We start from the raw sequence: 63,003 nt of genomic DNA, 5'->3' as shown, positions 1-63,003 counted from the left end.
GTCAGTTCAGAGATGCTTGTTATCCGGCAGAAAGAAAAAACAATATTCTAGGCTCTGTAACTGTGTGCCAGTGCTTCAAAAGATGTCCAGCATTTGATGGTAGGTCAAAAGAACACACTGCCCTCTAAAGAAGAGGGCAGGGTTGGGGGGAAAGCCTAGAAATGGCCCAACAGGTTACGGGAAGATTTAAAAAGAGAGACTGGCACTCTTGCACTCTAGTAACATTTGTGTGGTCCAGGTAATGGTTGTCATTCACAAGACTACTTTTACTTTTATACTTTAAGTAAATTTCCAAGCCTGTACTTTGTTACTTTTACTTGAGTAAAGAAGTCAAATCAGTACTTCTACTTTTACCAGAGTATTTTTTAACACAAGTATTTGTACTTCTACTTGAGTATGGGATGTGAGTACTTTTGCCATCTCTGGTGTCAACCCTGCTGGATAAATAAATAGTTGTGATTGGTTCCTAGGTTTATGGTGATTTAGAAATCAGCTTGAATGGGAGGGTGGCCAGATCGATCTACAGAGTTTTTAGTTATGATATGTAACGTATATGTATGTACTATGACAAAACAAACTTTAATTGGAATTCCCATTTTGCCTGCCTTCCAGACATCTGCCTTGTAATGACTACACAACAGTGTTCCAAAAATGGTGTGCATGTCAAGAAAAACAACACATAAAATAGATAATTTAACATCCTGAGATGGGAAAATTGTATTTTCTGATGAGCAGGTGTATGATCATTGTCAGTGCTGAAATCAATGTGTGTGTGTGTGTGTGTGAGTGTGTGTATAATAGAGGAGGTTAAAATGGGGTGGTCTAAAAAGAGAAGCCAAAAAAGAGTATGCACACACAAGACCAGTGTGTTACCTATGGTGGAGAGTATGCACACACAAAACCAGTGTGCTACCTATGGTGGAGAGTATGCACAAGACCAGTGTGGTACCTGGGGGAGAGTCAAGAGTGTACACACACAAGACCAGTGTGGTACCTATGGGGGAGAGTCAAGAGTGTATGCACACAAGACCAGTGTGGTACCTATGGGGGAGAGTCAAGAGTGTACACACACAAGACCAGTGTGGTACCTGGGGGAGAGTCAAGAGTGTACACACACAAGACCAGTGTGGTACCTATGGGGGAGAGTCAAGAGTGTATGCACACAAGACCAGTGTGGTACCTATGGGGGAGAGTCAAGAGTGTACGCACACAAGACCAGTGTGGTACCTATGGGGGAGAGTCAAGAATGTACGCACACAAGACCAGTGTGGTACCTATGGTGGAGAGTATGCACACACAAAACCAGTGTGTTACCTATGGTGGAGAGTATGCACACACAAGACCAGTGTGGTACCTGGGGGAGAGTCAAGAGTGTACGCACACAAGACCAGTGTGGTACAGTGTGGTACCTATGGGGGAGAGTCAAGAGTGTACGCACACAAGACCAGTGTGGTACCTATGGGGGAGAGTCAAGTGAAGCACTGACCTGGCGTTGGCGCTGGATATGTGTGTGAGCATACCTATGTTCCCCGGGTCCTATGTTCCCCACTTTGGAACCTTTTTTTAAAAACTAATCCTAACCCTAACCCCGAGCGGGGAACATAGGACCCGGGGAACATAGGGATGACCCCATTGTTGTATGGATAATTAGTATATTTGGATGCCATTTCCAAGGGTAGAGAGGCAGAGGGGCTAGTGTTTGTTTTTAATTGTGTTTAGAGTGATAGCATAACCAATGCATGAGAAATCTGCACACCAAAGCAAGGTGTGCTTTGACAGCCGCAGGCTGTTGTAGTTGAGACAGCAGTGGGTCGTCGGATGGGTACCAGCACAGGATGCCGTTATGTTATGCAGCAAACAATTTTGGTGCGGGGAACGTTCCGCGGACATCCGCTGAAGAGTGTGGGAACGTTCGCTGCCGACATTCCCTCATGGTCACTGCTACTCTTTTAGCAGTTTAGCCTACTATTGCTGATGTTTTGAACAATACAAGGCACTTGTTATATCCTCTGCATACAATATGGAAAAGGTTTCATCTGAGTAAAAACTGTAGGCTGCTAGACTAGGTGGGCACGTTAGAATGCTTTGATTTGGGAAATAGGCTATATCAGCTTAAGGCGGGAGAGAGGCTATCCTCCCTGCATATGATCTAATTATTATTCATTCATTATCATTATTTATACTATTGTTTGTATGTGACCGCATGTGCTTACCTCGTGCTATCATCTGCCAAACTTTCATTCACGATAGCCGCATCCTCCACCAAGATAATTAATTAAATAATCGGCTGGATATTTATACCAAGTTAGACCTAGTAGTTTCACATTTACTGTGTCTTTCTTCACAACAAACTAGCTTAACTAAACCATTTTAATGGGCATATCCCATCATTTTATTGTTCAAAACATCAGCAAGAGTAGGCAACCATATTATTTTAAAACTAACAATAATAGGCCTATAAATGACATAGACAGTAAAATAAATGGACAGAGCCACCCCATAGACTTCGATAGAGGCAAGTGAAGTCAACTTGAGCCCCTTTTCCTGTTGGTCGACTTTGGTTCTGCGCATCCTCAGTCCAGGCGAGTAAGAAACTTGTGACGTTACGCAACGGACTGAAAGTTGTCTGGTAGCTGTGCTAAGAAAATTGACAATGTGCAGAGTGGTCCGAGTTCGAGTGCAGCTTCTGGTGATGATTTGTTCTAACGTAGTGCCAACCCAACAAAACATCACTTAATTGTTTTGTTTTTTCATCGATGCTTTCCTAAATATCTTACTCGCAAACTTTCCCTCAGACTGCCTTCGAGTTTCTTATCCAGAGAATACGTTTACTTATCTCCTGTGCGACGCAAAGTCGCATGCCCATTGCATCATTTTAGCATTGTTTTCAGAAAGAAATGTTTATTACTTAGCCATAAAGTGAATTATGAGGTTATGACACCAGCCAATTTTGTATTTCTCTGAAAATAGAAAAGGTTCATATAAAGGCTTAAAACGCTTCAGATGTAATATTATTTGATGTCAAAGTCACACCAAAATTAATGGGGATCAATGGAATGCTAACTTCAAGTGGTTGACTTCTAGCCTCATAGCCGTCCATAGGGGCTCGCTCTCCGAATGTTTGCCCCCTCGATAAATGAGGCAACTGACTTGCAATGCATGCTGGGAACTAATCAAAAAAAGCTAAATTACGATGTGTTGTAACCTTAACATGAAAGATGCTTCTAAATCCGAACACAGCTCCGGTGCTTTATTGAACCCGTGGTTGAACCAGAGACGCAAAGCTAAAAGTAGCTTATATTTGGTCAAACCTTTACTGTCTATGGGTCGAACTAAAAGAAGTTTATCGTTCAGTTAATCAACTCCTTTATGATATGATGACAGACCTAGCCTACACCTCAGACTCCACTGATGATTATATATGATACAAAAATGCGACCTTAATAAATCCTTCAGGGAACGTTCACTAAAGGTGGTTTTATGGTTGGACAAAAATAAGCATTAAGACCTCAAGGGCACGTTCCATAAAGGATAAAAAATGTATCGTTAATAAAGCTGTGAAGGGATGTTCCCTAAAGGTTTGCTGACGATTGAACAAAACAGCTGTAAGATGACATTCCAGGAATGTTCGCTGAAGGCTACACAAAACAATACCTTTAGAGGATGTCCTCAGAACGTCATCTAAAGGTTTTTTTTGTGTGACCTTCAGCGAACCTTTAGGGAACGTTCCCCAAACATCGTGTGTTTGCTGGGTGATGCATGCCCTTACTATGCTACATACTGTACCTCTGGGGAGAACAAAAGCCACCCCCTGCTCCCATACATGCAGCACAATCTCCCCTTTACTCAACGTTACCCATCACAGTGACCCATCTAGAGTCAGCAGCCAGGTGTGCAGCGGATATCCATTGTCACATGTGTGTTAAAAGTTTGAATGAAGAATCAGAACCTCTTTACACACTTCCTAGATCTGTAGTCTTGAAAGGCTTACCAGGCTTGAGGCGGCTTTAAACACTGACTTCACAAGTTCCTACCCCCCACCCAGAGCTACCTTCAAACTCAAAAAGACAAATATATAAGAGAGCAAAAGAAAAAAAACTGACTAACTAATTTTACTCACCACTGCATGAATCCAATAAAAAAAACTGAAATCTAAAATTTGATGATCCCATGACGAGCCCCAATTTACGTTACAACCCTAAGTAAATTTATGGTGAGATCTTTGATGAGAGGAATGTCTAAGGTCTAGCACTCATGCAACTCGTTTTGGCATCACCTTCAAATTTATGTTATTGTTGTATGGTCATGTTAAGGATGGATAAACTTTTCATTCCCACGATAGTCATCCAGCCTACATTTGCTATGTAGTTGTGTAAGCAGATCAGGCCAGGCTTTCAGCTCAAATGTCACTGTCTTTAAATGCTTTTTCATAGATGAAACAATTGGTCATGCTGAGGGGCCCACCAATCAACAAGCAGTGAGGATGGCTAAATGTGATGATGTTTTGAAATGTAGTTCTGGCAGTGACAGGTCACTTAAACAAAACTTTACTAACCGATGCAGAGTGGTTAGCAAACATGACGAGGCGAAGCCTGAGGCCCCAAACAAGAAGAATGTGTAGAATTATTCATCTTGTACCACTGGTGGTGAAGAAATTAGGGAAGATACGTGGTCATATTGTGGTCAGAACAAATTTGTTAAAGGCTGGTCCAGTGGTTTGAAAATTAACCTGAAGTCTATGCCCATCTGGATGCAATAATCGTAAAAAAATGCCCAATGGAGCATGGCACAAAGTCAATTTAGGTCTGGTTACTACAACCACCCTGACAAATTTCAAGAAAAGCTTTCACAGCACAAATTTGCAAACAACTATTGCCAAAATTTACATGTTAGCTAACTTAATCAGTGCCAATGGGCTTCTGGTGGTATGTGCAAGGATGTTGCATGCTTCCTAGATGCCACCCCACCACCACTACCACCGCAACCACTGCAGTTTTAAGGATGCTGCAAGCAATTTAGGATCATTTGGGCCTATAAAGCGTTATTTCACCCATGTCAGATTGACAACTTGAAAACTGGTTTTAATGCATTCATAGGTCTGAGAACAGTCTTCTGGATATAATATCCAAGTTTGATACCAGGGCAAACCTGCCTCTCCACACACACATACAATTAAATTATATAATAATGGGCCCGTATAGATATGATGCATAAAGTCATCTTTCTGCTAATGTGGCTGCATCTGGCTGCTGTGGGGAAAAAATCAACGTTTTAATGGCGGTCTTATTAAATGCCTTTTCACTGATTGAACTTTTTTTTTTTAAACTAAATGTTTTATTTCTTGATAGTTGCCTTTTCCCTACTCCACTATACTATGTGTATAGTATAGTGGAGTAGGGAAACTGTATGGGCTGTGTTTCACTGTTTTGGCAGTAATAACTCACTCAATGGACTTACATCACAGTCATAATAGTTAGGCTAATACTCAGTGCTAGAGCTGGTACATTTAAAATGCCAATCATTGCTGAGAGAGAAACTGACACTGTGCTGTGCAGAATTGATTCTAGACGGATCCATGGACATTTGGACTTCCAGCACATCCACATACTTTTCTACAGGCTATATGTAAACAATTTTACATAAATTCAACAACTGACAAAATGTGAATGAACACTCGGCTATAATCAATCAATTCCCAAACTGTGCTAAAAAAAAGACTCCTTCACACAAAACTTCATGGACAAATTTCAAAATTCAGTGCATGAATCTATTTGTGTGCCACGCGTTGACATGATAAATACAAGGCAAGCTAGTGTGATCTCGCCTCCAGTGTGCTGACGTCCGTGGCTATCGGGGAGGATTTATAATAATGATGAATCCCCGCGGTCGTGCACGCAGGTCCCTGTAATTATGGCTGTCGTTCTGCCGCGAGAAAAAATCCCCTGTTGGAGCATTTTATCTTAATCACTCAACGCCTCTACTCTAATTAATTTGACAAGTTTCCCCCCCTCACGAACCGCGAAATCCCTATTAGTAGACGCATCCTTAAATATGACGAGTCTTTCGAAACGGTCCGTCATGTGCACGAACAAAAATAATAACAAGTGTAAAGCACGGCGAAAAAGGTTAAGACGCAGCTTCCCATAGCTATTTCCCAGCAGAAAGCCCTGAGCCATCCCCCTCCCGAGTGCTCCTCATGTTTCTATAGTAATTTCCAGCCAATGATCAGTAGGTGTCCACATCCCAGCTTCCTCACCTCAGCACCAATCAGCCACACACAGCGACAGGAGACACGGACCGAGCAAACACTAGGCAGCCACACAATACACCCCGGACCAAGAGGAAACACCTAACCCTTCGATATTTTTCCCCACGGCGCTGTGGCGCTCAAGAAAGCTGTTTTTAAACTACCGCTGTTTTTTGTACTTTTGTTTTCCGACACAGAAGTCGTTAAAATGGTTCTTTTGTTTTGAGCGTTGTGTATGTGTGTCTGTGTGAGACAGAGTGCTCCTATATCTTGTATCTTATTTTTCTTCATTACGCTAAGCAGTAATGTGCTGCTTTATATCGGCAGACTGCTAGCGTCTGGAATCTGTTCTCACCAGGAATCTGGTAGGTGATGCTCTTCCATTTTCCCCTGTCAAGCGTCAGATTTGCATGCTTTCTGACTACCCGCTTTACCTTTTTCCTTTTTTCTTTTACGTGGGTTATGCTGGCGTCAAAGTGATCTGGGCGCAGGCGGATTAATTTTATCGGTTTATTCGCACCGTTCAGACCCCTCCTCGGATTTTCTGTACATGACCTTTGATCTGAATGTCTCCGACAGACCAGACGCGGCGTAATTAATGGCACGGTGGTGCAGCAGCATAAGGGCTCGTCATCGGGACGCGCAGTACTTTCGCCCTCCCTCTGTCTCCCCTAAGTATCGAACATTTCGGTTCCTCTAAACTTTGTTTACAGCCTGAAAATCGATAGCCGTGACTTGATTGCCCGCGGCTGCGTATTTTGCTCATGGGGTGAATTGATTAAGTAATAATGACCCGGAGGAGGGCCGATCATTAAGCCCACGTAGGTTTTGTTTACTAGTATTGTATATTCTCGGTGGATGCAGAGCACATGCTTGTATAGACATATAGAAATAGCATGGGTTTGTTTAGAAAAATAAGCTCTATTTTGTTTACTTTATTTGTAAATGTATAGTTTTTATGGCTTAGCTAGACTAAATGGGCATTTTACTTCCAGTTCCGGACTATTAGTGTTTATTGATGGATGATGTGAAAGAATAGCATCAATACTTCAGTCATATGGTGTGTGAGTATTTTGTGGAGACCAATTTATGTGGGATATATTTTCACTAAAAGTAATATTAATATTTTGCATGTGTTGAATTATTCACAGAGCTTCCTAAGGCCACCCAGTAGCCTGGTCTCACTAGTTCCTGTCCGCATATTTATAATTCATCTCTGAGCCAGCTGTTGGGCTCTTGCATGGAAGTGATTTGAAATGCTGTAGTGTTCTGAAAATGGATCGGTTTTGGCAATTAAAAAGAATAAGAGCCCCAGAAAAAGGTAATGCTAGCAGTCTAATGGGCTTTTATCTGTGGAAACAAGATCCAGACAGACTGGAGGAGGGGAAATGGAGTCCCCCTAAGGCAGCTGACACTACAGTTGTCGGGTCTGGGGCTTGAAGAGGTTGAAATTCACCAGTGGCTATCTCCATGCCATTGAGGAAATGTAATAGAGATGGCAATGAATGAATACCAGGTGGTCTCTAAAAAGCCTGAATGAGGTGCATGTACATCGAAGGCAAATCGCCTGTAGGTTTTGGAATAGCAGTGCTGTTTGTGAATACTAAGGGTTCCATTTACTGTACCACAGTCATATTGCATGTCTTTGTTTTGGTGTGTCTGCTGCAAGTTTCCAGAGCTGGATGCTATTGGTCTTATTTACTTGGATTTATTCAAGGCCTATTAAGTTTATTTTTAATGTTCTTTCTGTTTACATTAACTACTAGGTGATTATGCTACTCATGCACACCAAGTGTGCAGGTATACTTAACTCTGTCGTACAATCCTTGATTGCAGCAAGTAATGCTGATTCAGTCTCAAACTCTTGTCATTCTACAGTACATTCTTGAATGCCTGACTTGGCACTTCAAGTGTCTGTTCAAGCGTACTAATTTTTGTTTCCTATTACAGTGTCACGTTCATGTGTCACAGGTATCATATTATTGTCACCAGATAAGCATCAGCCTCTAGAATGTGAGATACATTTCATTAAAAAAGCAGTCAGGAAAAATAAATGAAATGCCAGCTGATTCTTCATATACAGAGCTCTTATCTCTTCCATAACTTGGAGAAATGCTGGGTTGGGGGTGATGGGGGATGTTTGTCGGTTGCACCTGTAATTGTTGTTTTCTTGTTTTAGTACCGGAGAGGATAAACCAGGATGGTAACGTATTGTTCATAACCAGCTTCAGCTAGACGAAGGCCAACTCAACCTTAGACTTTACTTCCAAGCCCCTTGAAAACTACCATCAGCCATGTCAAATATAAACAATCCACTTTGCATTGAGAATGGACAGAATGCTGACGTGTCTCTCTTGCAAAAGGATAATCTTCAGGATGGTGGATTAAGCCAGCTGTTGGATTACAATGCAGAAATGGAAAGGTACAGGTCTTTTGCAAACTTTTATAAAAACAATGGGGCATTTCCACAGACTGCAAAAATCGCCCGCATCACAACGCCAATTTTTCCCAGTGCCAGAATCGGCGTGTCCCCTTGGAACTGTGATAACGCCATGCTCTGGGGAAGGAAATCAGCGGCAATAAACCCTAATAGGACCAGCATGCACAGAAATGACTCCCAGAGGCCGGGGAAGCCTGGCGTGTCGCCAGAGACGCTGCAAATGGCAAATAATAATTTCCTCTCTACCTTATCCCCCGAACACTGCAGACCTTTAGCAGGAGAATGCATGAACAAGCTGAAATGCGGCGCTGCTGAAGCAGAGATAATGAATCTCCCGGAACGCGTTGGAACTTTTTCCGCTATTCCGGCTTTAGGGGGCATCTCATTACCTCCCGGGGTCATCGTCATGACAGCCCTTCACTCCCCCGCAGCCTCAGCAGCCGTTACAGACAGTGCGTTTCAAATTGCCAATCTGGCAGACTGCCCACAGAATAATTCCTCGGCATCCAGTGGAAACCCAGCCAAGAAGAAAAGGAAAAGGTGTGGGGTCTGCGCGCCCTGCAGGAGGCTAATCAACTGCGGGGTGTGCAGCAGTTGTCGGAACCGCAAAACGGGCCACCAGATCTGCAAATTTAGGAAATGTGAGGAGCTGAAGAAGAAGCCGGGCTCGTCGCTGGAGGTGAGACTGGGGCTGCACTTCCCCCTTTTTTTCCTTTTGTTATTATCCCCCTGCACTCTAAAGCATTAACCTTTTCTTCCAGTCACGTTCTAAGCCCTTGAAAATTGTTTCCATGCCCACCCATGCCTGAACATCCCCCCGGCTTCTCAAATCTGCCTACCCGCCTAGCCTAATTGGCAGTAATTAGGGGTGTTTGTGCGGAGCGCAAGCTGAGCTTGGCTCAGACACCCCTAATTGCTGCCAGTCAGGCTGGGGCTGGAACGCATCCGAACAACCCCAGGCTTGGCTCCATTCCAAGCTGAGCTGGGAAATGGTTTTCAGCAGAGAGCCATCCCTCTCTGCACTTGGTCATTTTAACCAATTATGGAAACCGTCTCTGGACGGGGGTGAATCAATATCCCACAAGCCCCGACCACCATGAGACGCTCAGAGCGATGGCTAAGATTGCTGCTGCCAGTTCCCCTAACCCCCCTCAGTGGAAAGTCTAGATTTCAGCCATACTGTATGGAAACAGGCCTAGAAATTGTCCATTCCTTCAGAGAAATTACAGGAATCCATGTCCTGAGTCATGAAGACATAGATAGTTTGCTCAATTAAATATTTGAGTTCTTTGCTGAGTCCAGCATTTTGTATGCCTATGTTGGTGTTAATGCACAAAGGATAGTATCTATTTTCAGAATACCGTTTAGATATTGTTCTCCCATATGCAATACACACAACAACTTCTAGGGACAAGTGTCTATGTGCAATGCCAGCAATCGAGGGTCTTACTTGCTGAAATGTTGTTACTGTTGCTGTAGAGTTGAACATGTTGGCGCTTCTGTGTTGATTATGAAGGTCACTTACTAGGGTTTAACTTTTTGGTCAAGTCTGGTTATGTTAAGTAGTTTGTACACACATTCACTTAACTACTCAACTACTGATGTGTGGAATAAAATTAGTGTATTAGGGTTGCACATATCAATAGCAATTCCAATTTTCAAGCCCATTAATTTATTAATAGCAAAGTTGTACACCAATTGCACATGTGATTTGTTGTGAACGTGATGGCCTGGAGCTTGGTGTGATTTTTCCATCCATTTCTTTTAATTGAATACCACTCTGCCTCTTCCTTCCTCCTGCTATGGAGAAAATACTGGTATTGAAGTGCAAAATGATTACTGGTCTCCTTCCCATTAGAATGCACGGCTTGTTTTGGAGCTCAGTTCATAGAGTAAACACAGTGCCGAGACGTCACCCCACAGCACTGCTCATTAGCATCACTGCTTGCCTTAGCTTTAAGGAACTTGTGGTTTTTACCTTGTGTTTGGTGGGTTGCTGGTATATATCCTGGATAGTCTATATAAATTGTGAAAAAGACAGCTGGACGGGAGCGTGGTGTAAAAAGAGAATAAATGGCACAAGCCCTGTGTTCCCGCTAAAAAACATCTGCATGTTTTTACATGTAAAGGTTACAGGTGGTGCCTAGTGGAGTGCTCGCCAGGCGGGCTAATGGGAAGCTCATTTGATGTTTACTTCATATATCATGCACTAACAGGTGTTTCAAACAGGTGTCCAGGAAGAGCCTGGTGCATGCCTAATACAGGGTTGGCTTTGTCTTGAAAAAACATCCATTTTCTAAGACATCTGAATTTACTATGAGGGAAGTAAGGAAACAAGGGGCACACCAAAACACATCCAAACTTGCTTTTTAAGAAATGACTAGTTGACTGGGTGCTATAATTTATATCATAGGTTGCCCTGCCTGATAATTATTATTTGTCTGTTCTGTAATTATAGAACAAAGTGCAGAGGAAATGTGCTGAGGCTCTAAGAAGTATGAAGGTGTGAAGTTATCTGCCTGCTCACACTTTGGCAAACATCTTACTATTTTCATATCCGGCGCAAGATTCCCCGCCCTGTGAGACACCATATGTGCTCACAACAAACAGGGCTGGCCATGATGCCATCATATAAGGGTGTTCTGCTTGGGGTGAAGGAAGCAGGCAGAGCTTAGTTTGCCAAGGGGCTTATTACAATTCCCAGCCCACACAGCCAGTCTCACATACATGCTGTTTTCATTTCTCACACACATACAGAAGCACACACACACCCAGACACATGTGGCCAAGGCATAGGCACACTGTGAAAGACGCAGAGACCTCGCTCTCCTATGAGCAGACACCCACACACATGCACACACCAACATGTAAACATTAGCAGATTGTACCTTTTGCCTTGCAGGAGCTGTTAAGCTACCAGCAGCCAGTAAGATTTGGCTGTCAGTGTTTTCCACTAGGGAATTACCCTGAACTAATTATATCTTAAGCAGCAGTGGAAAATGCAAATCAGAATTTTACTCACACCCCTGAAATCGGAGAGCCAATTTAATCTAATACCCCCTTTAATTTAGAGCGCTAATGCAAGACCTTGGGGGATTGCCCCGTGTCACTGCTGTGCAGTTGTGCGGCAGGCTCACAGGCCCCAGAATGGATTAGTCTAGCGGAGGCATCTCATCTAACCTAACATTTCCAGAGCAGTTACCTCTGCCTGCCTTGGGCCGAGTGGTAAGCACACAGGTCTCTGTTTTGCTTCTCCTTGGGTTTGGGCTAACTGTGTGAGTGTGTGTGTGTGTGTGTGTGTGTGTGTGTGTGTGTGTGTGTGTGTGTGTGTGTGTAAGGGGGGGATGTAGGTGTTTATGTGTGCCTGTCATTCTTTCAATCCATATAGTGAAAGAGCAATGTACTTATTATGTCCAACAGAAAAGCTTGCATCCAAGATGAGGTTCCATGAAGCCCAGTTATACATTTCCCCCCAGATTTATTTAAATGCATTAAGTGTACACATGACCCGGGGCTATGTGATTTCCTTTCCCTTTTCATATCAGTTGATCCTCTTGACATACATACACTGTGCAAGTACTGAATTAGTGAAGACCAAAACATGGTATACAGCTATAATGTTAAAATCTTGCTCTTGAGGTGTATATACTGTAGAGGTGTATATAAAAAAACAAGATGCTACTGCATAAATTGCATGCTTAATTTATTCATACCAGTTAAATTATATAAGTGATTGGGTCATTGGCAGTTCAAACATTAGAAGCTATTTCACACTGTTATAACATTTTCCAAAGACCGAAATTTATCAATCAATCATATGCATACTGATATTCAGCATAACATAATTTTCATAGTAAATTACTTTTAAACCTGTTGGTTGTTCAAGTGAATGTAGCTGAAGTGTCTCTTAGTGGAGTGGGTTGAGTTGCTAGTGAGCCTTCCAATGTCACTCATGGCGATGGGAAACAGCTGGTGGTGAATGGGAGGGTGAAGGCAGCATTCAACAATGTGCATAAAGTAGAAGAGAGAGGTAGCAGTGGATATGAAATATGCATGCCGTTCCACTTGGGATGTCCTGATTTGGTCCTGATGACCTTTTCCTTAAAAGTGAAATAGCTTTTTTTTCACCCTCTCTATCTCAACTGTCCATATCTGTCTACATCTTCATATCGACACAAAATCTACTCTCTAGCCTAAGCACAGACTCCTCTGAAGGTCTGCAATCAAGTATGTCTGCTTTCAATGCCACTATCAGTAGTTCCATCTAATTTCTTGACAGACATTTTTTTCCCCTCATACCAACCATGGAATCCTTTAAGAATTTTGAAATATCTGAATTCTGCAGTCCTCTAGACACTGCTACTCAACCCAGGCTTCGTGTTGTCAAATGCTGACAGATGAATATCTGCACAACCATCCCCTGTCACATGTTTGAAAGACAATAAGACACATATTACAGATTTCTGTTCCAAGTTTCCACAGAGGTGAGCACATTGTAAAAAACTTCTGCATTACCGGCAGCACAATGGTCTCAAAGGACATGATAGTATAGCCTTGACAAGCAACAACCAGGGGGGTGCTGATATGATTGACAGTGTTATGGTGTGGCTAGAGAGAAAACCATTTAGGTTGTATGCAATTGAATATAGGCCCTTGAAATTTAAGACAATTAACAAGTACTGCAAAATGCATCAAGTTTTTAAATATGTTAAAGAAAAAGGGGGATGGAGCTAAAAAAACCTGAGTAGCTGTCTTCTTTGTGCTATGCTGAAATTGTATTCATAATAAGGAGAATGGCTAGGCTGGCTGCCCATTTTTAATTTCATTTGGAACTGAAAAAAAAACTCACACTCTCCCCCTCCTCAAAAATGGGGTGGGGTGGCAGGACCTTGAGTAGATGGCAGGAGACGTCTCTTAATGAGAGCTCAGGAGCCAAATAAACGACGCTGGCCAGGTCTAATTTGTTTTAGGTGTGCTCAGAATAGATAAGGATGAATCTGTGGCCTTCCCTCCTCCCTCCCCCAACCTTTGCTTCCCTGGAGATAACGGCGAGTGCTCCCAGCCAATCTCCGCAGGCTGAGGAGTGGGGCTGAAAGGGGGGGGGGGGGGGAGAGACTGGTAGAGAGACGCGAGAGGCCTAAGGGACAGGCAGCCTTTAGATCTGCAGATCTCTAACTTACTGGATTTATTCAAGCTTTAAAACTGCAGATTAATTTGACGGAGGTCTGGGGGGTGGGGGGTGGGAAAGGGTAGACAAAAAAAATCAGGGCCTTGAAACGTGCAATGCGTCTCCAACCGAAAGGGCAACCTTAAGCTCCTGTCAAGACAATGGGATTTTGCCACCCGAGCAGCAACACAGACCACTTAATTGTAGACATCTACTGGCGTGGTGCGCTGGGCTGCTTAGAGAGCACGGGAGGGTTCTGTTTCTTACCCTTGCTTTCTTTTTTTTAATTCTCTCATTCTCACTGCATCATGCACTGTGGATTTCCTGTCAGCTTCCATTTGCAGTGGCAGTTCGGCTCCCAGGGCCTTAGGGCGTCTCGTGAAGGCTGCCATGGCGCTGTTAAAGAATTTATAGTTTTTGCCACTGCCACCAATTAAGGCCAAGGCGTAATGGGAGGCGGCCGGCCTGTGCCCTTACAGCGCGTGGCCTGTCGCCTCCCCTGCCCCTGTGTGATTTAACATCCTCGGTTCAGCGGTGAAAGGGGACTCATTGTCATTGGCCGCATCATAGGGCAGTGGTGGGGGGAGGGGACTGGCAACGAACAGAGAGGTGGACAGCGTGAAAGTGCAGGTGCGGAGGACGTTAATGTGTGGCACTTTAAATTTTAAACAGATGACTGTAAATAATTGATGCCGGCTCTGGCTGAGAAGTTAAAAGGTATCTCGTCATTACAGGGAACCTGTTTGAAAAAAAAAAAGAGTTGGAAAAAAATGTCTGCTGTGTGGTGAAATGTAGCACTCTGGACGGAGAGATTTATTGTCTGGTTTTAGAACGAAAAAAAACATATTAACAGTGTCAGAGTTCTCTTGATATACATAATGAATAGGCTTTCTTAAAGGAGTTGAAATTAAATATGTTCCAATAAATACCATGGATAATTTTGCACAGGTCTGTTAAGCAAAGTTAGAAATATTACGGCAAACATGAGTTACAGAGGAAGTCCAAAAACACTCTTAAGTGTCTTGGTGTCCAGCTGCCCGTTCCACACGTGCCACCTCTCCTTCCGTGGGTCTGCTTTCAAATATGAATATTTTATGCTCAACATCTGATACTCGCCAGCGCACGCAGAGGCATTTCAGTGTTTTTCTCGACGAGACCCAGGGGTTACAAAATGTCAGAGTGACGCAAGTTCTCGTGCAGACTCAGGAGAGTTTTCATGATGACCCCAGCTGAGTCCAGGCACTCGGCATCCTCAATTTCATGTAGCGCTCTTTGTCCCAACAAACAACCTTTTAGTGCACAGGATTGAAAAGAGTAAGTGATGTGCATCAATCGGTGGGTGTTGAGTCGTTGTGTTTTGACAAATGATAACCCTCTCCTCCACCCTATCAGTGGGGAGCTGGAATGACTAAGCAAAATGAGTGAGAGGAAGTTCTCTTTTCTAAGTGCCTCTTAGAAAAAGGTGTTTTTATGCACAGTGTATACCTTTCCATACAACTCAGGCTCTAGAGCCTTGGCCTTTTGTTTGTTATGAAGCAAAAATAAAGAAAATAGACTCCATGAATCATGAATGTGTATATGCCAAAGAATATTTCTCAAATTTTACAACTCAGAATCTGTTCCAATCTATTAGAGATGGTCAAATAGCCTACAAGATAATCCATAGTCTTGCATAAATGTAAATAAATATACATCATTACAGAGACACACATGTCGTACCATAAGGTTTCGTAAGGTGTCAAAATGCCTCAATATATCAGTGTTCCTCATTTAGGGCCCCAGTGCCATTCTGAGCTCCCACACATATGCTGGCGTGTCTGCTGAGAGAGCAGAGGGCCCCTCTCCTACTTTGCATTTTGATTTAACATTTCAGAGAGCTGGCAATATGCTGGTGCTCGCTTCGCTACACCCACATGGCTCCCCGCCACGCTCGCACGGACGCGCTGACGCTGTGTCGCTCAAAAGGGCCGTGTGCTGCCGGGGAGGTGCACTTTTTTTTTTTTTTTTTTTCGCAGCAAACCCCCAGAGGAGCCATCTACCTGCTCCACTCGGTCAAAAAAGGGCTGGACCCTGCTCCCCTCTCCCCGAACCTGGCCTCCGTCTCTCACCTCCCTCTTCCCTTCCTGGAATACATTAAAACAGTATAAGCCCCCCCCCCCCCCCCATTCCCTCATTTTCCCCCTTAGTATCCTTCTTCCAGAGCTGACCTTCCCAAGCTGATCTCTTTCCTTGTTTGTTTTCGTATGTCCACATTGCTGCGAGCCTGGGCTCTGTCCACATTAGTCTGCCTGCAGCATGTGGAGAGGGACACGGCGCAGGCCACAGAGGAGCACGAGGGGAAGGCTAATTGAAATGGATGGGAGGGGGGGGAGGTGGCGCAGGTGAGCGCGCCTGTGGTAAGGGCACTGCTCATGGGCTTGACCCTGCAGCCAGGCGTGGCAGTGAGGCCAATGCTCTTCGGAGGAGCCCTGGCCTCTCGCCCTCCTCCTCACTGTGTGGGCCTGAGATCCCCCTCACCGCTAGACCCAGGCACGGGAACAACGCGAGGGCCTAAGGAACAGCTGTTTTTAACCGAAATGCCTCTTACTGTATATGTATTGCCATTATTACACCTGTAGACTTTGTCAGTGTTACACTGAATGTATGCTGGCTGATGTTGCAGTCACTTGACTTCAGGTCTGTAAATTCTCTTTTTCATATAGAAAGCAGTATTGTGCTTTTCTTATAAGGTAAATAAGGAAAATGTCCAAATACACACCTCTCAAGGTCACACACTCAGCACTACTGTGTGTTCATGACAAAAGTGTAGAAGTTTAAAATTATCATATATCTTTTTAATTTCCAGGTTGGATGCAGGTGAAAGTACAAATTCATCATAACAACCATTTTGTAAGACATGTTAGATGCAAAAGGGTCACAGCTAAAGCTGGTCTCCAATGGAAAGGTCAACTTAGAATTCATGCTTGAAAGAGGCCATACGTGTCATATCTACTTGGACAGACAGTGATGAACCTTTTGTGCAGTGCAGACCAATTTAGGTATAGGTTTGGATATAAAAAGATTTGTTTTCCTTTTAAACAGGATTTTGTTTTACATGTTACACATGGGCAAAAAAGTGAACCCATTACAGGCTTTAATTTGCTGACAGAATAGTTAATCTATAATGCCATCCAGCTATCCTAAAGTTGGTATACAATGCGGGAGATGAGTTTTTGATAGTGCCAGACCTATTTGCTAGTCCAGTCTCTATGCAAATCCACCCCTATAGGAGGCATGTAAAGTAGAGATCCTATAGGAATACTCTACTGTAATTACATTCTCCCCATTTGCATACGGGGGCCCAAGAGGGACACACAGTGCTTGGCCTCTGGTGGCACCGTGCCATATGGCGCTCTGGATCTCTAGAGTGGTTTTTGGCAACTCTCTCGCAGAAGGTCAAATATCAAGTCAGAGGACTGCGACGGTATTGCATCTATGCTAATTGCTCTACGGTCTGTCGTCAACCCCCCCCCCACTCATATCTCTCTTTCTTTCTTTCTTTCTCTCTCTCTCTCCATCTCTCTTTCTCTCTCTCATGCACACTCAGAGTCTCCAAAACTGTAATCAGCTTTAGGATGTTTCTGAGAGGGAGATGGATTCCGTTTTCCTTCGCTGCCCCATGTCTAATCTCTCTCCTGTGGCCACACCCCCATCAACAGACGCTGGCTCTCTACAGCACACCACCATTTCTGGACTTTTGCAGTGTCAGCAAAAAGAAGGGAAAAAAAAAATACAAATTCCCTGTTACTCACGAACATCCGCAACACACTTAGCTTGATTTGCTTGGACCAGGATTCAGTTCACCAGATGCCAGAATGTGCGTGGGCATACCAGTGCGCTGGTCGGAGGGCTGGCCTCATGGGACTTTGTTGTGTCCAAAAGTGAGCGCCGCAGAGCATGGAGATGACATTTGCATGCCGTGTGCTAGCCCCCACACCGGAGTGGCAGTGAGAGGGAGAGAGGGTATAGAGAGAGGAAGTACCCACAGGGATGGGACGCTGCTTTCCTGTTCCCATCACCTGACGGCTCTGTGATATTAATGTGCCTGCAGGCCAGTTTTTTTTTGTTTTTCTTGTTATCGTCTTTATCAGCTGGTAATGAGTGGCTCAAATTAAGTAGACGCCTCTCCCCTAACACTTGTTAATCATGCTTCAGGGGCTTCTGTACGGCACAGCAAGATGATCTCAGATCTGCAAACTCATTGAACAAAAGACACACTCTGACTACCTGCAATCACTGCACGTCATTTATAAAAACGTGACAAAATTTGATTTGTGACACTCACTCATATGCCCAGTCCCAATTTGCATTGTATTTTTTTTGTTTTGGCTGACCCAGTTTGACTTCATTACATAGTATTCTCAGACCTCTAAAAAAGGCTATAGGTTCTTTTTTCACATTTTTATGGCGATAATAAAAGCCTAACCTCAGTTTAATAGTGTTAAGAGGCTGCTGGAACACTGCAGTGGTATCATAGCAAGGAACACATTATGTGGTATTATTGCCATGGTGAAATGCACCCAGGATGCTGAGGAAATGAGAGACACCTCCTGATAGCCACCAGCACCCAGAAAGATTTGAGATGCAAATCTGAGGTTACAAGTCTTTTATAATATGATGCTTGAACTGACAAAATGCACCAGAATAGAGCCATAGTTACCCCACCCCAGGTTGGTCACCAAAATAGCTAGAATTCTAGAACTGGTAAATGTACCTATCAACCATATCAACATTAAAGGTGCTCTAAGCGATGCCACGCATTTTTTAGGCTAAAACATTTTATGTCACTTACTGCAAACATAACCTAACCATCCACTAGCTGTCTGTGTCCTGAACACACTGTAAAAAAACGCGATCTCTGTGGACAGCCCAGGCTCCAAAAACAACCTGGGCAAATCTAGCCCATAAAAACATAACAAACTGTTCCAGCAAATCACAGACGAAATGCGCGTTTAGGAGAGTTTCAATTGCTGGGGAGCAGCACGGGAGGAAGGGGGAGGAAGTAGCGAGCTAGCTCTCTTGTTTTGTTTGAAAGACAACAGAAGTGACGTTACCCAGCATCGCTTAGAGCACCTTTAAAATCACTCTATGTTCAAATGAACCATTTTGGATCCCTGTGGTAAACGACACTATTGTATTTATACTGTATGAACTATTGTAAAACACTATTGTTAAATACTTAATTGTGGCTTGGGCCACAGCCAGATACAGTGACCCAGAACACTGTATCAAATACAGCCTACCAAACAGACCTTAACACACACAGCTGATCCACAAGCCAAACATCTGATACCAGAGGAAACAATTTCACCCCAACAAATAGCTTATGCAGCCTCAGAAGCCATCTCCTCCAAGCAGCACCATTGCCTTCATAAGCACTTTCAATCACTTGCAGCAAGCTTCTTCCCTGTTGTTGTTTTTTTTCCTCCCACTGCCTCTGAGATGAGGCCGTTTGCATGATGGTGGCTGGCGTGATGCAAGGCTGAGGCAATCGCGTGCAGAGAGGGGAAGAGATGAGTGGTCTGTCCATGGTGACGGCCTTGAGCCGGCCCTTTTTATACATCGCTGGGGTGGCTAGAATATTGGCTAGCAGCTCCGAGATGAGATCTCCCCCTGCAAGAGCCTGTGATGGATTGCTATACCTTCCAGGTTTGAGCTCGGCAACGCCCCAATATTCCCGCAGAATAAAGTGACAGGCAATATATAACACATCAGTTAGGACTGACTGCACCCGTGGAACTTTTTTTTCCCCCTTTTACAGGCTGGAGAGAGGCACTGGATGTTTGGCTGGCTCCCACAATCCCAACCTGCCTATTTCTGATGTGTTCTTCCTTTTCTCGCTGTCTAACTTGCTTGCTCAGTTTTCTAGCTGTTTTTTTGTCTGTCTTCACTCAAATAGGAGAACTCATCAAGGTCATTGTCAGGTTTGCTTTGAAACGCTCTAATTTGAGACACGAGCTTGATTCTGTCAAGGCGCAGACACCTGATAAGGCATTTATTGTGGGAAACAATAGATTAAAAAAGACTTAAATTGGCTGACCTTACCATGTTCTTGAATTTCGGTGTGGTTGCAGTCAAGACGTTGTGCGAAATGTGTTTGTAATTATGGCAGCCAGACGACCGGGCCTGTGTCAAAAAGAGAGGGAGGAATGGAACGAGGGGGGAGAGTTGAGGGAGGATTTATTTATTTATTTATTTCAGAAAGGCCTGTCAGAATTGCCTCCAAAGGATTGCAGTTTTTTGGAAGGTGGCCTGGTTCCCAGCCCATACGTTAATAAATAATGGGTATGTCAGTGTAACGTATGGGCCGTGTGTTATAATGAGCATTCTGGAGCACATCAGCGCACTCTCCAGACTGCTATTCATCGTCCTCCTGCGAGGAGAAGAAGGTCTGCCCGGTGACAATGAGCCCCTGTCTCTCAATGCCACATCCGCCTCTCCCTCTCTCCCTCTCTCTCTCTCTCTCTCTCCAGGTTTTTAGATGCACCACATGCTATATCTTGGTTCCACCAGCATACTGTAATGGAGAAAAAGAGAAAAAAAAATCAGCCATATCTGAAACTGTCTGCCTTGATTGCGCTGAATTAAAACTTTCATGAAAGTGTATGTGTGTAAGGATGTGTGTGTGTGTGTGAAAGAGAGAGAGAGAGGGAGTGAGTGGGTGGGCAGAGGGAGAAAGAGAATGTGCGAGAGAGAGAGAGAGAGAGAGAGAATGTGTAAAGAGATGGGCAGGGTGGAGAGCAGCAAGGGTTAGTGCCAGACATGTCTCAAGTGAACAGGAGCAAGCACATTTGCAATCACCCCGAGTTCAAAAGGGTAATTTATTCACAGTCTGTAGTTAAAATACCCCCTTCCCTGGCAAAGGGATTTTGTTGGAAATAGTCCTGTGGCTGCTCTGGGAGGTTTTCCTTTATATCTTTATTTAATTGCTCCTTTTCTTCTCCCTTCATCCTGTGGTGGCTGTTAGTGCTGGCTGCCGCTGCAGCAGTTGCCGTTGTGGTTGAGGTTGTTTCTCCAGCCCTCCTGCCTGCCGTCTTTAACACATGCCGGCGAGCATATTTCACTTTTACGCTCATCCGCACTGACGTGCTGCCGTTGATTGAATTTGAGGCGCTGCGGCGCTGCCCATTATCATCCTCATCGTCTTGAGTGGTTTATCTCCGGCCCAGGCTCCATATGATGCCGGCTCTGGGAGGAGGAGGAGGAGGAGGAGGGGTGAGGGCTATGGAGGGGAACTGGCGGGTAGAGGAGGCTCTAGGAGGACCGTGGTGGTTTGCAGGGCGCTGTGTTGGAGAGGTGTTGCTACAGAACCCCCCCTCAGAACAGACACTTGAATTAGGGCCAGATTATGAGTCAGCATCTCAGTTCAGACACCCGGCCGCCCCTCCCATCGTACCCTCCCCTCGCCTCAATCAGTGCAGGACACGCGAGGCCCGCCATTAACTGCACCTGCCATCACCAATCAGCATCAGCGGCCGCCAGGACCCCGACGCACCCAGTGATAACTCACACTGCAGGCTCTCTCAGGACCCATTCTGCCCTCATTCCCCCAGATTACTAACATCTCTCACATACGCCGAGCCTATTCCTTATATTTGCTTCACTCGTAAGGTTGTCAACAGAAAAAAGAAAACTGCTAGATATTGATTGATGTCCTGGTTACACATATGATTATTTAGTTTTTTTCTTCAGTTGTAAACAAGTTCCAGCACTGAAAAGATGGCTGTTGCATTTTGTTCATTCCTTCACCTGGGTGGTGGGGGTCCTGTTAGTCTCTTTGGTGAGCTGTGTGTTGTTGGGGCTGGCTGGTGCTAACGGCAGGCTGAGCAGCAGCCTGCGCCGCTCTTGATTGGAGGTGAAACCTCAGCGTTGCTCTGTGGATCCCTCGCGTAACACAATCCCTCGCCCTGCCCCCCCCCCTCTCTCCCTCGCTCTCTCTCTCTCTCTCCCTCCCTGGTGGTTGATGGAGTGATTTTGATGGCGCGCGCAGGAGAGGCCGGGCTGACGTGGAGCTGTGCTAATTGAGCCTTCTTTGTGCCTGGTCACTGCAGTGTGCCGAGCCTGAGCCCTGAGTGAATCCGAGCAGCACTCAAGAGCCGAACCAAATCGATATTGCAGGACTTAACAAAACAGAGACATGCCGCACGCACACATCAGGGTCATTATTGTCTCTGGCGAGCCACACTTCCTCTGGGGACTGATCAATGTGAGAATATATGGATCGGGATAAACATTTTCTCCCCTTTTTTTCTTTTTTTGCATCCCTGGCGTCTCCTTTGTTGTATATAGCTATACTGTGCATGTTTTTAGGCTGCAAGATCATCATTCAAGAATACTTCATTGACTTATTGCTTCATTGTGTTATATACATTTAACATGCACAATCAATTTAAAAGAAAAATTGCTACAAATAATACTTTTTGGTGTAACATTATGTGAGGATTTTCCCTATAAATCAAATGAATAGTATGAAATTTGTATTTTGTAACACATTTGTAACCAATGAATAACATACAATATGAGCTTATGTCAGTATTTACAAGGTTATAGTTTTCAGAAAGTACTGACACCACAATGCTTATGTTAAACTAGGCATGTGATGATGCACCCATTATGTGAGAAGCTGTTGTGTTCCTTTTTACTGTGCTTTTATGAGATATTTATATCTTATCAATGCCTTGTGAAATCTCTACATTAGCACCTTTGTAAAAGTTTTACCAACATTCAAATAATTGTTAGGTAAAGATATAAGTGAGCTATTTAAGTGTGTGGGTGCCATGTTTGTCATAACATTGCTACTCCTAATTTCTGTTTCAGTTTCAGTTTCCAGTTTCTCCCCCAAGACCCTTAATAATGGTAAATGTATATTTAATGGTATATAACCATAGCATTATTACCTGTGGGTGCAACACGTGTTTTTATTTAAGAATAGACAGAAGTGTTTTGCTGGCACTGTGAAATGTAGTCATGCAAAGCCAGGTGTGTATGCATCTATGAATACTACACATGTTGGTATAACATGAAGCACAGCGTCTTAAACGACTGTGGCATAGTGTGAGCAGTTAATATGATTTGCTTACAATTTTGACCAAAACCACTTCATTTCATGCCTGTGGTTGTGGAAACTAGGCAAGTGTTGGTTCCATTGACATTTTACCATCAAGTTGTTAAGTCTATACCTTTTTGATTTTACATTGAACAGAAGAAATGAAGGATACAATGGTAAAAAGAGTTCCCATCACCAGTATTATAGTGCCGTATCATTTTCTAAACATCTCAGCATTATGATATCAACCGTACATGTTATGTATGAATACGTTTTTTTTTTCCTTAGAGAAAGGGGAAAATTGTACTCTTCCTGAAAACATCCTCTTCCTCAAAATAAGCATTTGTACACATTGTTATGCCAGCCAAAAAATACAAGCCACTTTTATTGAGTTGACCCTACTGTAGCTTCCTCTATTTCAACAAGTTTGAACAATTTGATCGGTTTTCTTACTTTGGGCTGGGTAATGTTACCAGCAGTTGTGTCATGAAAAAATGAGCTCAGCCAATCTGTCAACCTACTTTGTGTCACATTTCACAAGGTCACCAGCTCATTTTCTGTGGACTCCATTAGGCTTCCTTCCTTCTCAGCCACACACGTGTCAGTTATGTCTTAAATCAATGTTTGGCCTCCACTGTCATCACATCTGCCCGATATGGTTTTCTTTACCATATAACAATGAATAGCATTAAAGGTGCTATGTGGAGTTTTTACATTTAAAACGTTTAATGTGATCTATAAATATCAACAGAATGTAAAGAAACAACAGTTTTGACATAATATCATAACCGACCATGCTCTGTGTTGCTCAGATAAAGTTAGCTTGCAAGCCAGCACCAGCCCAGTTCCATTGTAATATCACTTTGTACCACATGCGGCGCTGTATTGAAAACAGTGCAATCAATGGAAGAGTGCTGTGTGGATGCATTGAAAACCACCGGAGGCCTACAGAACTCACATAGCACCATTCAATATCGAACAATATGAATGCAACCACATCTGTAGCACATCAAAAATCTAAATTCTTGTTTGTTTGGTCACAAAATCGAACTTTGCTTTTTAGATAACATTAGGTGGGTCTGCATGTTGTCCCGAAGAGGTTGCGAAGAGGTTGCCTAACTACAATATCATCCTAAACAAACAAAAATAGCAGAACAAGACATTTTTGGAACTCAATTTTAGATAGACATCAATATGTGTAAAATAAGTTAAGCTTATGCAAACTCATGTTGCTTTAAAAGAAGCTATAGTCCAGTTTAAAATGTTACATTTAAAAATGGACACAAATTCAAAAAGATCCTTGCACAACCTCTTTAGCTATTTTGGATATGCCTTAAAAACGTACTCATTGTGACCTTATATTGATGATAAGTAAGATAACAGTCGCCGAGGTGTCCCAATATACAGAATTAATGGACAGGGGAGAGGCAAAGAACCCATGAGTGGAACATTCGGTGAACTATCTTCCTCTCAACATCCAGTTAACTATCAGGTCACAGCAAACATAACTTGTCAGTATCTCATATTTAGTAAACCTAAAAGGCAGGCCTTAAAAGTGACAAACATGAACTTCACTAGAGATCCTAACAGGGTTGAATGCAGGATAGGGAGAGAAAGAGAGAAATAGATATATGTGATGCGATCTACAAAAACCCTTCACATGGTGCACTCAAAAATCCTTTATTTTGCTCTGTTTCAACCCTCTGGTGAAACTTAAGATTCTGATACCATCCTAGCAACATTCTGGACACTGTCCCCTAAAAAAATCCTGGATACCATCCTCCCAAAATCTTGGATTTTGCTAGGATAGTATATCAGAATCATAAGTTGGTAAAATTGCACCATGTGAAGGGTTTTCTCAGATCACATCACATATAGAGAGAAAACAACAATAGCAGTTTCATACAAATTTATTTTCTACATAGATTTTGTGTTTTTAAAAGCATGTATAACAAAACACTTAGTCACAAGTTGCTAATCACATTCATTAAAGTGGAAAAACCATTGATTGAGATAATGAACCCTTGCTAATTAAATGATGCCCTATGAAGTCCAAAGGTCTGAGTCTGCACTACAGCTATGAGATGTACTGCTGCCAGTGGGGAGGGGAGAATCTTACATTACTTAGTCATGGAATAGCTACTGTCATTTTGTTTTGTTTATTTGTTTTGTATGCTTTGGCTGATGATGTTATCTCCTGTGCTTGCCTGCAACTGATTCAATTCCTTTTACATTGTTTATTTAACATATATTAATTTACATCCTCTCCATTTATTTCAATATACATTATGTGTACCAGTCTGTAGGGAAGAAAATGTTTGTAAGACTGCATAAATAAATACATAAATAAATAAATAAATAAATTACAAATTCTAAGTTGCCATGCACTTTTGGTAAGAAGAACCAATAGAATTGCAGGAGCTTATTTGTGTGCTAATAGCAAACAGAGAGCTTGATCCTTTTTTCATTTACATTACTTTGCCCTGTTTTCCCACATTGATTTCCACCTGTAAAACTTAGATAGTCATTCAGACCGATAAAAAACTTAGATACTGTAGTCATTCAGACTGTTAAGATGCCATCTGCAGTGTCTAAATATCAAGCTCCGTAGTGGACACTATACAGTTTTTTTATTATTATTATTTACAGGAAAAAGTCAGTTGTGTGACTGATGCATGCACATGCAAGGAAAACAGAAACATCAGCATCAGTTTATAATGTTTGCTTCTTTTGCATGTGCATACTGCAAATACTTCCAACACTTAATTTGCACTGGAACTGAAACTTACTCTTGCCCACATGTTATCTTGTGATTCAGTCAGTATAATGTATCTTACCATTCATACTGACTGTCAAAAGGGTATCACTCGGCTATAGTGTGAAGTGACTTTTTGTCCTCATCACTATGCAGTATTTTGTGTCAATGGCACAAATAATCCAAAAATGTGCTAATTGGTCATGGAGATTGCTGGAGACTTGAGTACTTTATGTTCTGACTGCCAAATTAGTTTTGCAAAAGGAGAGGCTGTCACTCTGTTCTCCAGCTTTGGCGCATTCTCAAATTGAGATGACGCGCCGTTCCTCCTCACTGCAGTCGGAGCTGCCGCAATTAAATGCCTCATTGTTGCTTCTTGGGAATTCACAGTAATTTTTTCTCATCCCCGTAATTATTATTTTTGTCTGTTTGGGAGTCAATGTCTCTCACCTTGGGTCGCTCTACGATTAAATTAAATCCAGCTCTGGAATGGAGTAGGGTGGGGCTTTGGTTTCCCACATTTCCTATCTAATCACTCAGCTAAGTGCTTTTCTTGATTCATTGGTATGCCCCCAACCACACCTGCAAAATGAAAGGAATCCTTAACAACACCATGTCTTAATGTAACGGTGAGGTGATTCTCTCACCGGATTGTGTATTGAACTTTTTCTTCAGTTTACCTTGGGTCTTTGTGACAGCTGTCAGTCTGCCCTTCACTAATATTGGATTTTTTCCCTTCCTCCTTCCCCTCCTCTCCTCTGTCTGTCCCTCCCACAGAGGACACCGGTCAATAATGGCGAAGCGTTCCGATGGTTCTTTTAAGGCCCAACCCTGGTGACATCACTCTGACACACGTCAGGCTCTGACTCACTCCAAGAAGCACTTGTGGGCTCCTGAAATGGAACACTTCGACTGGAGGAGAAAAGGAAGACATAAACAGAAAAAAAAGATAAAAAGAAAACATTATGGTGTTGGTTTAACTCTGTAATTTTCTTTCCTGTGTAATTATTGTACCTTTTGACAGTATCATAATGTATATTTTGGGTGTCTATGAATGTGTTTCAGTGTTGTGGCTGTGCAAGTTGCAGCCATTCTTATATAAAGGAATCAATAGACAATCATAACAAATGAAATAAGGATAACATGAGGCCACCTGGATTAATTATCAACACACTCTGTAGATCTGGAGCAATAATCTTTAAGGTGATTATTCCTCGCCATCACATTCAGGTTTGCTTTTTAATCACATTAAATGATACCTCTTTTTCGGCCTGGTCGGCCCACCTCAAGGATGTGTGCCACCATCTACCGCAGAGCCTCAGAACCCTCTCATGAAAATGTTGTTTCTTAATTGATTGGACATGAGAAGACAGCAGTGGCAGGCTAGTTGTTTTTTACTCTTTCTTTTCATTTTAGTTGTGTTTGCTGTGTGCAGCATGTGACAGAACAGGGCACATTGTCTTGTTGACAGGTTGCACTTTTGTTGTGTAAACTAAAATGATCCCATGTTAGAGCACAAGAAAGCTTTTGGTTGGACTAGTAACTTGGAACGATGGTGTTATGAGCTTTTTGTAATAGCTGCTTGACCTTTTTGAAAATTTTCTTTTTTTGTTTCTTTGCAATTCAAATGGTTGAAAGTAAGCTGTCTAAAAGGTAGTTAGAAGTACCAGTAAAGGAATTCTAGTTAACATTTAAAATCTAAATTTCCAGCATTCTCTAAAAGTGCATCAAAGCTATGGGTTGATTATCCTGCAAAATTGGAGTGTGCATATGTTTCCACCACAATTCTGTACCTGATCTGCTATAGTCTGTTGAACTGAAGCAAAGTTACACATTCCAAACTAAATTATTCAATAAGTTACTCATCGTCTTAATCCCTAATGTTGCATGTGTAAATGTGTTTTGGTTTTAAAAATTACAAAGAATTTGTAAATTGTTGTTGTGATGCTTTTATGTGTTAAAATAATAAAACAGATACAAAAATGTGGAAAAAATTGATGTCAATGAATAATGGAAATTTTTATTCTCACATGTACAATTAAACATCGATTATGATCACCTATACATTTTTAAAATTCTTTTCCTCATTCCTATTCAAATTATCCAGAAACATCAAAAGAAAAAAAAAGCCCTAAACAAAAAAAGAAGAGAAAAAATCAGGCATTCGTTGCATCCTCAGTCACATCTTCCCCAGAATACTAAAATGTCGCATAGTGAAGAGAGTGGTTCCCAGAGGCGTCAGGCTTTAAAGAGCGACTGAAATCCCATGTGGTTTGTCACGCTGGAATGCACGGAGAGAGGCAGCGAGGGTGGGAGAGAGGGAGGGAGGGAGGAAGGGAGAGAGAAAGAGAGAGGGAGAGGAGATTGAGTGAGTGGGTTGGTGGTGACGGCGTGGGGGGTGGGAGGGGGGTGATAAGGGATTTGGGGTGAAGTGAGTGAAGCCTTACCAACGGCTCGTGCACGCAAGCGATTTCTGGGTTTCTGGAGAGGGAAGAGACAGAAGGGTAATAGGCTAGGTTGAGGCTGGAATCTCTTTGTGTGTATATGTATGTCTGGGCTGTGCTGTGTGTGTGTGTGTGTGTGTATGTATAGTGTATGTGTATATGTATGTCTGGGCTGTGCTGTGTGTGTGTGTGTATGTATAGTGTATGTGTATATGTATGTCTGGGCTGTTCTTTGTGTGTGGGTGTGGATGTAGTGTGTGCGTTTATGTATACATATTTATATTTGATATATATTTTAACATATCCTTCCTACAGATGGTCTCTTTGTGTGTTTCTGCCTGCTGGTATGCATTTCTGTGTGTGTGTGTGTGTGTCTGTCTGTCTGCATGTATTAGTGTTTGTCTCTGTGTGTGAGAGAGAGACAGGCAGAGAAGGAGAGAGAGAGAGAGAGAGAAGTGAGAGTGTGTGTGTGTGTGAGAGAGAGAGAGAGAGAGAGAGAGAGAGAGTGTGTGTGTGAGGAATGTGGAAACGGTCTAGGGCTGACATGCTCTTTTCCCCAGACGGGTGCGGAGCCGTAACCCCGTTTGAGCAGCTGGCAGGATAAGGCCGAGGGAGCAGGGGCGGCGGCAGCAGTGGCGGCTGTGCCAAATCCCCTCGGCTGGTGATCACAAGGTGATAACGGGCATCAGCGACGCGCTGGACGGTGAGATTAAACAACATCAGAGCGCGGCCTAATCCCCCCGCAGCCCTCCGCCTCTGCGCATTCTGAGGCGGGGATTTAAAGTAATAAGGCTCCTGGAAGCGTTTGCTCCTCCACCGCAGAGAAAGGTAAATAAACGGGATAAAGATGTATGGGGCTGAGAGTATTTTCCCACGAAAATACGGTGGCGTCCATCACGGTATAAACACTTGGCGTAGCTACAGCGCAGCTCTCCAGAAAACCCATCTCCAAACAGTACAGCATCCTCCCTCTCCTCCTCTCCCTGCATGGCATGGCAGAGATGACAAAAGAACACTTTAAAATGATACAAGTGACTGCAGACTAGGATACATAAAAAAAAGCCACAATTACTTCGACGCATTCTGTCTGAGTTGGTTCCTTGCATAACTGCCAACAACTGCCAGCGTAGTGAGGCAGTTCTATAGTCTAAAATCTAAAAATGTCTCCATTTTAAGAGCGAGACACACTCAGAAGTAGAGCCATCTAGTGCCCCTTCTCCGGCATGCCCGCCGGGGTGCCAGCTCCGTGGGTGAACCTGGCTGATGAGACGCTGTGTTCCGTGGGCATGCCCACCCCAGGGAAGCGGAGTCTTCTGGGTAATCTCCTTAGGGATTTCTGCAGGGGAAGCTCACTCAGCATGCAGAGTTGGCACCAGCATGGCACAGCCCTGACACATGAGAAGAGAGATGCACCACTAAACAGGGCCAGCCGGCACCACTGGGGGAAGGAGAGCTGCTAGTTTTGGTGTGGGAGGTCAGGGATTGTTTTGACAGGTGGTAAATGTAGTGATTGAGCCACTCTCTAGTCATATCAAATATTATGTCTTTTTTCCAGAGTGACTGAGCAGCATTATGTTATGCGTGATTGAAAATAATTAATTCATTGATTTATTAAGTTCTACAGAAGCTTCATTAGAGTGTGACATCAGGGAGTTGCTATATTGACCGTCCATCCATGTATTGATCGGAGGTTGTGACAAAATCAATAAAGTCTAACACCCATTTGACCTCAACTTCCTGGTGGGCAACCATTTCTTAATGTATCACATTTTTCTTTTTTTCCACACATACACACAGACAAACACATACACTCCCACATGCACACACATAAACACATACACAAAGTCATACATGAGCACATACACATATGCACACAGACAAACATACACATGCACACAAAAACACAGCATTGGGCAAGTCTGACTCATACAGGAAAGTGAGAGAGTAAAAGATGGAGGGAAATAGAGAGATAGAGGAGGAGAAGTACGGCTTGCCCTTCTTTTTCATTATTTATTTACTGTCTGCAGTTTTTCCATCGCACGCATATTGATGTGGAGAAAGCAGGGTGTGAGTGCGTGTCAGAATCATTTCCTGACGAAGGAGACAAGGTGGAAGTAATCACTGGAGGGCTGATGCGGTGTGACAGCTGGAGAGGCACTGGTATGCATTTAAGGGCAGGTAAGACGAGCGAGACACAATCTCCCCTCTGAGGGGCACGGCTGGATCTACACTGGCAGCACACTGTCTGGGTGAGAACAACAACAACACAGTTTTCACAGCTTTCACATTTTACGTTGTAGGCATGTTTTGGGTTTGTAAAAATGTTAGAATGCCAGTGTTACTTTGATACATAGACAATGTCTTACCAAGGTGGTTTTTTTATGATTCATTTTTTAACCTCTTTTAATGGGACTCCCTCCACGAGCAGGGCCGGAGAGTTAAGATCGATTGGTTTTAGCGGATGTGCCACCGTGGTGCCCTAAGTGAGAGCAGCGCAGATCCGCAGCCCTGCCCCCTCCTCAGCTCAGCTCGTCTGGTGACAGGCCGGGCCTCTCTGGGTAATTGATGAATGAGGAGGTTTATGCATTTAGGATCTGGCTTCCCCTACTAGGCTCACCACATACATACAAACACACACACACACACACACACACACACACACACACAGACAGTCACACACACACACACACACACACACACACACACACACAGACAGTGGACCGTATCAGAACAGAACTGATGGATTGGGGCAGTACATTGCAGGACCTGCCCTGATGCCTTCCCCCATCATTTAGAACTCTCTGTGGCAGGCAACCAGACAGATAACCAAGGAATTAGCCCAAGTACAGCCAGAGCCCCAGTTCAGAGGCACTGCCACTCTCTAGTGCCAAAACATTGGCATTTCATTTTTTTCTGTGTATGTCCTCATATTCATAAATTAGGCTATAGAAAATAGCAAATATATGGTAAACCAGTGGATAAGTCGCATAGAAGTATTTTAGGTGGTTGGTTACCAGCTGCCATTGATGATGTCAAATGTACACCATTTCTGAAGAAGTCAGAGCGAAACAAGATTTAGAATCATGCATAACATCAGCAGGAACAATGGGATCAACACAAAGTAGGTGGCTCGTGGGTAGGTAGATAGGTCGTAAATGAGCTCGCTAACTTTTATAAAATGTAAGGGCACAAACCCTGAACTTATTTGTTAATACAGAACTATTGCTGTTTTAGAGTTAGCTCCGCCATGTTGGTTATTTTTGTTTAGTTCACTTTCAAGCAATATACGTCTCTCGAGTGGTGTCATGTTGCTTGGCAATGGTAAATGACAAGGCTAAAGATTAGAAGTATTTTTGTGGGTGAAGGATGAAAGAACAAAAATCTAAATAAACAATAGAAAACACAATTTTGTATCTTAATAGGAACTGTTGTATAAAAGCAAAATGACACTCGTGGTCGTGGGGTTGGTAAAGAATATCCACACGGCTGTAATTGCTTTCAGCAGCACTCGGATTTTGGCCTCGTACCTATGGCCAAATTACAGCCGTGGGGGTATCTTTTACCAACCCCACTCCCACTCGTGTCATATTGTTTATTCAAGTTCAAGTTCAAGTCTGATACTAACTAACTTATGATGTAATGAAATGGCTCTGTGGTGTAGTGCTTGATCCTATTTGTTCCTGCTGATGTTATGCATGATTCTAAATGTTGTTTCGCTCTGACTTTTTCAGAAATGGTGTACATGCCCAAATGACCCAGTGCCTTAGAACAGGAGGGTTTGGTCATCTTTGCCAACTGGACAGTTAGAGGCACCGCATCAAGGGTCTGCCCTCTTTTATGGATAGTGTGATAAGGTATGTCACCTTCCATTGGGGTCATTGTGTGCCACTTCTGTTTAATGCAACACATAAGACAATGGATGCAGCCAGCTCTCCACCTGTCGCAATGCATTCGGGTGCTGCCATATTCATTTCCTCTCTCCCGCTCCCAATAGCCTGCTGTATTTCAAAATTCATGAGACTGACAAGAGGGGCGAGGCATTAAAAGTTAAAGTACCTCGGATTCTTGGAGTTTTTTCCATTCAAGAACAAACAAAAAAACCTCCGGATATCTTTGCCATGCTGATTGTAGCTGAGATGTGTAGGAGTAGGAAGTGATCCTTCCCCCTGTGCCAGGTTTCAGCTCATCTGTCCTGCCAGGGCTGGGGGGAGGACAGTATGAATGGCCCTGCATGTCTGGAAAAGACATCCAGAGAGGATGAAAAGGGAGAGGAGGAGGGCGGCCATGATGTTTTTCCTCCAGTGCCACTGGTGACGGACGACCCCTGGGCCCTGTAATCACTCCATCATCAATGGAGATGACCCAGACCGTCCGGCGCAGCTTTGACTGATGTGTGTATGGCTGCAGTCAGTGTCTGTGTGCATTGGAGTGGGTTTCTCTCTCTCTCTCTCTTTTTCTGTGTGTGTGTGTGTGTGTGTGTGTGTGTGTGTGTGTGTGTGTGTGTGTGTGTGTGTGTGTGTGTGTGTGTGTGTGTGAGAGTGAGAGAGAGAGAGAGAGAGAGAGAGAGAGAGAGAGAGAGTATGTATGAGAGCATGTTTTCTGCAATTGTGTGTATATTAACATGCACTTTTAACATTGTACTTTGTGACATTGTGTGTGTGTGTGTGTGTGTGTGTGTGTGTGTGTGTGTGTGTGTGTGTGTGTGTGTGTGTGTGTGTGTGTGTGTGCAGGTGAACAAGTTTGTGGTGTGACCCAGATAGCCCTTGCCGGCGAGGCCGCAGATTCCCATTAAAATGTGATGGGTGAGGGCTGCTGAAATACTGATAGGGAGGTGAGAGAGAGGGGGAGTGGAGACCGAGATGGAGGAAGGGAGTGAGGGAGCGATACGCACGTGGAGGCGTTTTACGCCACTGAACCATGAGCTCCCCAGGGGAGCAGCGAGGAGAGGGAGAGAGGGAGAGAGGGAGAGAGGGAACTGGAAAAGGTCAAAGAGGCACATTCTCTTACCGTGCCTTTGACTGCCCTTGTCTGATAGTGTCAGAAATCGGTGGCTAGGAGCAGTCTTAGGAAAACCTCAAGACTTTGAGTTCTGGTTGTTTACTTTAAAAATGAAAAGTGATAGAAAGGAAATCATTTAGTTTTCACATACACAAATATAGTTCTTCAAAGGTATGAGTGATGTTCATTTCAGTTTCTTTACGTCAGACAAAAGAGGATAATGAATAATAAAGAATAAGTGTCAGGTGAAAACTGAATTTCAATTATCACAATACATGACAGTACATTAATTGTGAGTGGGCTGTGATTCTTAACAAACATTTAAAACAATTTCAGCATTATCACCTTGCGCTGTTTTTTTCTTCCACTGTTGGTCACTAATAATGGTGAAAACGTTCTGATGTATAAAGGACCTGATATAACACCAAGATATAAAGGTTCCAGAAATGACAACTATGCTTCATGCCCTTGAACACAAACTTCGTCCTTGCTTAACCCTCTTTGAAGGAAATTAGAAGACTCCTCTTTGAAATTCTCTTTCAAATGACAGCTGTCTGCTTGAGATCAAAATCAATTAATCCTTACACATTCTCTCATAAATATCTAGACCTGTCATTCTTTCATGCTGAAGAAAAGAATGAGATGTTTATCATTTCATTAAAATTAAAGAATCTCAAACACATTCTTAAGGGTATGTTTGACATATGGACCTGGAACTGTCCATGGTAGATGCTACCCAATGGTACTTAGTGGCTCATGATTGAAGCAGTTATTGATCAGATTGGTCCACTTGGGCTCCGTGGTGTGGTTAAGTTGTGACAGTAACCCAATCACCAAATATATACCAGCAAGGACTTCTTCAGACAGTCACCCACCCTCCCCCCTTGTTGAAATGATGGTGCACAAAACCAGTGAACAGGTCATTGGCACTGGAGGTCGACCCAATCAATGTCTTCCAGCAGATAGGGTGGTGTGGCATCTCAGGAGGGTGAGGTAATTGTTGATACGCACTTGTAGGGGACGTGATTTGGCTGTGGACGGTCTAAACGATACCAGCTGACATGATAATTGCCTTCCTCCCTTGATTAGAGGAGTGAGCGCAGTCACGTGTCTCCTCCGTGTTTACAAACGAGCTGCAATTACGGCACAGGCCAGCGTCTGCCTGCTCAAGTACACTCACAAACAAAGACAGCCGACAAAATACAGCGCAAAACAGCCACAGCATGAAAATATGCATTACATGTCTCTCTCACACAAGACGAATATGGAAAGAGAACGAGGGAGTGAGAAGAGAGAGAGAGAGAAAGAGAGAGAGAGAGAGAGAGAAAGAGAGGGAAAGAGAAAGAGTGGGAGAGAGTTCTGTAGAGCCGACGGCAGCGCGAGCTGTGCTGTTAATAATTAACGCTCTGGCTGCAGGCACAGGGAGGCTAAACTTCCTCTAACAAGTGGCTCTCTGACAGCAGGTTAGAGCATCCCGCTCCCATATGCAGCACCATGCTGTGCTCACCTCCTCGGCGTCTTCAGCGCAAACACCCTGTACCATGGCCTGTATCTGCCTTCCCCAAAACACTGAGACCGCCTGGGCTTCACTGAGCATCTGATTGAGCCGCAGTGCGGTCCAGACCAGAGCAGTCGGTTGTTGTTTCAGGCCCCATTGAGGGCTGCGTTCCCCAGAGGCGGAGAAGAAGCGCCATGGGAGGAGCCGTGGAAACAGCCAGTCTGGTGCCTGCCACATTAAACTCATAAGTAATGAGCACTAATGAATTACGGAAGCTATTAAGGGCACATCCAGCCACAGCGTGTGTGTCACTGTGATATAGTGTCTGAGCCGGTCAGGGATCTCACGGCATCTCTTTAGCACAGACATGTCCAACAGGTGAATAAACTTATAGTACATGTTTAAAAACTAGATGTACTGCATAGCGGTACAAAATATGACCGCCGCTCAGTCCTGGACGTCCTCTCCACGAAAATAAATCACGCTTGTCAATTTGTCTCCATCTCCTACTCCATCCTCTACTCTTGCAACCTTTGTGTATGCTTGTATGTGTGTGTCTGTGTGTATGTGTGTGTGCATGTGTGCCTGTGTGTGTGTGCGTGCGTGCGTGCATGTGTGTGTGTGTGTGTGTGTCTGTGTATGAGTGTGTGCATGCCTGTGTGTGTATGTTATATGTGTGTTTGTGTGTGTGCGTGTGTATGTATGCGTGCATGTGTGTGTGCTCGTGTGTGTTTATGTGTGTATGTGTGTATGTGTGTGTGTGTGTGAGAAAGAGAGAATGTGTGTGAGACAGTCCTGCCTTGGTGTACAGTCACTAAATGTACACATAAACTTGGCTTACCCCCCAGAGGATGTCAGGTTATTTCATACACATCTGAAGATAGGGATGAAAATTTTCCGTACAGGCCCACCAAGTTTCATTTGCCCCAGTGTTTCGGTGTCCCGGGAATCGTTGACCAAAAATTCAGGAAGTTGATGACGAAAAAAAAACAAAAAACTAACAAACATCTGGTTGTGTTTAGTATTGTGGGGACACTTTTGCCATTGGCCAGGTTTTTAATCATTGCGCTAAAAAGGCAAACAACCTTTTTTCAACTGCTGCCTTCCTGAAAGGCCTTCCTCCTTTTTTCCTAAGAGAAAAACAAATCTTGTTTTGATACCGCTGCTGTCAGAGGCTAGCCAGGGAGGGTAGTAAACAGCGCCTTTGCAGAGAGCATTTAAAATCAATTCCTCTGCCATAGCCTTGACTCTCTCTCTCACTCTCTCTCCCTCTCTCTCTCTTGCTTTCCCCCCTACATCTACAGCCCATCCCACACTTTCTCTCAAACATACATACACACACACACACACACACACACTCCCCCCCTTGGTAATGCATTTCAATCCTTCTGGGGAACTGAGGCAGCACTTATGAGCCAGGCGTGGAGAGAAAGAGAGAGAGAGAGAGAGAGAGGGAGTGAGAGAGAGTGAGTATGTGTGTGAGAGAGAGTGGGAGATAGACAGAGAGTGAAACAGCGAGAGCTTGGCTCTGTCTCTATTACCTTCAAGTGACAGATTTCTCCCACACACACCTGATGAGCACATAATTGTTTCATTATAATTTGCATGTTTATGCTGTTTGCACCTTTGAGAAAGGCAAGGCCCCCATCTTAATCCAATGGTTAGAGATTACTGGTTGAGGTCTTTCTTTACACATGTTGAAAGGTCCATGTGCTCACTAGTCTACCACCTAAAACTATAGAACTGAGGTACTGAGGGGCAGATTTAGGTACATTTGCGAATGCAGCGTTATCAGCGTCATGGCCAAGCGCAGACAGCGCACGCTGTGCCTCTTCATTTTACGTGCTATTTATCATACCTGTAGCTCATCGGGTAATCAGCGCTTTTCTCCGCCCCCTACCGCAATTTGCACTGCTCACAATGCCATGATTCAATCACAAGCTCATTTGAATGAAGTCAACTGATAATGACAACATTAAAAGGAATCAAAAGTTTAGCCGTCATGAAATAATACATGATAAGAAGATGTCAACAAGCAGAGAGATAATGCAGACCATTTCTCCTCTACTTAAGAAAATACTCAAACTACTTGTGCACGTAGGCTTTAATAGCCAAATCTAGCAGATATAAGTTTAAGTGTATGATGTGAAAGTGAAAGTTAGACATTAGAAAGGCCGGCAAAAGTTAAGGTTACTTTTGACATACAGTAGTACAAAGAAACAAAACTGGTGCTCTGAATACTGATTCTGTTGTCCTTGAACTCTTCTCTTACTGATGCATTTAACCGCAATTTGATTACACCTGCTTTTAAAAGGCGGAAATATTTCATCGCAAAACCGACGTGCACTTTCACAGGCAGTTTTCGTACATACAGGGTAATACATATTACGTTTCCCCTCCCATCTTTTTACACAAAACTCTTCCCTGACCACTTTCCCCTGACCCTCCTATGAATGCATATGCATGACACTGAAAAGCGCAAATTGCCATTCTCTGCTCCTGCGACAGGAAGTGCGGCCTGTTCGTGTTCGTACATACCACGCCATGTTTTTACCAGCACGTCGCGAAGAAAAGACGCCTTAAGTGGTCGCAAAACCGTTAAGACATCTACCCCTCAGTGTCTTAGAGGTATTGTGCTTTTGCATCCACTCAGATGACCTGTGCGTTCGGCCCCAGCACCAGACGCGGCTCTGAAAGCTGCCATGTGAATGCCACTGCGTGTGGTCCTCTCCCAGTCCCACTGTGTGTGGCCAGGAGCCGGTGGAACCTGACCTACCGCGAGGTAACATGAACTCTACCCCAGCCGCCTGGACTTCTAGCAACTTAGCCCTCCTCACACGCCTGCAGAGCACCTCACCCTGTCACCCTGCAGCAAACCAGCGCCGGACACCAACCAAACGCCTGCAGAGCACCTCACCCTGCAGCACACCAGGCTCGGACACCAACCACACACACCAGGACACCTCACTCCAGTACAGCATGCAGGACATTCTACCTCTGCATACAGATAGCTCAGTTAAATTCAATGAGCTCTACTGATACTTAAGATGAGATAAAAACAAAAAATAAAACACTAATATTATCATATAGACATAGAGCATGTCAAAGACGAAACATCCAAACAGATCCAAAATAAGAAAAGAATGGTCTTTCTGAGCAGAATCTGCTTTCTGAGCAGCTCTGAGACATTAATCTTCAAACCTTTTAATAAATAAAATATAATGTGGGAAATAAGTTGTCACAGAATATGAATGTGAAAATCTCTGTTTTCTGTTTTTGTTTACCTTCACCGTGTGCTTATGTTAAGACATGTGCATCTGTGGTTCCATGTGATCTTGTCTCCGTCCATTACCTGTCACATGTCACTTTCCCTCCATTTTGTGTTCTTACCTGTTTACCCTTAGCAAAAAGAAGTTTATGGAAGTGTACTGTTGGTGTACTTATTCTGTACTACGCTACATAGTTTGTGTACTGATCAGAGACACATTAAATTGAATTATGCTTGGTTCATAATGATAAGTATACATAGTACCTAACCTATACTTGGTGGTACTTATACTTAATATACAGTAGTTATACTGATGGAAAAGTATATTTACTTGTACTCCACAGAGGGAGAGCCGTGTAATAAGGCAGCCTACGCCACTGGTGTATGTGCAATATAAATGCAGTTTACATGTATTAGTAAACAGTACCCCTATAAGTTCACTTGTAGTGCACCCAAAAGTTTACATCTTACCTCTACTTTTACATCTTAAAAATACTTTACTATAATAAACTAAAAGGTGTGCTAGAAGTATACAACTGGTATCTTCACTAGTTTACTTACAGTATAGTTCTCAGTACGAGTTTACTATTATAAACTGAAAGCGGGCCAATTTAATCCAAATAAGTATTAAAATAGTACATTTACAAGTATACTACAAGAACATTTATACTAGTAAACTTACTACATAAAGTGAACTTGTGAATTATACATCAACTGCATGTAAGTTAACTTCATAAAATTAACTTTAAGTATATATATTTTTTGGTAACCGGGATTTGGATGTGCATGTGCTATAGAGTGTCCCAGTGACTTCCGTTTTACTTCCGCTACAAGGGACCTATCTTTCAAAAAAATATGAACGGGAGTTAATGGAGAGATAACAATTATTTTTTGGTCCAGTTTGAATTGTGCCACGAATTTCACATATGAAATCACAATTTAAAAGATAATTTTTCACGTCAAGAAAGTACTGTTGTTCGATAGACTTCAAAAGTTATGTTGGTTTTGTGCGAATCCGCTCAGTGGACTACATCTCTCGTCTCAAAATGATGTACGTCAACAACGTAATTAACGATAAGATTAGCTGTTATGCTAGTTAACGGTTGCATTTTGCTGCCTGCTATGTCACTTAACAGTATCTAATGTACAGTCTATGGACGAATACAACTTACCTGATGTGTTTAATCCTCTGACTCATGGTATTTTCATCGGCAAGGAAAGCCCAATTAAGACCTGTTGCTGGTATGCTTGTACAATCTAGTGTGGCTGTGAATGAGCTAACGTCACTAGCACGACTGATGGGTTTGTAGTCGTTGGAATTACGATCTTTCACAATGTTGTAATTCAATAGTTACGAAACAAACTGCAAATGTCTTTACATGAAAAATTGTCTTTAAAATTGACAAACATCATATGGGTAATTCAAGGCACAAGTCAACCGGGACCAGAAAATAATTTATTTTTCCATAGGTCCCATGGAGGCAAATGGAAGTGGATTCACTGGGACACTCAATTGAGATCTTCCTTTAATTAAAAACTCTGCAACTAGGTCTTATCACCAGTTGGGTTTTGTGACAATCGTCATGGGGACACATGAACTGATGCTGGGAGGTGCTCAGCGTGTATGGATGTGTGTGCATGGCAACAGTCTGACCTATCCAATCACATTAGGGTGCCAAAAGGTCCTGATGCTGATGCCAGCCATATTTTCCAGTAGGGATTAAGGATAGATTATAGGTAAAGCTATAGCATGTGCAGGGGTGTGATATACGTAACATGTGAGTGTGACATCGCTGCTGGAAAAAAACAGCTAGAAATCATCTTATACTGGTAGCTTGTTTTAGCTGGTCTTTGCTGGTTGTCTTCCAGCTATTGCTGGTCTTTGCTGGTGTAGCTGGTTGGGCCACCAGTTGGACATGCTGGCGTGACCATCTGAGGAAGCTGGTCATGCTGGTGTGACCAGCCTATCATGTGGGATACAGCTGGTATAAGATACGTTTTGACTTGACTTGACTTGATGGTCATGCTGGTGACCAGCCTGCCAAGCTTGACATTGTTGGTGTAAGATGGTCATGCGTTTTTTCTAGAATGACCAACATAAGCTCTAGAATGACAAACATAAAACCAGCAACACCAGCTAAATGAATTACCATCGTAAGCTGGGTAAACCAGCTGAAGGTATGTTTTCACAAAGGTTTTGCTGGTCTAGCTGGACAACCATCATAGGATGGTCAAACAAGCTGGTTAACAAAGCTGGTCAATCAACGAACCACATTAAGCTGGTCAGGCTGTTTTTTTTTTCAGCAGGGATGTATCCTGTTCCTATATGAGTAACATATTGTTTAAATAACTGGTAAAATATAGTTTTACATACCAAGTATAACTTTAAGCATTCATGTGAGCATACCGAGTACACTCACAGCGTATAAAACGTAGTTGTCATATATTTTGTGCATTACTTTAATGTTATACTACTGTAAAATCATTTTTTTTTGTTTTTCAGCTTTGTGAGATGGCGGGGTGGGCATCCAAAAATGGTTAAAATATATACATATACAGTATACACACACACACACTACAATGTACAAAACATTCTAATAAATACAATGTACAAAAATATATTTACATGATAGAGAAAATATACATACATTGTAAACAAATACACCTCTCTTGATATTTGTATATGTTTACTGTAAGACGCTCAGAAATTATATATATATCCTCGGAAACATAGAGAGACGTCTGGCTATATCCTTACTTGAAAGAGCTTTTGTGGACAAATAGGGTGAAGAGTTAAATGGCAATGATGTTATTACATACTCGTTAATCTGACTCCATTTGATTGATTAATAATTTGTATCACCAATCAATTACCAAGTAACTAGTTTATCAGCTATGGAGGAGAATGGCATGGCACACTACGAGAATTGAAGATATACTATTGGTAGGCAAATTAACAATTTATTTAGCATTAAGCCGTAAAGGTAAATGTAATCAATATCACTTCAGTTGAAGGTAAAAGTAAACTCACATGTTCTACTGTAACAAAGTAGCAAATGGTAGCAAAGAAAACGTAATCAATTCACAGAGGTAAACTTGACAAGTTAGAGATAACTGATACACCAGATAAAACAATACAAACCTGGAGATAGGAAAGGGGGAGAGGGAAAGAGAGAGAGACAGAGAGAGGGAGAGAGAGAAAGGGGGAAAAGAGAGAGACCCAGAGAAGAGGTCCAAGATGGAAAAGAAGAGAAGATGGGAAAAGAAGCCCCAAGATGGGAAAGAAGAAGACCCCTGGAGGACCAGAGCCTCCACTTTTATCATTCACTTGGGCCACCCCCGACTCATCAGAGCCTTTGTTGTCTGAGGTGGATGGGTGTGGCCCAGGTGGATATCATAACTTTATGCTACAGTTTAATTCTTAATCTACAACTATGCACAGATACATTCAATTGTAACAAAATCATAATCAGACAGTTGCCCACATTACACATATTAATTCAAGACCAAACATGAATGTATTATTCACAACACATATTTACAGAGCAATACTGTATGATAATGAGGTTGGCCTATCTCACCATAAGACAATCAAGTAGGCCCAGGACTGAGTTACCCTCTCAGTAGAGGGGCCAGAACAAGGAGCAAATGGTCACTTTATGCATGAGCGGGTGTTGGGGATCTTTAGCCATGGCCAGCTAAGACAATACAGATCAAACACAGGTATCCACACATGTAAATTGAATGCAAAAGGCATTCTTTAGAAATGCATAAGCTTTGGGCAAAAGACGGGACTTACATTACTGACCCATCAAGCATCAGGCCTCAAACAGCCATCATATTTGCAAGCAAACTATATGAACAAGGCGTCTTTACAGTCTAACGGTGTCTACTTCTTCATAGTATCTATTATGGAGACTACAATCTACATTTCAGTATGAAAAGACACAATTCACTACGCAAAGACACATTCCAGTATGAAAAAACATTCCAGTATGAAAGAATCTGTTTTATAAAAAGGGTCTAATACTGAACTTTTCATTTAACCCTCTAGGAGCCATATGGATGGATATCCAAAACACCAGTAGGCTAATATGGATACAACAGTTCCATAAGAGCCATAGGGGTAGACATCCAAGACACTATGTTAGTATCCATATTACTTCAGAATAGGCTGTGTGTGTCTCTGTGTGTGTGTGTGTGTGTGTGTGTGTGTGTGTGTGTGTCTGTGTGTGTGTGTGTGTGTGTGTGCGCGCATGTGTTGTTTGTGTGTTTGCATTCGTGTGTTGGAGGATTCTGATGGAAACAGCCATCAAAGGCAGAGCAGTTTCTTGCAGATGACAGAAGCTGTGGTGAGGCATGGCTTTCATAGTTCACGCACTGGGCTCACTACCCCAAGGCCCATCAGAGCCGGGATGACAGATCGACAGCAGACATCACCAACTCACCAGACACCACAACCTCACCAAATAACAATAATCAATTGCCCTAGTGCTGTCCCAAATGTTGAGATCCTATTCAATTATCTATGCATATCTAATTTATGAATACATCATTAAAATGTTTCATTAAATTACCATAGTTTATTTTTGTCAAAAACATTTTATGCTTTATTTTTTTATCACAATCTTTTGTTCATTAGTATAGACTGACCTTCCAATGGGATGACCGCATCTATACTGTCGATAAGAAATCAACACACTAGTGGCCACACATGAGTGACTACATTTCTAAATGCGTCAATGCTCCCAGATTTGCTTTTATCAGAAGACCAAAGTCTAACATAGGGGGCTTTTTTAATTTCTTTGTTGACGACTGGTTAAACTGGAATGCAGACAGAAAGCATGGTCACAGTGCATCCCAATGTGAACGGCCTCTTAAAATGTCCGTGAAATATGGAATTCTTTGTTCATTTCTGAAGGGGAAGGCTTTCTTCATGCATGGCTTCCGCTCCCTGTGTGGGGCTCGATGAAGAATGTTGTTACCAGGCAACAGGCATAACAATGACACAGGTGCTCACTCTCCCGAGTAGGGAGGGCTGATCATCTATTCCTCTCTCTCTCTCTCTCTGTCTCTCTCTCTACCTCTCTTTTTCACTCTCTCTCTCTCTGTCTCTCTACCTCTCTTTTTCACTCTCTCTCCTGTCTCTGTCTCTCTCACTTTCTTTCTCCTTCCTCTTTCTCTGCTCTGCTTTTCTCTCCCTCTGTCTGTCTGTCGGTCTTTTGCCTACACAGGAGTTTAAATACTGTAGGCACAATTCAGGTTGAAGTTTTTCAGTGTCATAAATCTAAAGCCATATGTATTATTTTTTTTACAATTTTAATATTAACATTCCACAAATAACAGAAATTATGTAATTTCACTATTAAACACTTGAATGCATCATCATAATATAACTTTTTTTTTCCTGAAACATCAGGAAAGATCCTTTAGCTATAAAATATAAAATGTTTAATAGGTTTTACAGTCTATACAAATCTGTTAATTCGTCAATATATCTCAGTCTCAAACAAAGAGGGGAGGCAAGAGCGCGAGGCAAGGACACAAATAACAGGCTGTTAACACAGCCTGGGCAGGCTGGCTGGCTCCCTCTCACTCAACCCTCCGAGATGGCACAATCTCTTTGAGCTTGTGTTAAATTGTCTCTCTCTCTCTCTCCCTCCCTCTCTCTCTTTTCCTCCCTCCCTCATCTCTCTCTCTCTCTCTCCCCCTCCCTCCCCCCAGCACGCTGGCGCTGGCAGTCTTTCGCCCTTAATCAGAAGGCTGCGCCTCCTTCCTCTCCTCTCCCCTCCAGCTCCCTCCCCCTACCCTCCATCAGCGCCAGCAGCAGCTCCCTGCCTCCACCCTCTCCCCTCCCCCCTCCCCTCCAGCCCTGCGACGCCCCTGCAGTTAGCGCCTGACAGAGGCCGGCCCTGTTCATCAGTCAGCCACACACTTAGTAACAAAAGATGGGTGGTCATTTCCCCCACGTGACTTCCCCTCGGGGGAGGAAGGGGGGGGGGGGGGGGGGGGTTGCCCGGCCGCTCACCTTGCCACCGCTGCAGCCTCCGCCGTCGCCGCCGCTGACCCGTGTGTCACGCGTGATCGAAGTGTGGAAAGAGACGCCGCCACACTGCAACCTGAGTGGCAGAAACTGGGGAGTGGGGGGCAGAGGCCCTGGCTGACAAGGGGAGAAAGCAAGGGGGAGGGAGGGAGGAGAGGAAAGAAGAGGCTCAGGACTGCTGCTAAAACTGGATACCCAGACAGCCTCGGCTAAAGACACTCCTGCTGTATCTTTAGGCTCAGGCTTAGCCATACCAACTCACATAGTCACTACTACTGGCGATACAAGACCTGTTTTTACCCATTTCTCATTCTTTCTTTTCTTTCACTCTTGTCTCTCCTTTTCTGTCTGTGTCTATTGCTTGCTCTATCTAGGTCTTACTCTTACTCTTCCCCTTCCACACACACATATATGCACGCACACACACACGCACACACACACACACACACACATACACACACACACGCCCACGACACACACACACACATAGTATTGACAGAAGGTGCATGCTCCATGGTCAGACTAACAACCTTAAATGTCCTCATAAATACTGCCATAAAATTGTGCACTCACACACACTTGCATGCCCTCACCCACGCCCACACACACACACACACACACACACACACACACACATACATATATACACACACACAAACACATACATACAGACATTATGGGATCCCACTGGGGAATGAGGAGAGTATGAAAAAACACTATTGGCCAAATGTAGGTGGTCCATAAGGACATTAGACAGGCGCAGGGAAGAGAGGGAAAGAGAGAAGGGGGGAGAGAAGACAAATAAAGAGCAAAACAGAAGAAAGATAGGGAAAGGTGGAGTAGAAGACAGGAGCAGGACGGAGAGGAGAGGAGAGGAGAGCAGGCGTGAGGACACCTCCATCCAATCTGATCAATGGTGATATTAATCTGAGTGGCAGTCAGGCCGCCACCTCAGCGTTTGATTAAAACAGGGAAGAAATATGACGTAACCGATAAATCTGTTTGTCAAAACGCCACGTGTGGCATGAGAGGGAGGAAATACAGTCGGCGATAAGGAGAAGAAGAGGGAAAGAAAGAGAGAGAGAGAGAGAGAGAGAGAGAGAGAGAGAGAGAGAGAGAGAGAGAGAGAGAGGGGCTGAGAGGAGGGGGAGGAAGGCATGAAGAAAGGCAGAGATGGGGGAAGGGCTGCATGCTGACCTCTGCAGCGTTTCCGCCACATGAACGGAGCACTCAAGCTGAACAAAATCTTCACCTCCCTTCTCTCTTTCTCTCTCTCTCTTTCTCTCTAGTGTTCGGACACACTCCAGAATCTGCCACTAAGGGGCTAATCCATTCCTTCCCTGAGTACCTGGCTCTCTGGCTGTGGTACTGAATGTGTGTGTGTGTGTGTGCGTGTGTGTGTGATTGTTTAGGTATGGTTGAGGATTTTAATCCCTTAGTTGAAACAGTGTATGATAGTCTAATTCATAATTACGCTTAAGACATGGAATTAATACAAGAGTCGAGATTGTGAGATCTTTTATGATTATGGAATATTTTATTGTAGTTTCGCTACTACTTTATGTCGTTTAAGACAATTTAAGCTCCATAGCTGTAGAATAGATCATGATAGTTCTGAAGTGTAGGATTCTTTGGTTAATATCACAAGCAAGTGGAATGTGTTGAAGAAAATGGTAGAGGGTCTAAAGCCGTCTAATGCTTTTTTTTCAGTTGCATACGACATACTGTAGTAACAACATGGAAACGTTTCAATTGAACGCAGTTCCTGTGCTCACACTGCTTTGCTGTGCATTCGACTGCTCATACTGCAAGACAGCCGACAAATATTTCAGACATGCCTGAAATCTAATCGGAATGGACAGGAGTTGGAACGTTGATTGTTACATCTTTTAATCGGGCGTTGAGCCTCCTCAAATTAATCCGATTCAAGTTTGTTGGATCCCACTGATTTAAAATTGGGTCAGAATTGCACAGTGTCTGCTTGGCACTACAGAGGTGTTCTAAGTTGGAAGTATTTGCGCAATGACCTGCCCCAGCCCAATCTGCTGATCAGGGAGGAGGTCACCCCAGCACCGGCTCTCTGCCCGGAGATGTCAACACGGCCTCTCAAACACACAGTGTCCTCTTGAGGGAACGCTAGACCCACGCATCTAGCAATGGAGCACTGATCATTTGAATTAGGAATGAAGCCCATAAATCAGATCAGTCTGTTGTTTATCATCAGATACTAAATAAATGTCATTGACATAAGCAATGCTAAGAATATTTTTTCCTGAAATATGAAACTTTGTGGGTTGTTCTATTTAGGTTCTCATACTAAATATTAGTTCAAACTTTAAATCGTGGTAGGCACACAGTAATCTCTATAGTGTCAAATAAGTTATTGATGTGACTGATTCTAACTTATATCAATACACCAAACCTTGTGCAGCTCTGAAGCTAAATATATAATAATATGTATTGCATATTATAAATAATTATAATACAGTCATTTTCATAGTTAGTGACTGAATCTAGAGTATTCACACAATGCTGAATTAATACAGTATGTTGAATGCTGAATATTTTGTTATAAGTCTAAGGGTTAGAGGTTTAAAATTTCCCTCCTGAGCAAGTGGACAATAGGATTCTAAGGTAAGACCAGCTGGGTCCTGTCAAATGTGCCCGTCTGCGTTTTGGTTGGTTCTGTGGCATTGCAGTTATGCGATCATTCAATTACATGGCCGTACAATGAAACAAAGAGGCCAGCAGATTCTGCAGCAGATTATCTTGCAGTTTTACAAAAAAATTGAAGATGAAAAAGGAGTGTGGGGAAAGGCCCCTACAATTCAGCATGAGCATGTCTATTCATGTTTAATTGAGAGTAACTGTTGTCTGAGAAGTAGCCAATTACATTTTTAAAAACACAGAGACGGCATTGGGCCGAAGCCTCATTTTGTTCTGTATGGTGCTAGCATTTCCTGTGAATGCATGACTGGAAATACAAAGTAGCTGTAATGTATGCAGTTCTGAGACAGCTTCCAGGAAGACAGGCCCTTTTGTGCAGAAGAGAAGCTGCGTGCCTCTCCGAACACTTTGCCTATTTCCTAATTAAGCTGTTCTGCAGACATTCTCCCAACATCTGTCTAAAAGTCAAATCTCCCATCTTCCCACTCCACCGGTCTCAGCATGCTGAAGATTGCTGGGAGAGGAAAGAGAGCTGACCTATTTAAACTAAGTATTCAACACAGAACGACACCATTTACAGTATCAAAAGGGATCGTACATAATGTACAGAATGTTAGGTTGGAGGTTACTTAATGTACACTGTGTTGTAATACTTTAGAAACTGTTGTAATACTTTAGAAACTATCTCCATGAACAAGTATTCCATATTTGTATACATCTAGTAGTAAAATTCTGTGGATCTATTACACATCTCACTACATTTCTTGATCACATATATGTTGCTTACTATGATCAAATTCATAGGCTATATAAAAGTTTTGCGCAGGTTAAGGTAAAGTTGTTTAGTTCATAAGCATGCAGTAATGGGCAAAATTGTATGGTGTTATTTGTTGATCAATGTGTTACTGTGATCCTATATTACCAACCAAAGCATTCCTGATGTGGACCAGACTATTTAGCTACCTTTTTTGGGCAAACCAAAGAATCCAACAAGAGTAAAGCTCATCATTGAGGTACATATTCTGACTGACACACACACACACACTTCACACTTTCGGCGGTGATGACCTTGGATGTGTCAGCCCGAGTCTGTAGTGCTGAATGGGGGAGCATCCCTGAGTGTCTGTCTGAGGTGAGAGGAGGAGAGGAGGGACGAGGGATAAGTGAGAGGTCGAGGAGACGGGGAATGAGGCCATGGGAGCTGGTCACATGACCCCGGCCCCGACACATCATGGGGGTCAGCCAGACAAAAGGACCTGTCCATCACCGTGGAGATGCTCTCCCTCCAGCTGCACCACTGCCAGATAAACATGACTGACAGAGGAAATGGATGAAGCATCTCTCTCTACCTCTCTCTGCCCCTCTCTCTATGCCCCCTCTCCTTCTCTACCTTTCTCTCTCTATGCCCTTCTATCTATCTGTCCCTCTCTCTACCTCTCTTTTCTACCTCTCTCTCTCTGCCTCTCTCTCCCTCTGTGTCTATCCACCTCTATGCCTAGCTATTCTTTTTTTTGTAAATTTGTTCCTCACAAGATGCTACACCTTGATGTGTGAAGGCTGACCTAAAAAATAAGGGATAGAGGAAGTTGGGAGATGATGGGAAAGACACTGTAGAGGTACTGTAGAGAAAGAGAGAGGGGCAGAGAGAGAGAGAGAGAGAGTTATATTCCACTGGCAACATCAGTCCAGGAGTGGTTGCATGCGAGATGATGCGCCATGAAGGCGCGGAGCTCTCTGGTTAGCGTGTGCAGATCCTCGTAGGGAAATGGGGATACACGTTGGGGGACGGCGTGTTAATTGAGCGCAGCACCGAACCCGAAGGTCTGCACGCGGACGCTTTCTTAATCCACGGCTATTTAGCACTGGCTGTGCTTGAGTAATTAAGCAGATAATCTTCAATTAAACCGAACTCGACCTCACACCCCCTCCCCCATGGCGAAGACAGATGGTCTCTGCGGCCCACCCCTTTCTTGATATAAATGGTTCGCCCTTCTGCCAGCATGAGGCCACATTTGAGTCGTCTTTTTCATGCGTACGTGTCTGCACATATACGTACATGTGTCTGTGTGTGTGCGAGAGAGAAAGAGAGTTCCATAACAGAAAACATCTTGGTTGTTGTGTGGTGGCTGTGTTTTCAAGAGCTTCACTTATTTGTATGGTATTGGCAATGAAAAGAATGAAGATGTGTCAGCACAAGTCCATTAAAAAAATCAATAGGGAGGAGGTTTTCTAATGCTACTTTGAAGAAGTACCACATAGCCTACATGATGAAGCCTACGGACAAGGTAAAGGGATAATGTAAGATTGAATGAAAGAAATGTCAGCTTTCTGTGAACACTCAACAGAAACTGAACAGTACCAACATGGCAGTGTATCAGTCCTTCAAGCCCCTCCAAAGGCCTACAATAAACAAGTACAACTAATATGAACTGTTATATGTTACAATATATTTACTGTTGAGTAGAGTTCGGTGCATTGCCACAAAGCTACCATGAACCGGAAACACTGAAGTTTACTTCTTCATATCGAAATCTTGAACTTTGAAATGACCATTACAAACTTGCGAATCTGAACAAAGACGGACTGTGACGCAAAACCATCACTCTGATCACTGCACCCCTTCAGATGTTACGTCACCACTTTGATTTGGAGATTCAGGTAGAAGATGCTGGAGCCTACTGTGAACGGTCTTTGGCTGCAAGGCCAATGCTGCGCCAATGTGCCAAACCAATAGACCTCTGAAGTTCGCCTACAAAAACGAACCAAAACGGCCGCCTTTGCCCATATAAGGAGTTCCGGTTGTTAATTGAAGCTAACTACCTATGGCAAGTTGCATTGCAAGTTAGCTCTGGGGTAGCAAAAATGTGTGCCGGCTTCACATACCGGAGATCACAGTATCCACTCGAAGGCAGAGGACAAAAGTGTGTTCAGGAAAACGTCTGCATTTCAGACTTTTTCATCCCCGCGAGAGTTTAACAGGTGCGATAATTCAAAATCCCCATGTTATTTTCCCATAGGAAAAATCGCCAGATACCGGATGTCAAAGATGGCAGCTTTTTTGTAGGCGAACTTCAGAGGTCTATGCTGCATTCTATTTGTCTCCTAAGCCAGTGGTTCTCAAATGGGGGTACGCGTACCCCTGGGGGTACGTGAAGGCACTCCAGGGGGTAGGCCTACGTGAGATTTTAACCCTTAGAACCCGATTGACGCAAAGTGCGTCAAAAACACACCCTTTCTTCCCTGTTACATTGCTCCGCAACTGTTCATCGCAGCGAGATGAAACCTTTATTGCGTGACAGAGCAGAAGTGGGGCTTTCCAACGAGACAACGCACTTGTCTGTGCGTTAAAGTATGAAAATAAAAAAAATCATGAAATTAAATCAAATTGCACCATATTTACATATTTATAACATGTAAACTCGGCTCAAGTCAGGTCAGATCAGTTTGTGTCACAGATATGGTCATTAAATCACTAAATAAAAAAATGGCATTTATTTCTGTAAGGCACACACCACATATGTCTGTAAATTGCTTAGCCCCAGAGAATTCCTCCACCATGGCATTAAAGGACAATTCCGGCGCAAAATGAACCTAGGGGTTAATAACACATGTGTACCGAGTTCGACCGTTCGCTGGGATGTATTTTCATAGTCGAATGTGACCAGTTTTATTGCAAACCGCAAATTAGCATTTAACGCTAGCCTTCGGGGCACACGTACAGTAAAAAGAAATCGCTATTACCACTAACAAGGCTCAAAATATCACCACACTTACACAGTAGCATGAGGGTCTCTACATGTAAACCGAAGCATTGAGAACTTTGTAAGTGTACAGGCAGTTTATTAAAAAGAAACACATTATCATTCACATCTGGTTCACACACAGGCAGGCGCCTTGGTTAAACAGAACTCTGGGATGTGAAGTGAATCTCGGGTGAAACGTTGTTGCAGAAGGACTGTGCAAAAGAGAAGCACTGAACGCAACAGGAGACATAAGAGATGGCAGGTTATTTGAACGAATTTGAAGACATCGAGGATGAACCCTTATTGGACGTCCTTATCTTTTCGAGTCGGAATATACCAACGAAGAGCTGCGGGAGCTCCGTGAAAGGGCTATGAGAGAGAGAGCTAGAAGCTACCTGTAGTCAATGCCACACAGGCGGCGGCGATCCATACCAGAGGGACCAGATGGACATCCACTAAGTAAGTAGGCCTACACTATACAAGTTATGTTACATCGGAGCTATTATTTCTGATAGGCCTATATTGAGCAAATTACGTTTGATTTTAGTTCACATCGCCTGCCTGTATATGTGAACCAGACGTGAACGGTAATGTGTTTCTTTTTAATAAACTGCCTGTACACTTACAAAGTTCTCAATGCTTCGGTTTACATGTAGAGACCCTCATTATGCTACTGTGTAAGTGTGGTGCTATTTTGAGCCTTGTTAGTGGTATAGAAGTAGCGATTTCTTTCTACTGTACGTGTGCCCCGAAGGCTAGCGTTAAACGCTAATAAGCAGTTTGCAATAAAACTGGTCACATTCGACTAGCATGAAAACAAATCCCAGCGAACGGTCGAACTCGGTACACATGTGTTATTAACCCCTAGGTTCATTTTGCGCCGGAATTGTCCTTTAATATTGCCAGATTCAGAACAGTCTGCCCTACACACACATGAAATGCATGTAGAGCTATGAGCTTGCTGTGGTGAGATACATGTCAAAATATAAGAATTTTTATAATACGCTTTTTATATTTTAATTCTTAAAAAATCTAAATATCAATCAATGCTAGTACTAATACATGAAATGATGGCAGATCAGGATAGCCTAGACTCTGCTGAAAAAAAAACAATATATAATATGTGTGTGTGGAACTTACAATGACCAGAATAAATCCTTATGAATAAAGGTAGTGAAAATGCCCTCAAAACAGCTTAGGGTTAAAATATACATAGATTTAAAAAGTAGAATCCATGCAAAAATACTTCAAAACAATTATTTAATACATATTTCAGGAAAATAATAAGTTCATAAAATTAATTTTATATTTCAGTAGGCTATTCAATTTCATTATCCTAAAAACCCAGAGCCCCCCCCCCCCCCAATACCAGGATGGTTCGACCCAACCTGTCACATGCCACCCGCCATCACCTGTCAATCACTGTCAAAACTCAAACGATGCAGTCGTGGTTGAAGTTTATGGATGGAGTCGTGGTTCCAAAGTTTAATAAATTAGACACTGATGTCACAGTGCTCTGTTTTAAGTCTTTTTTTCTCAACTAAAAATGCTTTGCGCTGGTTCGGGGGTACTTGGCTGAAAATATTTCACAGGGGGTACATCACTGAAAAAAGGTTGAGAACCACTGTCCTAAGCGACTTGAAGCTCATCAGTGACGTCATATCAGTGTTAAAAACCCAAGCTGTTTGCATCCCATTCAACAAGACGTGCTACCGTTTGTTAGCTATTGGCTATTGTTAGCAGTTGCTACTAGCCAGTTTGTAATTAGCATAGGGTGACCTAGTTATGATTTTGAGTTGCATGTCCCGTGTCCAGGCAAAAGCCTGTTGTGACGCTGAAATGTTACGGTTTACACCAACCACTATGAAAGTGTCCCGGTTGTCAGGGATTACATAGCCGACATGGTCCCATTATAGCCCAATCGTTAACTAAACCCACATAGAAAGACTAGGCCTATAGCCTAAAACAGGGGTATTCAATTAAACTTCAGCGAGGTCCAGTTACGGAAAATTTCCTCAAGCAAAGGTCTGGAACATCATAATGTTTAACATGCGTGGATATATATATATATATATTAGGGCTGTCAATCGATTAAAAAAAATTATCTAATTAATTACATACTCTGTGATTAATTAATCTAAATTAATCACATATATAATTTTTGATGTGAAAGTATTTTAAATATTTAAATTCAAATGAATCATTGAATAATCAGCATTAGTGACATTAAAGTTCAAAGACTCTTTTATTATTATTTTCACTGTTCAAATAATTGCCATAATAATCTATGGTATGACCTAATATGCTGAGGAAATAAGTTCAAAAGTGCTTCGGGAAGAAGTTTTTTTTTTTTCACATACAAGGCATTTCAGGCCACAGATATAACCTAGGGGACACAATGAAAATAAATTAACACTCCCCTCAATGTCAACACTTATTTCTTTGCATTGATGTGCGACTATAGAGTTGATGAACTCCGGTGATATGCAAATTTCTTGCTGCAGACATTGCAGGACTTTATTTTCAACACTTTATTTTTTATCAACACCATCAGGCCGTTTTTTAAAAGTAAATGTTCCAATCAATGATCCAGGCAGCACGTTTTCTTCTCTCCTTCATTTTACAGTCTTATTTTTACTGACTAGAGCGGCTCGGGGTCAAAGGTCATACGGAATCGATTAATCTGCACTAATTTTTTTAATCAGTTATTTTTTCTCAAATTAATTAATCGAAATTAATCAGTTATTTTGACATCCCTAATATATATATATAAATGGATGGATGGATGGATGGATGGAGCCTAGTTGTAGGCCTAGGCCTAATGTTTAATGTGAAATAAAATTAGTAGCCTAAAGGCAACATTCGAAATGAGGAGAAATAAGGAAAATAAGAGTAGGCCCTAATTGGGGGAGAAAAACTGAGTAGCCTTGGCTATTTTAAGATCTTAACGTGAACTTAAAATAAGATTTGAGCTGAGACAAGGATGGATATATTCCACAGCTGGTTCCTTGAACCCATCAATCATAAGTTTAATCCTTTTTTTGTTATTTTTTTTAATGTTGACCCAAAATCCTGGAAACCTTTAAGGAACATCAGGTTGTTGGGCAGTGAATGGGTGTTAAGATTTTTGTGGATCAATCATATTGCCCTCTTAATTAAATTGTAAATATTCTGTGGTCTCAGTTCACTGTTGAATGGGTAGGCCTAGCTTCAAATTGGCACTTTTAACAATCGCCTATCTCGCCTCGTCGGTCCAGGGCAATTTTGCGTCAAACCCATAACGGCAACACAATGCCATCGTAGGCCTATTTAGTTGACGTTATGGACGTGACAGTTCTGCATGGTAATTGCCCCTGATCGTTATATAAAGCTCTGTTCTCGCTGTCTAGCTTTCTCCCCTTTGAGCAATCCATGATTTGAAAATAACTTACTTATCGCTAACTTACATATCCATCCGATTGTTTCTCGTCCCGTCTCTTCTCCTCGCTCGTTTTCCCTGTCAGGCTATCAGTGAGTCTCTTCACCATAGTAACTTTACTCACTGACTCGACTTTATCAGAATACACAGATTTCACTGGCTGAGTAGCAGCAAGCGAGATGATAGTTCCTGAAGCTGTTATCCTAACTTACGAAACATTTAGCGCAGCTTCGAAATCTTCCGTGAAAATCTAAATTATTAATCGTCTGGGTCCGGATAGGATCACGTCAGGGTCCGGACTCGCAGAATTTGCATTTACATAACAATACATTTTCCCAGGGGTGACACCCCCGAACCCCCTCAAAGTTTTGAGCTAAACGGAAAATTAAGCCTAATGTCTATATGTGTCTGTTTGACCTGTTTGTTGTATGCAACAGCAAACCCTAGATTATTACAGGTTGGAATTTTGAAATGTCACGTGACGTGATGTCGTGCAACAACGTGATGCAATCGACTCCTACGGACTTTCCCCTAAAGATGCCAGCTGCAGCAGCAAGATTTCCGGAAAGGTACTGGCTTGATGAAATTCATTCTGGACTCTCTATCCGACCACATAAAGACCTCGGGATACTTCGGTTTGGCTTTAGGGACCATCTACTCACTACCACGTAAGTGTAATGTTGTTTGGAACTGTAGAAGAGGTATAAAAATAGCGTTTTGTAGCGGCTAAATGACATGCCCTGGTCACTTCCAGGCTAACGAGTTTTGACTAAAAACGGTAAAATCGAACTTTCTCAAAACACATCCGAATGACATGATTTTGATGTCAACTCAACGTATGTACTCCCAATCATCCATAAATTGATCTAAAGTGCATTTTACTCCGGATAATTCCTTTAAACATGCATGTTGACGTTCGGAGAGTGTAGACACTATGGGCGGCTCTGAAGCTAGGAGTCGACCACTTCCAGCTAGCATTCCATTGACCCCCATTCATTTTGGCGTCACTATGACATCAAATAACGTTACATCTTAGGTGTTTTAAGCCTTTAGATTAACCTTTTCTATTTTCTGAGAAATACAACATTGTGTGATTGGTGTCATAACCTCTTAACTCATTTTACGGCTGAATAATAAACTTTTTTTCTGAAAACAATGCTAGCATGACGTAATGAGCATACAACTTAGCGTCGCACAGGAGCGAAGTAACCATATTCTCTGGATAAGAAACTCGAAGGCAGTCTAGTGAAAAGTCCACGGGTAAGATAGGAAAGCATAGAGGGGGGAAAAACAATTAAGTGATTTTTGATGGGTTGGCACTACGTCAGAACAAATCCCTACCAAAAGCTTCACTTGAACTCGCAGCACTCTGCACGTTATCAATTTTCTTAGCACGGCTACCTGACAAGTTAACTTACTGTGTTTCAGTCCATAGCTTAACGCCACACATTTCCCACTCGCCTGGACTGAGGATGCGCGAGAACCGAAGTCGACCAACAGGAAATGGGTTCAAATTTGCTTCACTTGTCTCGTTCGAAGTCTATGGCAGTGTTTTTCAACTTTTTTTGTGCCACGGCATACTTTTGACACTTAAAATGTCCCACGGCACACTAACATCCTGTGTGAAGAAAAAATTAACATACCATAGCCTAAAATTTCAAATAATACACAGATATGGCCTTATTATGGCTTCTATGCAAGACCTGCACAATAAAACAAGCGCCCTCTGTTTCATTTGTAGGTCTAATTTAATTGTTGTTATGAACTGGATATGTGATACACAAATAGTGCAATCATACAATCAATGAGAGCATGTGGTTATAAATTCTTTGATGCAACAGTTGCTTTTCTGGACTAGTGAGTGACATTTGGGTAATTTTCTGCGGCACACCTGATGATCTCTCACGGCACACTAGTGTGCCGTGGCACAGTGGTTGAAAAACACTGGTCTATGGGATAGCTGTGTCCATATCTTTTACTGTCTATGTAATTAACAGAGCATACACTGCTCACATTTCCTGTTAACACATTGAGTGCCAAAAACACAATATTGCATTTTTAGATTATTTTTTTAAATTACGAAAATAGACACTCTAACACACCTTATGTGCGATTTTGGGAACTCTATCATGAATAGAACTGAAATAGATAACGATCGAAAACTCATGAAAACGCACAATATGGACATTTTATCTGGACATTTTATCATAACTCGCCTTTTGATGGTTGCCGCTTTGGGTCGAATCAGTGACGCGAGCTGCCAACTCTCACACATTGAGAGTGAGATTCATTCATTTGATTGGCTCCACGCCCTCTTACACCAATCAAATGCGTGAGGGTTGGCAGCTCTGCGCGGCACGAAGGTCAAAACCAGGCCATTTATTTTCATGGGTTTATAGTCTCGCTAGGTCTCGCAAGGGCACCACACCACACACCAGGTCAAAAACATTAGAAAGAGTGACTGGTCAGCTGATCACCGTGCTGAGGAGGGAGTTCCATCTCCACCACGGGCCGGGCCAAGTCACGTTTGCTAGAGGGCAAAGTCCTTTTAGGCAAGTCCCTCCACTTGGCGGCCATATGGCAACGCTTTTTGGGCACTCATCGGGCATCCATCTCGGCAGAAATGCGCGTGCGCAAGGCTTCACGACACCAATCTACTGCAATCTTGCTCCAGCGAGATCACAACACATGATTGGCACGATGTCTTCACAACACACCATATTATTGGCTCAATGTATTCACATGTCAACGTTTTGCCGAGGAACAGGTGGGATATGTGTAGACAACGGCGTTACAAACTAACCCCATGCATTTCTATGGAGGATTTTTTGAGTGCTGTGTCTCCTCATTAGAAAGTCTCTGAAGAGGGCACGTCCTTGCCAGAGTGCCGAATATGTCGGTGATAGCGACACAGACGTTAACGACCAAGAGGAGGAGGAATTATGGAGCCTGACAGCAGTAGAAAGGTGGTTTTGTGAACAGAAAAACTATATTTATCTTACACAAGTCCTTTGACTGAAATGTAAGTGTCAGAAGAGTGACAGGCTCAAACAGCGCATATTTAATAAAAGACGCTATATTTCCATTCCTAGAAAAAAAATAGGGATTTTGATGAAAACTAGCCACTGTTTAGCTTGGGATTTCTCAGGAACAGAGGCATGTAGAAATAAACGGTGTGTACCCACTGAGAGCTTAAAGTCTCATCTTTCAAATGAGTCCATGTCCATAGCTATAACACAGAATACGCTGTGGCTCTACAAAAATTGCCAACGATGATTTAGATTGCTGGCACTTCGAAAGCTTCCGAAAACAGCGCGGCATTCAAAGTGTTAATGGGCACAGCCATCTTGGAAATTCAATCTCGTGGAACTCTGGGTTCGACCGAGTTGACGAGTTGCACTAGAACTTCAGAGGGTGTTCCCTGGGTGTTTCTTTTGCAACTTTGAACATTGAACGGCTTTGAACATTGAACAGCTCGGTGGACAATTTGAACGGACAAATAGAATGCACACGAAAGTCCTCAGATTGACATGTTTCTGCTCTAAAATGGATGTTTGAACTTTTTACTTTCACTCCCCTACATTTAAACAGAAATGTCTGTACTTTTGTACTGTACGTTTACAAAATAGACTCACTGCTTTCGTGTTAATGCATTTGAGGGGAGTTATCAATTATTTTAATTTCACATAATTTCGTACCTTCCCAACATCAAGGCCAATCTCAACCTAAAAGGACCAAGCTCAACCTACACCTAAACAACCACATTCAGTAGCTTTGACAACACTGTATGCAAACATGCAACTGCATGCTACATGCTAATAAAGCAAATTGAATTTGAATTCTGCTCCAGATTTCAGCAGAGGAAGACTGTAAGTGGCATGGCAGGCCTCTCAAAACCTTTGTGAAAGAGTAGCCAAAATGACTGCAAAGAGTAAAAAAACAGCATTCCTTTCCCTCTTTGTCTGACTTCCTCAACTCCCCTCTGGCCGCGCTAACGATCTTGCAAGTATTTTTGTCGGTGCACCACTGCCGGGCCTTTACCCGGTGATGTGTCTCTGCCCTGTGTTTCCACGGCGATAATGAAGCCATCAAAGTACGCATGCATGCCCAGGCTTCATCTCCTAGGTGAGGGGGCGTTCAGGAAATGGGCGCTGCGTGCCTTCACCGGAGCTGCACGCTTTTAATCTCGGAAGGAGAGGGAGCTAGCGGCTGAGGCAGGGGAGGAGGCGTGGCAAGAGCCAGACCTGGGGGAGATGGGGAGCGGCTGGACTGCAGAGGAGGCAGCGTCCAACTGGGACAGACAGCTCACAGCTGTCCGTTTGTCAAAACGTCACCCACTGACACATGACACACGGTATAACACACAACAGTTTGAGATGTTGCCTTCAAGGATGATGTTTTATCCATTTTTCTACCTCAGACAATAAACACAATCCGAATGTTGGCCTCCCCAGTTCACATATTAGAAAAGTAAGCATGTGGAAAAGTTTGAATTCTGTGCTCTCTATTTCCATCTGTCTCCCTTTTCTTTGTCTCTCTCTCACCACCTCTCAAAACGCCTTGACTGCAGAGCACTATCTGTGTGGAGTGCTGTTGTCTCTGAGAGAACCTTGAGTCGGGTAGGAAGTGGGGTGTTGGCAGCTGCTGAGCAGGGGCAGGGGTGTAGTTGTGAGGCCCTGCAGGAGTTGGCCTAAATGATGCACATGGGTGCTCCACAGGGGCTCCTGAGCTCCTACCATGCCCAGTCAAAGAGGGGCGGCACACAGCTCTTCTCCACCACCAGTTGCTGCTTACATGATGCTGGCCAAACCTCCCCTGCCGTGGAGAGATTTTTATCTCCTGCACGCAGGAATGCACACAATCTCACAGCCACAAGGGGATTTTCTCTCTCCCCTTTCCTCTCTCTCTCTCTTTCATTTTCTCTCTCTCTCTCTAACACAAAATATCCAGTTATAATTTCATAGACCCTCACACCCTCACTGCTCCTTGCTTTAAATTTTTTTGGCAGTAGTTTCTCCCCATCGGATTTCCTTGTTTTTCCACTCAGAGCAATCTCTTACCCTCTCTTTTTTGCCTGTAGCTCCATCCATTTCTGGAATCTCTGCCTCCTCTTCCACTTATCATCTCTCTCTATCTCTCTCTCTCTAGAAATGTGCTATTTTTGCCACAGTTATGCTGTGCTCTTTCCTGGAGGGAAATGATCTCATGGCCCGGTGGGCGGGGCCTTGTGTCCACTCATTTCATTTGATGTGTGGTCGATGTGTTTTGACTGAGAACTGTGGAGAGCAGCCTGACATCAGGCCCCCTCTATGGATATTGATTTTCCTTTTAGCTGTTTGTCGGACCTCACACCGTTAAGCCAAGAGCATTGTGGGAATACCACTGTGGTCGAGCCAGAGTCAGAACCCTAATTCATTTTAAATGAGATTGACTAGAGTGATTTGGATTTATTGTGGTTTGTAGTATGATGCATAGATAAAAAATAAAAAATAAAAAAAACTGTGTAATGTCAAATGTGTAAATAAAACATGTTTCTTCATAGATACGTATTACTCAGTACTGTAATAGGCAGAGGTAAAGGATAAATCTAATTCTAAAATTCAAAACTGGCAAAAGGTGTATTATTAACAGGCGACAACCAGTCACCACTGAGACAGGCTTGCATGTTTTTTTTGCATTTCCATAACAAATGCTAATGTCTTTGAACTTGCCTACATCAGATTTAACTGACATCACATTCATTAAAATATGGGTGCTAAAAACAGAAACTATCAAAATAATTTTGACAAGCTGACTTCCATTTCTTATACAGTACCATTCACAAGACAAAATAGTCATGGAAAACTTGTGTGTCTCCTTTGTATGGGTGGCAGTGGCGTGTGCTTGACAGCCTGTGAGCATGGTTAGGTGGGTTGCTCCCCCAGCCTGGGAGACTTGGACTTGGATAGGGATCTTAATGGCTGCCAGTGACCTTTGGGTAATTAGGGAGTCCTCCTTCTGCCATGACACCTGTCCCTCACTGAGGGTCGTCCTCCTCCCTTTCCCTCCCCTTCCCTCTGATCAGCAGACGTATGCCCTCTCTCTCTCTCTCTCTCTCCCTCTCTCTCTCTCTGGCACAGTGCCCCTGACGGCAGAGTGGAGCCCGATGAGCCTTGTGAGCATATACCTGAGGGAGGTAATTATCTAGATTAACGGAGCGAGTGAGGGCGCATGGCCTGGCATAGAGGCTGCATACCCAAATCCAATCTGGTTCACTGCTTCCTCTCTTAGTCCCTCTCTCTTTTTTCACTCTTTACAAGGGATATGGTGACATCAGCATCAACCACAAGTTGGACAAAGTATTGTGTCATATACTATCTTCACTACTACGTCAGAATAAGGTTGTCCACATTTTGTGTGTAATCATATGATACATTCTATGAGTAAACTGAAAAGAATTTATTGAAAAATACATTTAAAGCCCACAGTCTTTTTGAATATTTACAGAACCGTTGTGGCAACTATCATGATAAAGCTTTCATGCGTGAGTAGCTTGTGAGAGATACACATCCAACTGTAAAAAGTGGAATGTGGCTCCTGATCGAACAACCCTCTAGTACATAGTTTAATCAACCTACTGGTCTGAAATGTGTGATGTAGAGTCTGCCTCCTTGAATTTTGTTCTACCCCTATCTCTGAACTTGACTCTGGAACAATAATGCTAAACATCTAACAACAGAGATAAATGCTCATGTTATTGGCCATGCTATGGCAGGGTATGTCATGGTGGGCAGGTAAGGGGGAGGAGGAGAGTGTCTGACTCTCTCCACCAGACCCTTCGGCGTGTCTGCATTTCATAATGCTGCTGCATTTCTGGAGACCGCTGCTGCCCACTACCTGCCATTCAAAATACACGGAGAGGAAAAGAGGGGGATGGGAGAGAGAAAGAAAGAAAGAAAGAGGCAGACACATAGAGAGAGAACGAGAGAAGGAGAGACTGAATGGGAGGAAATATAAACTTCAAATGTCATTCACGTGCATGTGATGACTGAGAAGGGAGAAAGACAATAATAACAGTAATCACAATGATATGTGTCATTATTCATTAGAGTTCATTCCCTCGTCGCTGGTGGCATTAACGTCATTATTATCCGTGTGTAATAAGGAGCGAGCTGCAGTGTGCTGTGGCCGTGGTCAGCGGGGTTCGAGCAGAGGGAGATAACCTTTGTCTCGGGGACGGCAGATATACGAGCGCGGCGCGAGGCGAGGGATTATACTCGGAGGTCCTTGGTGTGAGATGGAGAGGGGAAAAAAGCCCATGACCGGAGAATAATTTCAGCCTCTCTCTCCCTCCCTGGGGACCACACGCTGTCTGAGCCAGCCCTCCCCTCCGCGCTTCCTCCTCTCCCCCTCGCTCACTCCTTCCATCCTCCCCCCCTCCTCTTTGCCTCACCTCCCTCTCCCTCCATCCCTTCTTCTCTCCTCCTCCTCCTCCTCCTCCTCCTTTCAATCCCCTGACTGCCAGATGAAGCCGGATGTCTTTTCTACACTGAAGGAGCCAGCCTCTTGCTCCAGTGTGCTGCAGCTAAGTGCCGCTGCAAATCATCCCCACATTAGAAATATGGGCAATTAGCACTATGGCATATCCCTACTGACAATGCTGAGGTGTGTGTGTGTGTGTGTGTGTGTGTGTGTGCACAAATATACTTGTATTGTACTCATACTGTAGACATGTGTAGACTCCCATAGATAAACACAACCTTAAAAGAAAATTACATTCCTCCATTTCTAAATAAATGACCATCCAAAGAATAGAATTAGAAAACATATCCAATGCTGATCCAGTGATATCTTGTGAACATAATATAACATAAAATGCATATATGTTTGTGCCTTCTTTCGTTTACATCTGCAGGTAAACATGCAAGAATTCTAAATATTGTGTTGGTCATTGTGCTAAATGCAGCATGTTTGCAAGCACATAAAAAAAGCACAGAGATATTTGGTACTGGGTTGCATGGGAGGCGGGGAAAGTCTATGAGCGGGCGTTTCCGTTCCACCTTAAGAAAGGTACCTTAAAAGATTATCTCGGTTATTTCACCGCCACTGAGCCGGCACTAATAGTCCGAGGCAGATATTGAAGAGCAGCGCGGGGCCACGGAGATCTATTAGAAATTCCCATCTACGCGCCTCATACATATTGATTTCTGACACCAAGCAGCACTGAAAGCCCCACGGGAATAATATATTTAGCAGGGTTTGCAGTGAGGAGGTCACAGAGTGCATGAAGATTAGCCGCAGAGGCCCCTGACAGGACTGCGTGAATGTGCCCCAACACCCCTGTCCACCCCCCATGCACCCCCCCCCCAAAAAAAAAAAAAAAAAATTCAGATGCACAAACACACACACACACACACACATATTTTCCGACGGTGTGCTTGTGCCCAACACTGTGCAGGTTTGGGTTTTAGATGGGAAAATAGAAAGAACAGGGAGGAAAGTGCACCTTAGAATTGTCACCTCCATACTGAACTATCTTGTCTTTAAAACTGACAGTCAGACGCTGATGACACCGAATAGAGGAAATAAGCTGGTACTGTTCATGACCTCTAAGGGAGTTAAACACATGAATAGTATTGGTATAGTTTGCCACCAGTGTGAGGTATGATATTTTCATTCCTGTCTTTTATTGTATAGCACACATTTTTAGCATGGATATGCGCACTGTTATCATTTGTATAGCGCTGGTGTAGAGTCCAAAGCCTCAGTAGAAATACAAACCAGCAGCAGTGAGCTGTTGTGGTGATATGGAAATTATGCATAGACTCCTGTAAGAGATGACATATGTGTCCTGTTTTTTTTTGTTTTTGTTTAATGCCAGTTTCCTCTGTGTGTGTGTGTGTGTGTGTGTGTGTGTGTGTGTGTGTGTACACGTCTGTGTGTGTGTGTGTGTGTGTGTGTGTGTGTACACGTGTGTGTGTGTGTGTGTGTGTACACGTGTGTGTGTGTGTGTGTGTTCTGATGAGCTTGTACAGGTGAAAGGGTAATTGCTTCAAAGGGAATCGGAGTGCGGGGCGCGTCACCGGGATCGGCGGGGGAGGGCTCGACTCCTCGCTGAGAGCACTTAACACCGCCCTCCCCCCTCACCTCGCCTCACGCAGATTGCTCGCATACCCAATGACAACGCTGTCCTGCTTTTTTTCTCCCCTCACTCTCCCTCCCTCTCTCTCTCTCTCTCTCTCTCTCTCTCC

The 63,003-nt window shown here is 43.2% G+C and overlaps 1 protein-coding gene across 1 annotated transcript; it reads left to right on the top strand.

The window, feature by feature from the left end:
- The first annotated feature begins 6,335 nt into the window (after positions 1-6,335).
- cxxc4 (CXXC finger 4) lies at positions 6,336-27,660 on the top strand. The gene is made up of 3 exons (XM_076295970.1): positions 6,336-6,612; positions 8,427-9,366; positions 26,472-27,660. Exons 2-3 carry the CDS (start codon positions 8,542-8,544, stop codon positions 26,514-26,516), a joined length of 870 nt encoding a protein of 289 aa, XP_076152085.1. The 5' UTR covers positions 6,336-6,612; positions 8,427-8,541; the 3' UTR covers positions 26,517-27,660.
- Positions 27,661-63,003: the final 35,343 nt, after the last annotated feature.

The sequence above is a fragment of the Alosa pseudoharengus genome, unplaced genomic scaffold (assembly GCF_046254945.1).
Source record: "Alosa pseudoharengus isolate Yale_2024_CS ecotype anadromous, Long Island Sound unplaced genomic scaffold, YU_APseudo_1.1 YU_APseudo_1.1_scf_2, whole genome shotgun sequence".
Taxonomy (NCBI): domain Eukaryota; kingdom Metazoa; phylum Chordata; class Actinopteri; order Clupeiformes; family Clupeidae; genus Alosa; species Alosa pseudoharengus.
The sequence above is the reverse complement of the archived record's forward strand: the minus strand, read 5'-3'. Positions and strand labels throughout refer to the sequence as shown.

Bases quoted from the DNA above. Each gene is read 5' to 3' on its own strand.
- cxxc4 (XM_076295970.1), top strand. From the start codon at position 8,542: ATGTCAAATATAAACAATCCACTTTGCATTGAGAATGGACAGAATGCT. The intron at 9,367-26,471 runs GTGAGACTGGGG...TCCCTCCCACAG, and splicing joins AGCCGGGCTCGTCGCTGGAG to AGGACACCGGTCAATAATGG.